Consider the following 72089-nt stretch of genomic DNA (forward strand, 5'->3'; position numbering starts at 1 on the left):
TACAGATCCCAGCAGCACACGTAACAGTTGTTTTACCTGTCTGGCAGAAATACACTGACTGACTTGGCTAGGGTGCAGACGGCTTTCCCATTGCGGTGTTTTACCTATCTGGCACAAATACAATGAATAACTAGGCCAGAAGTGTGGGCCGAGGTCCTGGGCGGGGTGAAACTCTGCTATGTTTGGGCACTCTCTTTTCTTCCTGTTTAATTTTGTCCCTGGGTTCCAGGGGCTCGCCTTAACTGTGGGTGCACAAAGGCTTCCCCATTGCATTGTTCAGCTATCTGACACATACAAAGAATGAATTAGGCAGAAATGTGGGCCGAGGCCGAGGTCCTGGGCGAGGTGAAACTCTGCCATGTTTAGGCACTCTCTTTTCTTTCTGTTTAATTTTGTTACTGGGTTCCAGGGGCTTGTCTCTACTGTGGGTGCACAAAGGCTTCCCCATTGCATTGTTCAGCTATCTGACACATACAAAGAATGACTTGGGCAGAAATGTAGGCCGAGTCGGAGGTCCTTGGCAGGGTGAAACTCTGTCATGTTTGGACACTCTGATTTCCTCATGTGTAATACCATGTTTGAGTTCCTTGGGCTCGCCTATGCTGTGGGTGCACAAAGACTTCCCATGGCAGTGTTTTACCTGTCTGGCACAAATACAATGACTGACTAGGGTAGAAATGTGAGCCGAGGCCCTTGGCAGGATGAAACTCTGCCATGTTTGGGCACTCTAATTTCCTCATGTGTAATACCATGTTTGCGTTCCTTGGGCTCGCCTATGCTGTGGGTGCACAAAGACTTTCCATAGCGGTGTTTTACCTGTCTGGCACAAATACACTGACTGACTAGGGCAGAAATGTGGGGCGAGGCCGAGGTCCTTGGTAGGGTGAAACTCTGCCATTTTTGGGCACTCTGATTTCTTCCTGTGTAATACCATCTTTGTGCACTGACAGCATAGCCGAGCTCAAGGAACTCAAAGACTTCCCATTGCGGTGTTGAGCTATTCAACACCTAAACAGAATGAATTATGTGGGGACACATGGATTTCCCATTGCTATGCAGCTTGCGGCACATTGGGTCACACAAGTTAGAGGCTGGGACCGAGCCTGACCCTGGGCCCGCTCACGTGCTTCCCACGCAGAGTATTGCTGCATTGTGGAGATGTGTAGAAGTGCTGCCACCTGAGTCCCCTTTATGCCCACGTTTGCGGCTCCTGACAATTTTGTGATGGAGGTGGCACGGGATTGGAATGATGATCGTACGTCAATTTATCATCAATTCTCAACAGCATTGTGGGCTATCACCAACACTTTCAAAGAAGGTCGCTGCCCAGCCCTCTGCAGTGTGTGCCTTAGATCCCTCTTCATCCAGTATGCACTTATAAATAGACATGAGGGTGATGTGGATATGAAGCGAGCGTGTGACATGAGGCCAGCTGAACGCTACGCAGGGAAAATTTTGTGTGCACTGTGGATGCAGGGTCGTGCGGAGGGTTGGACAGCAATGCCAACATGTAACCAAGGAAAAGAGGCAGCGTTGTCACCCGCAGGCAGCGATTGTCCTTGGTTGCAGGTAGTGTGGTGCTTAGCTAAGAAGTGCCAGTGCGTGTGCCTTGCTAATGAGGGGTTCTCCCAAGTAAATTGTTAGGGGGGTGACCGCCAGGCTCTTGCCCCCATTTTGGCTTAATAGTGGGACCTGGGAGCCTCAGATGCAGCCATGCATGCTGCCCCTGCCCTTTCCTATCCCTTTCTGTGGTGTTTCCATGACTTTCTGATGTTTTCTGGTGTTTCACAAGTCATCAACTGTACGGAGCATCGGTCCCATACAAAAATGTTCGAGTCCCCCATTGACTTCAATGGGGTTCATTAATCGAAATGAGCTCTTGAGCATTACGAAAAGTTCAACTCGAGTACCGAGCACCCGAGCATTTTGGTGCTCGCTCATCTCTAGAAACCTCACATTGCCCTCACATGCACATTGCACAGCCTCCGAGTGCCATGCGGGGCATTAAATAAATGGCCAATGCATTCCGAGGAATGCGAAAGGTTAGAGCGTGCTGCCGCTCTTGTATAGGACTCGATTCTAAAGATTTTCTCAGCCATGTGAAACTGGCCCAAAATAGATGTGTAGAGGTTTTGTTTTATTTTACAGGGCAGAAAAATAGTTAAAGGGGTTGTCCCGAGAAAGCAAGTGGGGGTAAGCACTTCTGTATGGCCATATTAATGCACTTTGTAATATACATCGTGCATTAAACGTGAGCCATACAGAAGTTATTCACTTACCTGCTCCGTTGCTGGCGTCCCCGTCTCCACGGTGCCGTCTAATTTCAGCGTCTAATCTCCCGATTAGACGCGCTTGCGCAGAAGGGTCTTCTCCCTTCTCTTGGGTCTCGGCACGAGCGGAGTTCTGGCTCCGCCCCCTTGTACGCGTCATTGCGTAGCTCCGCCCCATCACGTGTGCCGATTCCAGCCAATCAGGAGGCTGGAATCGGCAATGGACCGCACAGAGCCCACGGTGCACCATGGGAGAAGACCCGCGGTGCATCGTGGGTGAAGATCCCGGCGGCCATCTTGGTAAGGTAAGTAAGAAGTCGCCGCAGAGCGGGGATTCGGGTAAGTACTAAACTTTTTTTTTTTTTTAACCCATCCCTTGTGTTTGTCTCGCGCCGAACGGGGGGCCTATTGAAAAAAAAAAAAGCCGTTTCGGCGCGGGACAACCCCTTTAAATCCAATATACAGTGAATGCCATCATTATGTTGTGAAAATGCACAGAATAAGGGACCTTTCACAGGCGAAATATTTCTGTAAGAAGCACCTAAAGACACAGTTTAATCTGCTGCTAAGGATTTCTGCTCCATTGCCTAGACATTTACATGCAGATTTTGGTGCAGAATTTTCTGTGTCTTTAGGGCTTCTTTACGTGACCATATTTGCACAGGTATTTGCGCATGCAAAATCTGCACACACTAAACACAGGTAGAACCCATTGATTTCAATGGGATTGTTCTCATAAGTCTGTTCAAAAATTAATCCCTGCTCTATTCTCCTGCATTCTGCACAGCAAAAGTCCCATTGAAATCTATGGGAGGTGCAAAAATATGCAAGAAGAGTGTGACACTGCAAAAAATGAAGGAAAAAGAACACACGTGGTGCTCGTTAGGTTTAAAAAGCCTTTAAATCCACTGAATAAGTGTCACAGGCCTGTATGAACTTGCCCTGCACACGTAAAAAGTACAGTAAAATGTTCAGCAAAACAGCAAATTTGCCTCAAAAGCCTTGTTCATGCGCAAATACACTGAGCAGGGGCAAACATTTTTGCCCATAGGCTCGTGTGGAGCTGCCCTTAGGTGCATCTTTCAGAAATATTCTGCATGTTGATAGTTCCCCAAAGTAATTCCTACAAATCATGATACTTTTATTAGCAAAACGGTTCTATGAGGTTTGGCCCGTATTCAGCGTGTAATCTCCAGCTGTACCCGCCCAGTTCTGCTGCAGGAATGTTATTTATCAGAGAAAATAGCCCTCTGTGAGAAGTGAACTTGTGCCGGACGGGATCGCCTGTAGAATCGTCATATATAGAGGTGAGTTTTATGTAGTAAGTGCCTATAATAATAATATAGGGTCTTGCTAGTTAGATAGATACTGTGAACACTGATAACTTACTTTACTTTTTAATTCATAGCAAAAGTAAATGAGTTCCTGAGCGACTAGCTGCAGTATATCAGCTATAGAGCAGATAGCTTACGTTATACTGTATATATCGAGATCCATGTAATATAACAGATGGTGATTAGAGATGAGCGAGCACCAAAATGCTCGGGTGCTCGTTACTCGGGACGAACTTTTCGCGATGCTCGAGGGTTCGTTTCGAATAACGAACCCCATTGAAGTCAATGGGCGACCCAAGCATTTTTGTATATCGCCGATGCTCGCTAAGGTTTTCGTTTGTGAAAATCTGGGCAATTCAAGAAAGTGATGGGAACGACACAGCAACGGATAGGGCAGGCGAGGGGCTACATGTTGGGCTGCATCTCAAGTTCCCAGGTCCCACTATTAAGCCACAATAGCGGCAAGAGTGCCCCTCCCCCCTCCCAACAACTTTTACTTCTGAAAAGCCCTCATTAGCAATGCATACCTTTGCTAAGCACCACACTATCTCCAACAAAGCACAAACACTGCCTACATGACACTCCGCTGCCACTTCTCCTGGGTAACATGCTGCCCAACCCCCCCCCCCCACGACCCAGTGTCCACAGCGCACACCAAACGGTCCCTGCCCAGCCTTCAGCTGCCCTCATGCCACGCCACCCTCATGTCTATTTATAAGTGCGTCTGCCAGAGGAAACGCAGGCACACACTGCAGAGGGTTGGCACGGCTAGGCAGCGACCCTCTTTAAAAGGGGCGGGGCGATAGTCCACAATGCTGTACAGAAGCAATGAGAAATCCAATCCTGTGCCACCTCCATCTGGAGCTGCACACGTGGGCATAGCAATGGGGAACCTATGTGCCACACACTATTCATTCTGTCAAGGTGTCTGCATGCCCCAGTCAGACCGCGGTTTTTTATAAATAGTCACAGGCAGGTACAACTCCGCAATGGGAATTCCGTGTGCACCCACAGCATGGGTGGCTCCCTGGAACCCACCGGCTGTACATAAATGTATCCCATTGCAGTGCCCTGGACAGCAGAGCTAACGTCAGATTAAATGCAGGTGGGCTTCGGCCCACACTGCATACCCCAACCGGACCAGGGTTTTTAATTCATAGACACAGGCAGGTACAACTCCCTATTGTGAAGTCCCTGTGGACCGACAGCATGGGTGGGTGCCAGGAAGCCACCGGCGGTACATAAATATATCCCATTGCAGTGCCCATCACAGCTGAGGTAATGTCATGTTTAATGCAGGTGGGCTTCGGCCCACACTGCATGCCCCAGTCAGACTGGGGTTCTTTAGAAGTGGACAGATGCAGTTACAACTCCCTGTGGACCCACAGCATGGGTGGGTGCCAGGAAGCCACCGGCGGTACATAAATATATCCCATTGCATTGCCCATCACAGCTGAGGTAATAAATTCATGTTTAATGCAGGTGGGCTTCGGCCCACACTGTGTGCCCCAGTCAGACTGGGGTTCTTTAGAAGTGGACACATGCAGTTACAACTCCCTGTGGACCCACAGCATGGGTGGCTCCCTGGAACCCACCGGCGGTACATAAATACATCCCATTGCAGTGCCCAACACAGCTGATGTAACGTCAGCTGTAATGAAGGTGGGCTAAAAATTAATTTGATTACACTGTAGGTGAGGGCCCCCAAAAATTAGTGTACCAACAGTACTAATGTACCTGAGAAAAATTGCCCATGCCCAACCAAGAGGGCAGGTGAAACCCATTAATCGCTTTGGTTAATGTGGCTTAATTGGTAACTAGGCCAGGAGGCAGCCCAGTTAAAATAAAAATTGGTTGAGGTGAAAGTTTCAACGCTTTAATGAGCATTGAAACGTCTAAAAATTGTATACAAAAATTATATGACTGAGCCTTGTGGGCCTAAGAAAACTTGCCCGTTCGGCGTGATTATGTGAGGTTTCAGGAGGAGGAGCAGGAGGAGGAGGAGGAATATTATACACAGATTGATGAAGCAAAAAAGTCCCCGTTTTTGATGGGGATAGAGAATGATGCTTCCATCCGCGGGTGCAGCCTGCGTATTGCTTAAGTATCGCTGCTGTCCGCTGGTGGAGAAGAGAAGTCTGGGGAAATCCAGGCTTTGTTCATCTTGATGAGTGTAAGCCTGTCGGCACTGTCGGTTGACAGGCGGGTAAGCTTATCTGTGATGATTGCCCCAGCCGCACTAAACACCCTCTCTGACAAGACGCTAGCCGCAGGACAAGCAAGCACCTCCAGGGCATACAGCGCGAGTTCAGGCCACGTGTCCAGCTTCGACACCCAGTAGTTGTAGGGGGCAGAGGCGTCACGGAGGACGGTCGTGCGATCGGCTACGTACTCCCTCACCATTCTTTTACAGTGCTCCCGCCAACTCAGGCGTGACTGGGGAGCGGTGACACAGTCTTGCTGGGGAGCCAGAAAGCTGTCAAGGGCCTTAGACAGTGTTGCCCTGCCTGTGCTGTACATGCTGCCTGATCTCCGCGCCTCCCCTGCTACCTGACCCTCGGAACTGCGCCTTCGGCCACTAGCGCTGTCGTATGGGAATTTTACCATCAGTTTGTCCGCCAGGGTCCTGTGGTATAGCAACACTCTCGAACCCCTTTCCTCTTCGGGAATGAAAGTGGAAAGGTTCTCCTTATACCGTGGGTCAAGCAGTGTGTACACCCAGTAATCCGTAGTGGCCAGAATGCGTGTAACGCGAGGGTCACGAGAAAGGCATCCTAACATGAAGTCAGCCATGTGTGCCAGGGTACCTGTACGCAACACATGGCTGTCCTCACTAGGAAGATCACTTTCAGGATCCTCCTCCTCCTCCTCAGGCCATACACGCTGAAAGGATGACAGGCAAGCAGCATGTGTACCCTCAGCAGTGGGCCAAGCTGTCTCTTCCCCCTCCTCCTCATCTTCCTCCTCCTCCTCCTCCTCCTCACCGCGCTGAGATATAGACAGGAGGGTGCTTTGACTATCCAGCGACATACTGTCTTCCCCCGGCTCTGTTTCCGAGCGCAAACCGTCTGCCTTTATGCTTTGCAGGGAACTTCTCAAGAGGCATAGCAGAGGAATGGTGACGCTAATGATTGCAGCATCGCCGCTCACCACCTGGGTAGACTCCTCAAACTTTCCAAGGACCTGGCAGATGTCTGCCAACCAGGCCCACTCTTCTGAAAAGAATTGAGGAGGCTGACTCAGACTACGCCGCCCATGTTGGAGTTGGTATTCCACTATAGCTCTACGCTGCTCATAGAGCCTGGCCAACATGTGGAGCGTAGAGTTCCACCGTGTGGGCACGTCGCACAGCAGTCGGTGCACTGGCAGACTAAACCGATGTTGCAGGGTCCGCAGGGTGGCAGCGTCCGTCTTGGACTTGCGGAAATGTGCGCAGAGCCGGCGCACCTTTCCGAGCAGGTCTGACAAGCGTGGGTAGCTTTTCAGAAAGCGCTGAACCACTAAATTAAAGACGTGGGCCAGGCATGGCACGTGCGTGAGGCTGCCGAGCTGCAAAGCCGCCACCAGGTTACGGCCGTTGTCACACACGACCATGCCCGGTTGGAGGCTCAGTGGCGCAAGCCAGCCGTCGGTCCGTTGTTAAGTGGACCTTGGCAGTAACCGCATTGGTGAGGGTGCGTACAATGTTGCGGGAGACGTGGTTGTGCAGGGCTGGGATGGCACATCGGGAAAAGTAGTGGCGACTGGGAACTGAGTAGCGCGGGGCCGCCGCCGCCATCATACTTTTGAAGGACTCCGTTTCCACAACCCTATATGCAGCATCTCAAGGCTGATAAATTTGGCTATGTGCACGTTTAACGCTTGAGCGTGCGGGTGCGTGGCGGCGTACTTGCGCTTGCGCTCAAACACTTGCGCTAGCGACGGCTGGACGCTGCGCTGTCAGACATTGCTGGATGGGGCCGAGGACAGCGGAGGTGAGGGTGTGGGTGCAGGCCAGGAGATGGTAGTGCCTGTGTCCTCAGAGCGGGGTTGGATCTCAGTGGCAGGTTGGGGCACAGGGGGAGAGGCAGTGGTGCAAACCGGAGGCGGTGAACGGCCTTCGTCCCACCTTGTGGGGTGCTTGGCCATCATATGTCTGCGCATGCTGGTGGTGGTGAGGCTGGTGGTGGTGGCTCCCCGGCTGATCTTGGCGCGACAAAGGTTGCACACCACTGTTCGTCGGTCGTCTGCACTCTCAGTGAAAAACTGCCAGACCTTTGAGCACCTCGGCCTCTGCAGGGTGGCATGGCGCGAGGGTGCGCTTTGGGAAACAGTTGGTGGATTATTCGGTCTGGCCCTGCCTCTACCCCTGGACACCGCACTGCCTCGTGCAACCTGCCCTGCTGCTGCCCTTGCCTCCCCCTCTGAAGACCTGTCCTCAGTAGGCGTAGCAAACCAGGTGGGGTCAGTCACCTCATTGTCTTGCTGCTCTTCCTCTGAATTCTCTGTGCGCTCCTCCCTCGGACTTACTGCCCTTACTACTACCTCACTGATAGACAACTGTGTCTCATCGTCATCGGCCTCCTCACCCACTGAAAGGTCTTGAGACAGTTGCCGGAAGTCCCCAGCCTCATCCCCCGGACCCCGGGAACTTTCCAATGGTTGGGCATCAGTCACGATAAACTCCTCTGGTGGGAGAGGAACCACTGCTGCCCAATCTGAGCAGGGGCCCGAGAACAGTTCCTGGGAGTCTGCCCGCTCCTCAGAATATCTCATTGTAATGGAGTGAGGAGGCTGGGAGGAAGGAGGAGCAGCAGCCAGAGGATTCTGAGTTGCAGCAGTGGACGGCGCAGAACTGTGGGTGGACGATAGATTGCTGGAAGCACTTTCTGCCATCCACGACAGGACCTGCTCACACTGCTCATTTTCTAATAAAGGTCTACCGCGTGGACCCATTAATTGTGCGATGAATGTGGGGACGCCAGAAACGTGCCTCTCTCCTAATCCCACAGCAGTCGGCTGCGATACACCTGGATCAGGAGCTCGGCCTGTGCCCACACCCTGACTTGGGCCTCCGCGTCCTCGGCCGCGTCCACGTCTTCTAGGCCTACCCCTACCCCTCAGCATGCTGTATTACCAGTAATGCAGAAACAGAACGCTGTAATTAAATGTGCCGCTTATTGGCCTGTGGTTGGAGGCTGACTTTGCTTACGGAACGCCAGGAAATAATTTGGCGCAAGCCTGCTGTAACACTTAGCTGGCTGCGTATGATTTTGTAGAACTACTACACCCAGCACAGACAGACCCAGAACACTGAGCACAGTGACAGGCAGGCCAAATAGATTTTTTGCCCCAAATTTTTTAGCAAAGGCCCACTGCCTATATTCAATCAATAATATGTCTTCTGTCCCTGCCTAAGCACTTCTGTCCCTGGAGTATTACTGCAGGGCGCAATGCTCTGCACGGCCGATATACCAAAAAAAAAAAAAAGTGCAACACTGCAAAAAGCAGCCTCCACAGTACTGCACACGGTTAGATGTGGCCCTAAGAAGGACTGTTGGGGTTCTTGAAGCCTAAAATACTCCTAACGCTCTCCCTATAGCAGCTCCAACAAGATAGCACTGTCCCTGATCTCTGTCAGAATGCATCTGTGGCGAGCCGCGGGAGGGGCCGATTTATATACTCGGGTGACACCTGATCTCATCAGCCACTCACTGCAGGGGGCTGGTATAGGGCTTGAACGTCGCAGGGGGAAGTTGTAATGCCTTCCCTGTCTTTCAATTGGCCAGAAAAGCGCGCTAACGTCTCAGAGATGAAAGTGAAAGTAACCCGAACATCGCGTGGTACTCGTTACGAGTAACGAGCATCTCGAACACGCTAATACTCGAACGAGTATCAAGCTCGGACGAGTACGTTCGCTCATCTCTAATGGTGATGTGAGTATTACAATGTGTCAATGTAAATAACATGTTATATGGTTACTAATATTTTTTGAGTCAAGTAAGTATTATGTTTATTACTATGTATCCATTATGCATCAACTAATATTTATCAACCAGTTCCTAACCAAACAAGAAAGAGAAAAAAAAGGGGGAAAGGCCAATAAGCAGCAATAGTGTAGTTGGGCAAAATATGGTTCTAGCTGGCTGTGGTTCCAAGTGTCTGTTATATCATCATAATAACTAAAAAAAAAGACTCCAAGACAACCAAAGGCTCCTGTCCATGGACGGATACGCACTGTGGAGTCTGGAGAGGGACTCCGCCTCAGGACTCTGTAGCAAATCCAGCCTATAGCATGCAATATAAAAACGTGATTTCCTGCCCACGAGCAGAAATCGATTGCGATTTTCCACTCGTAGAGAAGAAAATGCAGCAATTTTGTGCAGGCTTCGCACTGACAGCTTCCATTAAAGTCAATGGAAGCCGTCAGTCCCACGGCCATTCTGCCTAGCAATGGCACCATGTCCTCTGTACTGTGCGAGGAAAAATGAACTATTTATACAAAAAGCTCTGCGCTGTCAGAGATGGTGAAAATAAAGAATTGCCGGTGTTTTGTAAATGAAATAGCAATCAAACACTTACTCTGTAGGAGGGGGGTATGTGATGCAGAATCCCCCTCCTTGCAGTGAAGACTCCGAATACTTAGAACCAATCTTCTCACAACCGATGTATCAGAGAAAATCCTTTGAGTTTTATTATTCCTTCTTTAAAAAGATATACCGTATGTGCCCAACATACATGTATAAAACGGACAACGCGTTTCGGTACCACCAACCTGGTACCTTTCTCAAGTCACAGGTTGGCGGTATCGAAACGGGTTGTCCGTTTTATACATGTATGTTGGGCACATACGGTATAACTTTTTAAAGAAAGAATAATAAAACTAACAGGATTTTCTCTGATACATTGGTTGTGAGAAAATTGGTTTTAAGTATTCAGTCTTCACTGCAAGGAGGGGGATTTTGCATCACATACCCTCTTCCTACAGAGTAAGTGTTTGATTGCTATTTCATTTACAAAACACCGGCAATTCTTTATTTTCACTATCTCTGGCAGCGCAGAGCTTTTTGTATTAATAGTTCATTTTTTCTTTGTCTTTGGGGGCTCACTTTGTGAGAGAGCCCTCCTTTACTCTGCAGCTCTCCCTTTACTTTGGTGATTGGAGATTGGTGATTTGAGAAGGGCACAACAGGACCTTGTGGCGCACATTCCATCCCTTTCTTTCTCTGTACTGTGCGTGTGTGCCAGAGCATCCACAGTACAGAGAAGAAGAGGCTGGACAGGTATGCAGGGGTCACCGGATGGACACCGGGTCGAACTCCATGGACAGGTCCGAGCCACCCATGGACAGGAGCCCTAAATGTGATAAATTAACTATTGAACAATTGCCCATAAGGCAAAGGAGAGCCCAAATAGGTTTCACTCACAGTTAAGGCATAACATTTATTAAATATGTTATGTGTTAATAGTTGGGGAAACCTATTTTGGCTCTCCTATGCCTTATGGGCAATTGTTAAATTATTCAGACTCAGAAGCTAAGTGCCAGCATTCACCATTTTAAATTGTGGTATAATGACCAGCAGTTCTAGACCATGCCAGGAAAATGCCCCCCAGACCATGACACTTTCATCCCTGTCTGCTAACCCTCAATGGTGCACTCATGGGTCTTCGTAATGGAGAATTGAGAGCTACATTGCGCTGCTGCCTGCAAGATATTTTTGCTTGCATCTTTGAGGTGTATTTCAACATGTCTATTAACTGCAAAGGAAGGAACTTAATTTGGTCGTTGTAGTCCTTGATACTCCCAGTTTTATCAGCTGTAAAAGTATCCTTTGAAGTTGCAAGCAAAAATGTCTTGCAAGCGTTATTAGCACATGCCTCAACTTAAGCATCACTCATAATCGCAAATGATGCCTCCTGTATTGGAGAGCCAAGTGACACTTTTGTGTGCAAGACATTTTTGTTCTCTATTAAGGCCCTTTTACATGCAGCAATTATCGCTCAAAATTCGTCCAAATGGCCGAAAATGAGCGATAAATTATAATCGTTACATATAAAAGTGGGCATCGTGTAGTTTTCCTTTGAATGATGACTCTAAAGTGAATTTAAAATCCATCATTCAGCTACTAAGAGATAAATCAAACATTTATCTCTCAATAGATAATCTATTGTAATCTGCCGTCAGCCTGGAGCAGCTGTTTAATCACACGCTGGGCTCTGCAAACAGCTCCAGGAAGTCAATTTACATGAAGTTAATAAAGTGTTAATGGCCATTAACACTTTATGCTAAATCTTCAGTCATTTGAAAGATTCTCTTTGTGTGTAAAATGACCTTTAGACAGTGTTAACATGGATGTTATACATTTTACCTTGATTGTGATATCACTGCACAGAAAGTTCTTATCATAAAAAAGCTTTTGTTCTCTTATCTTAACACAACAACTCTCATTGTAAAGTGATCCAAAAACCTATCAGAGTTAGCATAGCTCTCTACTGTAATCTATATAAGTTTCTGGAGTATGGCACAGAAAATGTGATGAGTCACACATGTTAGACCACATAGACTTTTTGAAAATATGGTGATGAACAGCGTAAAAGCCTTACGAACTGCAGTCCTGGTGCGCACACGGAAATGACAGCTTTTGTATGCCATAAATATGATGTGCAAACAATAATACATGCCTATAGGTATCTTAAATTATCCAGCAACTGCAGCTACCATAATTGGGGATAGGGAAAAGCTGGGCAACGTGTGATTTTCATAGTGATGTAAAATGTTTTTGATTAAAAAATGTGTTGCTTCTCTAAAATTGCGATCCTCAAACATGTTAGGATCACGACTGTTTCCCCATAATTTGTGTGAATGCACCCCTAGGCCGTGCTCACACGAACGGGTTGAATTCCGCATACGATAGGCCCACAGTGGATTCCATCTGTGAGGCTGTCCAGTGACCCTACGAACCCAATTGAACTGTATTGTGAATGACTGTGGCGGCTTACAGGAGGTCATGCACAGTACAGGTTCTTCTTTTTTCCTTGTTTATATATTACGCACCATCGTTTAGCAATTATGCGGGTACTCGCAGCCTATACACAATGTTAGTTACATATGGACTGCGGGTCAGATGCCGCCATTGACTTTAATGGAGGCCATCCGCATCAAAATAGAACATGCTGCGATTTTTCTTCTGCTCACAAAATACGCAATTCTTATCCGTGATTGTACAGGAAAAATTACATGCCTTTTCAATACCTGTGTTTTTCACGGAAAGTCCGCGTAGACAGCGATCGCGGATTCCGCCATGTGAGACCCCCCACAGAGGGTAGAAGATAAATCATGGCCTAGAAGATGAACTTATCAGAAAACTCAGTATATTACTGAAGATTTTCTGAGGAACCCAACTTTCCAAGATCCACTTGTCTCATCAATCTGGATGAGAAAGAAATCTCCCACCCGCTATCCTTCAATAGAGAGACATTGTTTTATTTTATCAACAAACAGAGACAATTAAGTAAAAATATAAGATAAAACACAATGACATTTTCTATACATAAATAGTCTGTGGTATTCTTTGGCTGTGAGTTTAAGGAACCTTTTACATGGGACAACATGTTGGGTGCAGATGTCGATCTGTCGCTCAGCTTTCTGACTGCATTTACACTGAACGACGAATTCTAATTTGTCGTTCATTTGGGGCATACATTTACACTGAGGGATTTATCGGCCCGTGTAAAAGGGCCCTAAAGCAGGGGTACATAACCTGTAGCCTGGGATACTGTTCTATGTGGCCCCCCAACCATCATACCATCATGATGCAATAATTCAGAAAGACATCCCTATTAATGAACATCAGCATTGTTTTGGTGCAATGAACTAAATGTGGTCATTAGATATAAAAATATAATGGATAGCAGTAATCACATTGCTTTTCTAGGTAACCGTGAGATAAACTATCACATTCTGTCATGTGGCTCCCCCTGCTGGTGTTCGTGGGTCTCCTTCTCCTGTACAGATGGTACAGACAGAGTCACATCCTGGAGAATCTCTCTGATAAATATGTCTTCATTACCGGATGTGATAGCGGATTTGGAAATCTGTTGGCCAAACAACTGGACAAACGTGGAATGAAAGTGCTGGCAGCGTGCCTAACGGAGAAAGGGGCCGAAAACCTGAAGAAGGAGGCATCAAGTCGACTGCAAACTGTAATGTTAGATGTTACAGACAGTGAAAGTGTGAGCTCAGCTGCCAAGTGGGCCACTGATATTGTTGGAGATGCAGGTAAGAGAAAATAATACTCCCAAATTACTAGAATGTCTTGGTCAGAACCAAGGCCATAACTAAGGGTTCAGGGGCCCAGAGGCAAAAGTTCAGCTTAGTTCCCCTGCCCGTCCAGTTACCCATACCTAAATTGTGCTACATACAGCTGTAACATGAATTTCCATAAATGATCTAACCCATTGACATCATCTTTCCAAACATGACTCATTTCCTGCACTACATAAAAATTTGTTTGCAGCCCCTTTAGACCCCTCTCTCACACATACTGCTTTTTATCGCTATTAGTGCGGCGTCCCGAGCGCCCTGTAAATCGTGGTAACACGTTCCCATTGATTTTAATAGGGTTACTCAGACCTCAGCTCAAACATGGTGTTTCTAATGCAGCGATTTTCGAGAGCTGTCTGTTCTATTTTTGCATTTTCACGTTTTTTAACGCACCTCCTCACCCTTCACAATGATGGGGTGTATTAAAAAGTGCCGTCAAATGCTGTACCATGCGTTCAAAATTGCTGCTTAAAATTGCAGTAAAAATGCCATGATTTTGACTGCAATTTCTGAACTCATGTGTGAGAGTGGCCTTAGGGTGTTTTCATGTTTTTTGTTGTACTTTTGAACCATAATTAAGAAAAACACATAAAAATATAGCGTGCAGTATTCAAAGACCACATATGTTTTTAAGAAATTGCATATACAACTAAAAACCGCCCATGTTTTTGATGCGTTTTTGACTTGTGTATAAAGTGTGCAATTATATACAGTATATACAGGGAGAAGTATATCTTATACCAGGCATAGATAGATAGATAAAAGAGAGAGATACATAGATATGAGAGATAGGGAAATAGATATGAGAGAGAGAGATATAGGAGAGAGAGATAGATATGATAGAGCTATAGATAGATATGAAAGAGATAGACAGAGAGATAGATACGAGAGATAGATAGATATGAGAGAGATATATAGATAGATAGATAGATAGATAGATAAAGTGAAATAAATAAATTTGTGATGGATAGATTGCTAGATAGATGCATACATATATACCTCGGTTGACCACTTTTCTGAGTGAGGAGAGCAGCAGGGCACGCAGACGCGGCTGCTGTACACTGTGTCAGCAGGAGAAGCAAGATGATGATATCATCATTCTGCTCTGCTCAATCCGTGCAAAGCCTCTGCCTCCTCCCTCCTCCTCTTCTTCTGTGCTTCGGCTTCTTCTCCGGCTAGTCACACTGCTGGCCACATGATCGGTGCAGTGCAGCCAACAGTGCAACCAGCCAGTAATGCACTAAATATGCATTTGTATATGGTGGAGGATGGCCTCTGGGCCCCCTCAGCGTAGGGACCCGGTCGCACCCCTGCGACCCATGATAATATGCCTATGGTCAGAATGTCCTACTGGTCCAACATGTTCTTGTAATGATTATAAACAGATGAAGTATATTAATGATCAATGTAAAGCAACCAAATGGAAAGTCCCTATGCACCTAAAATACAACATATACAGGGTGCCCTGGAAAATTCGGTTATAACTCCAAAACTAACACACATATTTTAATTAAATGTAGTTACTCAATGAGAATCCAGAACCCCTCATAACATGTTCATTGAGCACTCGTTAAACCTACTGCTACTGTCTACATGGCAGCACTCATCGGCAAGGAAGGCTGAGCGTCTAGTCTGTGTGGCTAGCCTGGCTTTCTCACTCGGCACACCAAGCCACGCTGACAGCCATGTTTTGCTTCCATCATGTAGTCAATAGCTACTCACGCTGTCCATGTTTTAATATACTGTGCAATATGTGTTCATTGTGCGCACCTATGGAAAAACAGGATTCATTAAGTTCTGTAAAACTGAATTTATGTAGAAAATTGCAGTCAGAAAGCAACCAGCAAAGACGTGTATTCAGAAATTGGTGCGGAAACTGGCAGCAACAGAAATGTTGTTTAGACATGTATGATGGAGGCAAGATGAAAATGCTGTAAGAAATAATGCAGAATGCTGAAGTCAGATTGTTGGCTTCTAGAAGAAAGTCATTACGCAAATTTTCTCAGCAGATAGGGACATCCAAGGACATGTCACTGAGTGACTGAGGTGTATGAATTTAAAGCTGCAGATACAAACAAATGCTTTGTGTACTGCTGTAAGGGTGACTACTAGAGATGAGCGAACCTACTCGTTTCGAGTAATTACTCGATCGAGCACCGCGATTTTCGAGTACTTCTGTACTCAGGTGAAAAGATTCGGGGGGCGCCGGGGGGTGGGGGGAGGCGTGGTGGAGCGGGGGGTAGCAGCGGGAAACAGGGGGGAGCCCTCTCTCTTTCCCTCTCCCCCCTGCCACCCCCCACTCACCCACAGCGCCCCCCGAATCTTTTCGCCCGAGTACGGAAGTACTCGAAAATCGCGATGCTCGGGCGAAAAAGGGGAGTGGCCGAGTAGGTTCGCTCATCTCTAGTGACTACCCACTACAGGTTTTTTTTCACTGCGAAATTCGCAGCTTTTTTTTTTTCTGCAGGGGTCTATGACTTGTAATGTTAAAATCGCGATTTACCGTAGTGGGTAGTCACCCTTAGTTGGAAGCTTTTGCTGCTGACAATCTAAATATTCACAATGTCACATGGTTTACACAAGAGGCATGGCTTCAGTTATCCGGCTATGTAAATTCTCAAAATAGAAGGATGTGGACAGCTGAAAATTCTCAGAAAATCCACAAGACCTTGCCTCACCCTGAAAAAACATCTGGTGTGGGATATCATGACAACCCATAACTAGCTCCATTTTTTTTTACAGTACTGTGATGAGTGCAGTGTATTTGGAGATTTTATGCATTTGTAAATCAATTGGGTCAAGAGTGGTGTCGTCTCTACTTTAGGAGAGCACCCAGAAAGTGTGTAGAGACACCTAGGGGGTAAATGGGGGGGGGGGCATTGTCTCTCCCCAAGTAGAGCACCTAGAAGGGGTGAGAAGACACCTAAGAGGTGAGTGCGAAGACTTATAAGGCTATGTATGCTCCTCTGGGTAATTTATGCAGATAAGGCCGCCTGCACACGGGCGGAAATCCCACGGCGGTATTTCCTGCGGGATTTCCGCCACTGAAAGTTTGCATAGGAGTGCATTACAATACGCACTCCTATGCAGACGGCCGTGGTTTGGCCGCGCGAAATCTCACGCGGCAAACAAACCGCGGCATGTCCTATTCTTGTGCAGGGCTCGCACTCACCCGGCCGCCGGCTCCGGTCTGCGCATGCGCCGGCTGCGCGGCAGCCGGCACATGAAAGAGCCGGGGCCGCCAGGCGCGGGTGAGTACGCGCTCGTCCCTGCAGGCTCTCGGGTCGGGTCCCGCGGCGAGAATTCTCGCTGCCGGATCCGACCCGCTCGTCTGCAGGCGGCCTAAGGAAGATGGAACAATATCTCTGCAGCACCATCTATTATTCACACCCCTTCTGGGTGCTTTCCTTGGCCCACATCACAGGCTTCTCACTAGCCAAACTAGAAACCTACTGCACACTGATGAGGGACAAACACCCCGAAACGGCTGTCTGTGTATGGTTTTCCAGCTTGGTTTCCTATTCCCAATCATTGCTTTACAGAATGGTTGAAGAGTCATACATTGGTTTTAAGGAATGCTGCCCTCTAGTTGTGGCACTACAGAGGTATTATTCCATCTTCTCTATTTGCATAAAACAATTGAACAATGAGGAAACTAGCTCCAGATACTTACAACAGCATGGGATGATCTGCCACACCTCCAATGTGCCCATGCCTCAGATCCAAACATTTTTGGGTGATCAAATTATTTCTAAAGTATCTTAGCCACCGCGGTCATCGAATTTGACCCCACTGGACTTTTTGTTGTTGGGCTTCCTGAAGGAGAAAATTAACTGAGAATAAGTCAAACTATCAAGGAACTGAAAAAAGGAACATCTCGCAAGAAACTGCTGCAATGATAATGAACATACTTACCAGAACTTTCAGCAAAAATGGAGTGTTAGATTCAGACCTGCTTGAGCGCAAACGAAGGATAATTCCAGCACATTATGAGTGGTTTCTGACCAAATTTCATTAAAATATGTTAATTTGTCTTCCAATTACAGTCGATTTTTCTGGGTCTCCAATGAGTGGGGAGAAGACCTAATTTTAGTGTCAGCTAATGAGCTGTTATGATAAATCCATAGATATATTTATCAGTTTAGCAGTGGGTTACCATTCATGAGATCTCCATCTTCAATAGTGTCACGTCCAATGAGGGTCCACCATTGTCTGCCATGCGGACAATGGTGGATTCCCTTCCCATCACCTTTCTGCCCTTGGTTACGTCTCCAGCATCGTCCTCTGGAGATGTCATGCGTTCCACCACAATGTGAGTGCGCCGCTCTGACTGATCATGTGCATGAGTGGTGATTTTAGTGAGGCCAAGAAGCAGTCACCATGCATGATTGCGGTGGAACGCATTATGTCTCCAACGGACAGAAAGGGGCAGTTTTTCAGGCAATGGGAAAGGAGTGAGCCTGGACCACAGACGGAGGTGGACCACTAATCAGATGGTCTGAGATTAATTTGCATATGGCCTATAACACTATTAAGGATGGATCTCTCAGAAACGGTGACACACTGGAAACTGAAAAATATATCTATGGATTCATCCTAACTGCTCACATGTAACTGTCATCTGCTCTTATCACTAAAATTAGGTGACAGACTTCCTTTTAACCATCATCTTTTTATTTTTCAGGTTTATGGGGTCTTGTGAACAATGCTGGTATTGCAGCTCCAGTGTCTCCTAATGCATGGCAAACCAAAGCACATTTTGCTAAGGTGCTGAATGTTAATTTACTGGGTCCCTTTGATGTGACAGTGAACTTTCTGCCTCTCATCATAAAAGCAAGAGGACGAATTGTAAATGTTTCTAGTTGTTTTGGAAGACTGGCTGTTGTCGGAGGAGGATATTGTCCATCTAAGTTTGGAGTTGAAGCTTTTTCTGATAGTCTCAGGTAAGGTGGATTTCACACAGGTGATGCGAGAGTGAGTGAAAAAGCAGAACTATGAAACCAGTGATTACACTGCTCAACAGCATTTTTTGCATCTGGTGTGCGATATATCAACTCATGGATTTTTGGGTGTAGAATCCGAATTTTTAAAAAAAGGTATTTGTGTTTATTTTCTGGCTAATTATTTCTATAAAATTAAATCAGTGACTAAGCTAAACTCTTTATTTGAATGTAATACACAGTGGACGGAGTTCTAAAAATGGTCACTAGATGGCAGAACAATGTAGTTGAGCAGGAAGGTTACTGACATGAGCCTATCTGTACTGTTGTTTAGTGTTTGCTGTAATCTGCAGGAAGCGCTTCTCTTCATTCTTATTTCAGCATATATATTTTTTGAGTTTCTGTTACCTCAGTTTCTGTTTATCTGTGTGTTTTGCGTTTCCTGTGTGAGGTGGTGAAACATTCTGACACATCAGAGTTATAGTTAGTACTATGGCAACTGGGAATCAATGATGTCATTAATAGAGATGAGCAAGCATACTCGTTAAGGCAAATTACTCGAGCAGGTATCGCCATTTTCAAGTACATGCCTGCTTGTCCGAAAAGATTTGGGGGCCGGCGGGGGTGAGTGGTGAGTTGCGGGAGTGAGCAGGCGGGAGCGGGGGGGAGGGGGAAGAGACAGCTCTCCCCCCGTTACCCCCCGCTCTTCCCCGCCGGCCCCCGAATCTTTTCATCTCTAGTCGTTAACAATAAGTATGTGTAGTATCCTGTATAGTTTCCATAAGAAGTTAGTCACGATGGTTTATCTTCCAAGAAACTCATTTTGTCTCCGCAAATACCCGTAGCTGCCATAACCGATATTATCCTTATTGGTATCATGCCCCCCACCCCAACCACAAAGTGTGTGGAGTGTGTATTGCTTTCCATAGATCAATAAATCCACAAGTCCTGGCGATCGAAAGAGACGAAGGGGGTGATACATTTTCTTAAAATTAAAATGGTCTGATGACACTTATACTCTGGCTAACTTCTATTTCGCCAACCAGGAACAAATGTCCTTTAGTTCCAGAGCTCTCCGGAGACTAGCAGAGTTCTCAAAAAACACAACCATCATTGTTGGAGGCAACTTCAACATGGCGTTGGACTCACACCTGGACGCATCCTCCGGGCATTCCTCCATTCCTCGTTCGGCCATTCGCAGGCTTATAAGAACACTTGTGAGCCTCCACCTTGTTGATCTGTGGAGAATTCTCCACCCCCTCAACGATTGCAATTAAACAAAAATTATCACGCGAAACTCAGAACGTAGTGTATTTGGTAGAGTACACATGTGGGATCCAATATATAGGAAGAACTAAAAATATATTGCAGGTCAGCTTGAACAAACACAGGTTCAATATCAAAAATAATGATAAAAATCACAGTTTATCCAGACATTTTAGTGAGAAACACAATTGTCTATGTAAGATTAAAAATTTCAATGCTTGAGAGAGTCACGTCCAATTACGCAAGAAAAAGATGTATTGGATATTTCACCTGAAAACCTTGGTGCCACATGGTCTTAATAAAATACTTGAAAAAATGTAATAATTACATTAAAAAAATCTATTGATAATAAGTTAACCAAATAGGTCTGTACATAGCATGGAATTATCCCACATTTTACAACTTAATCCATAACATTGTCATTTTTATATTCTTTTAATGTAGCCTGTGGATTAATTATCAAATATACAACGGATATGGTATTTTATTTTAAAAAGCAAAAACACATAAGGGAGGCGTTACCCGTGATGGCCTGGAGTTTCAATATAACATATAATATAATACTCTATAGGAGTATTATTGCTGGAAATATTTGAAATTGAGATTGACTCACCCGGTGTATGGCGAGTGCTCCTAGTTAGAAGCCTCACCAACACCTCCACTTCCTCGTTGGCTTATAAATCCCCCGATGTGTCCGATAAGCTGCTGGGCTGCTGTGTCCTACTGGATTGCAGGACCCACTCAGAAGAATTCAATAGCGCGGGCATTTTTTCAATTGATTTTTCAGCTGAATTATTTTAAAAAGGACATGTTTTACATGCATATATTTTATCAATTAAATTTTATAAATGTATATAATTAAATGTTTTGGGAGATCGGATGACAGATTTCACTAAAGTAATTTCATGTGTTTTATTAATATATCAGCTACTAACTGAAAACAATTGTACTTAGGAGTCTAACACTAGCGGCTCCGCAGAACGTATAGATGCAGAAATGTTCTTGTGCGAAAAGGACATGTTAATAAAGATGATTGAAAAATTGAAACGCATGCTGTGCACCATAGGGAGGTCACATGATCATTTTACGTTAAGGGAGGAGATTCCTCCCCTTACAATTACGTCAGAAAGCCCCCACCCGGGTACATGACGGACGCCTCCTTGTAAGTTTTCTCTAGTCATATGAATATGTACTATTTTAATATGTATGCTTGACAAAGGCACATTTATGTAGTGTCGAAACACGTAGCATTGTAATTAAAAGTTTAGTTGTTGCACTATTATATACCAGTGCTACTTTGGACCGTAGCAGAGCAGTGCCATCTTTTGTTATAAGTGTCACCCCTCAACTATCACAGTATTCCTTGAGTCCCATGAGTCTGACCTCACTTCATCTCCGATCAAATGGGAGGCGCTAAAATGCACCATGAGGGGGGGTCTTTATATCACACGGCTCGATACTCAAGAAAGGTCACTAAAGCTAAAACAACTACTGCAGACTCTGCAGTCGAGAGAGATTGCACATAAGGCAAAGAGATCAGACACACTGTTAATGGAAATTACAAATATCAGACACAAGATACTTTCTATGTTCGACCAAAACGCCTTATATTTGAGGGGCCGATTCCAGGCGGGATGTTATGAATATGGCAACAAAAGCGGGAGGTGGCTTGCTAGGGACTTACATCCTTGGGTATCCCAGGCAAATATCCTTTCCATAAACTCCTCAAATGTGAAAGTTGTTCATGCCCCTGGAGAGATACTAAAGGTTTTTATGACATATTACGCTAAGCTTTATAGCATCCCACGCCCGGAGGAGTTGAGAGTGCTTACTCAACAAGACAATATCAAACAATACCTACAACAACATATCACTAGAACTGTCCCAAATGACGAGGTGGGAGCTCTTGAAGGTGATATCACTCCCTCAGAATTATCTCAGGTTATGAAGGATCTGAAAGTAGGGAAAAGTCCCGGACCTGATGAGTTTACCTTGTGGTTCTATAAGAAGTGCGACGGACAGGCGGCAAAGCTCATGCTAGCCGCGTTCAACATGGTCTCCCGAGAGTACCCCTTCCCTCCCCAGGTATTACAAGCTCACATCATAGTGATCTTGAAACCAGGGAAGGACTCTCTTTCTTGCAGTAGTTACAGAACCATCTTTCTTATCAACAACCTCAAAATATTCTCCAAGATCCTGGCTAATAGACTGAATCATTATATTCCCTACCTCATTAACACGAACCAAGTTGGGTTTGTTCTGGGCAGGGAAAAACATTATAAAAACATTATCCTTGATCAACCCCACTATGTCCGCTTGCTGCAGAAGTAGAAAAAGCCTTTGACAGGGTGAATTGGAATTTTCTGGAGACAGTGTTGAGGAGGGTGGGGCTGGGCCCGAGGGTCCTTTCCTGGATAATGGCCCTTTACAGATCCCCCTCTGCTTGTATGAGAGTTAACAGACTTCTTTCTGAGAAAGACAAGGCTGCCCCCTTTCTCCAATTCTATACATCATGGTAATAGAGCCCTTGCTGACGCCCTTCGAAGCAACTCTGATATACAGGGTGTGAGGCATGACGATAGGGGTCACAAGCTGTCCATTTTTGCGACGACCTATTGCTCTACGTCAATAACCCTCGGATTAGTCTGCTGGGGATATTATTCGAATTATCAAGATATGGGAAACCCAGTAATTTCAAAATGAACACGCAAAAATCGAAAATCCTTAATATTACTCTGCCACCTCCTGAAGTCCATGCACTATGAGGGAGTTTCCCTCTCCAATGGAGAGAGTAGTCTCTAAAATATCTTGGTATACAAATTCCAGCTGACCCCTCTTGGACGTTCGAACTAAACTATAAACCTCTACTGAGGAACCTCGAATCAGAGTTGGAGGAGTGGTCTAAGATGCACCTCTCCTGGTTCAGAAGAATTAGCTCATTAAAGATGAACATCCTCCCCAGAATCCTTTACATTTTTCAGACAGTACCTTACAACCTCTCTAGATGATTTTTCAGTCATCTACAGAAATTTATGGTGAGGTTTACCTGGAAGGATTCCTCCCCCAGAATAAGTTATAAGACTCTAACATGACCTAAATCTATGGGTGAAGCAGGGCTCCCAAATCTTGAATTATATCATAAGGCCACAATCGATAGCTGTATACTAGATATAATACATCATGCTACAGAGAGGGCTTGGGTGATGCTGGAGATAGGCCAGAACCAGTTTGACTTGGGGGGTGATTTTTAGATCCTGGGCAGGGTGGACTGGAGGGGGTTGGGGGCCACGCCCCTCTCTCTGAGCCTGCCTTAGGCTTGGCCCCGCTTGGTGAGGGGCAGACAGGAGGTAACGATTCCTGAACTCTTGATGCCACTAGTGGGGAACCCGCAAATCCTGGCCACGAGGTCAAACACAGAACTATCCTTTCTACCAAATAGCCCTTCTCCACAGGTCTGAAGATTATGGACCTAAAGGGTATATGCCCTTTGAATGATTTAGGAGAGAGACATAGGCTGAAGCCAGGTACATAGATTCAGTACTTCCAGGTGAAAGATTACGTAGGATCTCTCAAAGCTCCAGAGCTACTATTGGCAGATCTAACCCCATTTGAGAAACTTTGCATCGCCACAACCCATCTACCTCATGTGATTTCTCTGCTGTATGGGTTGTTGATTAATGAGTGAGGATCGTCTGAAATGGGAGACGAGGTGGGAGTAGGTGCTTGGGAGATGCTTCTCTGGAGAGCTCTGGACCAAGTTCTACATTCTATCCCATAAGCTGTCAATATCAGCTAAAGCTCAGGAAATAAATTACAAAATAGTGATCCAATGGTATAGGATAATTGCACAGAATCTTTCCGGAGGTATTAAACGAATGCTGGAGAGGTTGTTCTGAGGTTGGTACTATGTATCATATTTGGTGGCGCTGCCCACTGATTGCTTCCCTTTGGGGTGACGTCGCCAGACTGTATGGAGTGGTGTGTAGTACTTGTACTGACTCCCGAGATTGCTCTCCTCTCTTTGTTGCCAGGATCTCACATGCTAAAAAGGGGCTATTAAGACACTTTATCATGGCTATGCGTTCTATTATACCCCAGCATTAGAGCCGGGAGGGGACGATCCTGAGGGTCGCAAGAGTGGAGGCCCTGGATCTTATCAAATATATGGAGGAACTAGGGAGCTCTGATTTGGATATGGGCCTGACACTTGTTAACACTCATGACATTTGGCCTTCTTGGATAGATTTCAGGAGATCGTTGGTGTTCTCTAAATGGCTCGCTGATGGTTTGGTGTGAGAGTTGGTCATGACAACCACCCCCAATGGACTCAATGGACAATACTGTAATCTTTTTTGTGAGGAGGACGAAAGAACTCCAACCACCCCCCCCCCCCTCTTTTTTCAAATATCTTGTTTTCTCCCTCTATTCTCCTCTTTTTTCTATTTCCTTTCTCCTCCTTTTACTAATGTGTACTCTCTGCGAGGACTCGCTGAAAAGCTCATATTATAAGACCACGCCTTATTCTTGTATATGGGGCCTACGGCCAGTTCTCCGGGGAGATATAGTTAGATTTGAGCTGGTTTACCGTATAATATGACTGGCTGATAATTTTGCAGCTGGCAATTATATGATGTTTTGTTTGGTATGTAAATTGAGTATACAATATGATGCATTGCAATGTTCTCTATCTCTGTGATGCAAGTTTATATTCGCTCATGTATGTGGCGCTAAAAAAAAAGGAAACTTCAATAAACATTTTGAAAGAATTTGAGACTATAATTTGAGGTAGTTCTCTTAAGTTTTGTATCCTTTTTGCAGAAGGGAGCTTCGTGATTTTGGAGTGAAGGTCTCCATAATTGAACCAGGAGCTTTCAAGACACCAATTTGCATGACAGAAACTCACGTGAAGCCTGTGGAGCATTTGTGGTCAAGTCTTCCTTCACAAATCAAAGACTACTTCGGTGAACAGTACTACCAGAAATGTGAGGCATTCTATTAGAATAGGCTTTTATATGTTATCTATGTCTATAATGTTTGACTTACATTTGTTTTACTTGTACACACAGATATCCAGAACTTGACTCCTCTATTTGAGACAAGTAGCCTCAAAATCCACTATGTCACGGACTGTATGGAGCATGCCCTGACTGCTGTACATCCATGGGCAAGATATTCTCCAGGCTTTGACTGCAAGCTGTATTACATACCAGTGTCTTATCTACCTACTGTTTTATGTGATTATCTGCTGTGTCGATCATCACCTAAACCAGCATACCATCTTAGATAGACTTTTGATATCTCAATTACGCATGAGATAAAGATCACTGATAAGGGATTTTCAATGGAGAGTTGCGTTCATCTCCCTATTAATTCTGACCTAAGATTGATTCATTCTCAACCTTATTGGGTGCCGGGTTGTCTCACCCCAATGATGTGACGCTGATAACGTGTATAATTGTTATGAAGGTTTATGAAGAATGCCTGCTTAAAAAATTTGAATTGATTCATACTCTACATTGGATTGTGCTGCTTCAGTTCTTCTCAGTAGAAATGCATCCCATCTATATGATTTATATATACAACACATAAAATGGAATGTAATTGTGTGCATGGGTCTGTGAAAATATTAAGAGTATTCTGTTACACTTGTTATTCAATTAATATAGCTTTAGGCCTCCTTCCCACGAACGGATTTACGCCGCGTAAATTCGCGGCAAAAATCCGCTGCGTTGCCCCCTGCTATTAGGTTCTATTGAACCTAATAGCTCAATGCTCACGATGCGGAATTCCACCGCGGAATTTCGCACCGTGAAATCTCCCGTCCTCACCCGCGGCATGCTCTATTTGCCGCGGGTGTACGCGCTGACGGCTTCCATTGCAGTCAATGGAAGCTGTCCATTCACGCTATCTCCCGCTGTAACACAGCGGAAGATAGCGTGAAAACGCTTTTCTGGCTACCGCCGCCGCGTCATATGACGCAGCCGGGGCGTCACGTGACACGGCCGGCCGCGTCATGTGACGCGGTGGGCGTGTCACATTACGCGACGGCGGTGGGCGGGGAAGCGTCTTCACGCTATCTTCCGCTGGTAAGTATGGGGTCTCTGGGGGGCGCCGTGACGGGCTTCACTGCGGAATATTCCGCTGCGGAGCCCGTCACGCTCGTGTGAAGCCGGCCTAAGGCTCTTTTATCCAGAACAATTATTTTTCAAAAACTATTCAAACAAGCGAAAATGAACATTCAGTATAAACAGAGCCAACTATTGAACGACGAATGATGAATCATTCATTTTATGCAGGCATTATAAAAATAATCGTTGGCTCTTTCACTAATTATTTGGTTTAAATACAAATTGTTCAGTTATTCTCATTCACTTAGGCCTTATTCACACAAGTGTTTTATCGCGGCTATTTTTCCGCAATAAAAAGTCAGTCGAAAATCACAAGCATCTGAAGCATTACATTCCAGTACATTCATTCACATGGCCGTTTTTTTAGCTGCATCAAAACATTGCGGCCACGATAATAGGACATCACTGCCATGATAATAGGACATCACTGCCACGATAATAGGACATCACTGCCATGATAATAGGACATTGCAGCTGAATACGTTGGCCAATGTTTTGACGTGGCGGAAAAAATAGGCCTTGCCCTATTTTTCGTCTGCAATCAACTGGCGGCTTCCATAGGCTTCTACCGGCAAAGGGAGGGGGAGGGAGTTTAGCAGCAGCTAGCGCTGCTAACCATGTCAGCTGGCTCTATTGGGCCATGCTGTAGATTTATGCCAGCTGAAGAAATTCCAGGTTGAAGTGTGTTAGTGAAATTTTAATGGTTCTATTACTTTGGTTCATATAACCGCTGATTAAACTATTCCCTTTAAGAACACAGAGAAGTGTATCTTTTTTTTTTTTTTAAAACATTAAATTTTTATTGAGTTTAACAGGTTTACATGTCATCAATACACGTCAGCACATGAGCTTCGTACATTAAAGGCCAATCAGGTAGCTTGTTAATCATTCTGTGCTGTTGTATGTTTGTTTTGACAGATTTACATGACAACAAAATATAACAACTTACCACACTTCTACACTAAGATCATTTAAGTGGTTTGATGTGTACTCATTAATACTTTAGATAACAACAATCTTGAGTTTCATTAACATTAGATATATTTTAGTTATGTCATAACTGTGTGCTATTATAACTTCTGTTCTAACGGTGATTCAATGTAATTTTTGAATAACCTGTATTCCATACAGTAATTTACATAAAACATTACCACATTTAAACAAACTCATTAACATGGCACCACGTATCTGAATATTTCTAACATTGCTTCTTTGAGAATTCTCTCCATAAGTCCCAAGTCTCCTCGAATCGTTTAGTATTCTTGTTTCTGTACGCCAACCATTTTTCAAATATGTATTGTTCATCCATACGCCTCCTAAATTCGTCTATATCTGGTGGTAGTGGTTTTTTCCAATGTTTTGCTATTATGGATTTGGCTGTCATTAGGGAATGGGTTAGTACATATCTTGTCTGTTTAGGGAAGTTTTCTATACCTTTTAGTAAAATGATCATTTTGGCATCATTGGGTATGCGACATTTTAGCATGGTTTGAAGAAGGATGATTATTTTTTCCCAATATCTTTTTAATTTTGGGCATGACCAAAAAATATGTGACAGTGTGCCTTTTTGGCCGCACTCCCTCCAACACAAACCATCCCCTAGATTCGATCTATTGTATAAAAGTGACGGAGTGTAATACCATCTCAAATTAATTTTTGTCTAAACTTCTAATATGTTAAGTCCCATAGTGGATTTTGTCATTAGGGTAAATGAACTGGACCACGAGTCCAGGGGTATTTTTTCTTTGAGTTCAAGGTCCCAGCTCGACATGTATGATTTTTTTTGTCAATATTTTATTGTTAGTTAACTTGTCGTAATAAGATCTTGTCTCGGATTTGGCCCCCGGTGGGTTTGTGGTAACTTTTCTAATGATTGTAATAGGGAGTTTTATTTTGTGTATGGGTTTTTCTCTCAGGAGGGAGCCAACTCTGAGATACGTGAATTTCTCGCTCGGCGGGAGGCCGTATCTGGGGCATAATTCTTCAAAGCTTTTAATTTCACTTGTGGATGTTAGGTCATTTAGGTATCTCATGCCTCTGGCACTCCACGTTCTCATATCTAGGTCTGGCAGAAAGAGATTAAGGCCTCATGTCCACGGGCAAAATAAGAATTAAAATCCGCAGCGGATTTTAACTCTTCTCCTGCCCGCGGATCCGCACCCCATAGGGATGCATTGACCACCCGCGGGTAGATAAATACCCGCGGATGGTCAATAAAAGGGATTTTTAAAAAAATGGAGCATGAAAAAATCTGGACCATGCTCCATTTTCATGCGGGTCTCCCGCGGGGACGGCTCCCGCGGGCTTCTATTGAAGCCTATGGAAGCCGTCCGGATCCGCGGGAGACAAAAATCGGGATTTACTCACACGCTCCGTTTCTGCTCTTCGCGCGGCGCCATCTTCTCTCCGTCGCGGCCGGATCTTTTTTCTTCGGGACGGCGCATGCGCGGGCACGTCACCGACGTCATCATGCGCATCCGCCGAGCCGAAGAAAGAAGATCCGGCCGCGACGCAGAGAAGATGACGCCGCAGCGAAGAGAAGAAACGAAGCGGATGGGAGGTGAGTTTATTTTCATTTATTGCTATTTTCAGCGCTCATGTCCGCGGGGCAGGAGGGACCCGCTGCAGATTCTCCATGGAGAATCTGCAGCGGATCTGATTTTCCCCATGGACATGAGGCCTAAGTGTCTCAATAGGCATCCGAGGGAAGTCTGTCCTGTCGGATGAATTTGTTCTTTTTGAAAATTCTTTCCATATATGTATCGAGGCTTGTAAAGTAGGGGGGATATTTTTGAGTTGTGTGTCTGTGCTTTTTGGAAATATTAAGCAATCCACAGAGACTGCAAACACTAGCGCCTGTCCGGGCAGATCTTTTAAGTAGCTTTTTTCTACGTTGGGCCAGCCCACTATGTTATTATTCATAATTAGTTGTCTGGTTTGGTTTAATAAGTTGGCTTCATAGTATGCCATTAGGTTGGGAACTCCAGTCCCTCCATTTTTGCGGTGAAGCGCCAGTATTGACAATGCTAGCCATGGTTTTTTCCCACCCCATATAAAGTTATTTAATTGCTTTTGAAATTTGCTGATTGTGGGTTTGGAAATGAGTAACGGTAAGGTTCTGAAGTGGTAGAGAATTAGTGGGAGGATTTTCATCTTGTAGGACGTGATCTTGCCAATCCACGGCAGGTTTAGTTTGGTTAGGTGGTCAATTTCTTTCTGGATGGAGTTGAGTAATTTTGGGTAGTTTTCCTGTTCTATATTTTTGATGGACGCTGTCAATATTATTCCTAAGTAGGGAATACCTTTCTTTTTCCACTCAAAAGGGAACTCCGCTTGTATTGCTTTTGCTAGATTTGTGGATACTCCCAGGCCCAGGATAAGTGATTTGTCTACGTTCAGTTTGTAATGACACATTGCTAAATTGAATTATTATTTTGCATGCGGCTCTTAGTGATTCCAAAGGTCGGGACAATGTCAGGATTACATCATCTGCGAATAGTCCTATTTTATATTGTCTGTAATTCACTGGGATACCCCTTATTTCTGGAGATGTGCGGATTAGTTCTGCTAGTGGCTCTATGGCCAATACATACAGGATAGGCGACAATGGGCAGCCCTGTCTTGTGCCGTTCGAAATTGACAGAGGATCCGACAAAGTGCCGTCCACCAGTACAGTAGCTGTAGGGGATGAATACAAGGCCCGGACGGCACATATTGTTTTTTCGCCAAAGCCGAATTTTTTCATTGTCTCAAAAATATATTCCCAATGGACTCTATCAAATGCCTTTTCGGCGTCCAGGGCCAGCATAATTGATGGCATTTTAGACGTTTCTATTGAGTGTATTAAATTTAGGATTTTACGCGTGCCGTCCGAGGCCTGTCTCCCCTTTACAAACCCCATTTGATCGGAGTGTATTATGTTTGGGAGTACATCTAACATTCTACGGGCGAGCGTTTTAGCGTAGATCTTAACATCAGTGTTGAGTAGAGATATGGGTCGGAAGTTTGTTGGCGTGTTTGGCTCCTTTCCAGATTTCGGCAGTACCACAATCGTTGCTTGCAGCACCTCCTGCGGAAATTTACCTCTCTCTTTGATAGTGTTGAACGTGTTAGTTATGTGTGTTAAAAGGAATGGTATAAAAGTTTTATAATATTCTGCCGAATATCCATCCGGGCCTGGGGCTTTTTGATTTTTTAAGGATGTTACCGTGTCGGTTATTTCAGAGGTGGAAAGCGGGGCATCTATAAGGTCGGCTTGTGAAGGTTCCAATGTCGGTAAGTTGACCTTTTGTAGAAATGTTTTGATTGTTTCGCTATCTGGTTGATTTGTTTGAGGGTCATCTTTCAGGTTATACAGTTTACTATAGAAAGAGCAGAAATTGTCTGCAATGTGTTTGGGGTGCGATAATTTTTGTTTTTTATCTTGAAAGTTCCAGATGTAGGGTATGTTTGCTTTTATGGGTTTTTTTAAATCAAATTAGCCATCCATTTGGATGGCCTATTGATTGATGAATAGCTGTTCGCTCGTTGGGCAGTGATCTCTCTGTCAAAGTCCCCTAATAGTGTTTTCCGTAATGCCAATCTTAGTTTGTGTAATTCAGTGTGTGTATTTTGGTCTGGGGAGTTTTTTAGTGAAGATTCTTTGAGGTGTATTTGGGCCAGAATGTCATCTGTTTTTTTTGTTTTGTCTTTTTTGTATTTAGAGCCTAGTTTTATTAATATTCCCCTCATATATGCTTTGTGGGCATTCCACACAATTACTGGGTCTGTTTGTGGGGTGGCATTGAATTTAAAGTATTCTTTTAGTGCATTTTGAATTTCTTCCCTATATTTTGGTAGATTCATTAAATAGGTGTTGTTCCTCCAAGATTTGGTCGGTTGTCCAAGGCCTCCTATATTCAATGTTGTAGTAATTGGAGCATGGTCAGACCAAGTGGCTGTGCCAATCTCCACTTTTGATATTGATGCTAGAAGCTTCTTTTCGATTAAGCATAAATCTATGCGCGAGAAAGATTTGTGTCTATTTGAGTAGTGTGAATACTCCTTTGTGGAGGCATTGACGCACCGAAAAGCATCGTAGAACGCATTTCTATATAGCCATTCCCCCAGAGTAGCGTTTCTTTTGATTTTTGGATTTGTGGTGTCAAGTTCTCTGTCAGGGACTAAGTTAAAGTCACTGTTTATCATTATTGGGCCTTTTGCCACCTGGTAAATTTTTTTTTTAGTTTGTTGAGAAAGTTAATTTGTTTTGAATTTGGTACATATGTGTTAACTATAGTGATTTTTGTATTTTTAAGAGAACCAACTAGAATTAAGTAGCGCCCCTTTGGGTCGCATATCTGTTTGTCAATTGTAAATGTCACTCTATCCCGGAATGCCACCATCACTCCCGCCTGTTTTTTTGGTGCACATGCAAATATAACTTGTGGAAACAATCTATGAAGCATTCTATTCTTATCTATCTCTAGCAAATGAGTCTCCTGTATACACACAATATCTACATTTTGTATAATTGCCTCTCTCCATGCAGAACGTCTCTTGAATGGCGAATTCAGGCCGTTGGCGTTGATCGATAGGCATTTCACCGCCATATTGGTGGTGGGTGACGGTAATTCTGGAGACTTGGGGGATCCTGAGATACGTGGGTGCCTGTGGAAACAAAATCACAAAAAAACCAAACATAGTCCTCTTTTCGTGTAGAACTGATACGCAATGGTGTATCTGACACGAAGTTCAGATTATAGAGGGTATAACTAACGAACACGTTGAAAAAGACAAGGCAAGGTAGAACTTGCATTTTTCAATGGGGGAGAAAAGTCCAGCTATCTCGAGCAGGCACTTCATATGATGCTGTTCTGTACTCATCGGAGGTAATTTTCTGTGAATCATTCCGGGGGAGGGGACCCTCGGTTGGTATTTTGTTGATGATTTCTTGTTTCTGTGTTTGCGTTTGCATGAGATAATTCTTAAGGTGTAATTCCCCAGGATTTCAAAATGTCTATTGCAGACTTAGGGTCCTGGAGGACATGGTGTGTTTCTTCTTTCGTAACTATGATTTTTGTAGGAAACCCCCATTTGTAGGGAATATTTGCTTTTCTTAAAGAAGCGGTGATTGCTGCGAAGCTTCTTCTTGTTTCTAAAGTAGCTTGTGACAAATCGACGAATATGCGCAGCTCTGAATATGGGTTTGGTAGGGGTTGCAATCTTCTTGTTGCATTCATTAGGGCTTCTTTAGTGCCGAAGTAATGAATTTGGGCTATAACATCTCTGGGGTATTCCTCTTTAAGAAATTTTGGACGTGGGCTCTGTCTATCTTGAGTTCTTGCATTGGCGTATTAGGGAGCATGGTCTGCATAAAGCGTGTAATATAGTTTGTAATTTCTGCGTTGGAGACTTTTTCCGGTATCCCTCTTATTTTGACGTTGCTGCGTCTGTTTCTATCTTCTAAATCAATTAACTTGAGTTGTAGTTTATTGACTTTTTCCTCTAACTCATAGTGGGCGTCAATTAATGAGTTGTGCGAGCCCACCATTTCCTCCATTTTTTTGTAATTTTTTTCTATTTTATTGTTGATGTCATGGATGGAGGAGTTTACCATTGAGGTTAGTGTCAATATGTTTGTTTGTATGGTGTCTCTTAATGCCATCACTACCTCTTTTATATATAGTTCGGTCACAGGTTTATTAGAGGCTGTGAGGCTGTCCAGACCTCTTTCTCCTTCTTTCTCATGTAAATGTTCAGCTTCTGGTTCATTATCAGCAGTCTGAGACATTTTTTGTCTCTGTTTCTCTGGACTGCTGGTGGGGATTCTAATTATGTGTGGAAGCGTGCTCGGCGCCATTTTGGGTGCAGGGGTTCCCTGGGCATCGTTTTTCCCCCTGTGCACTGACCTTTCCTTCATGGATCTTGGTGTGGCTGTGTCACGCTGAGAGCCTCCGCTAGCTCCGTCGGAGCCTCCTGTGCCGTTTTCCTCCGCTTCTCCTTCTTGTGCAGAGCGGCTGTCGGCTTCTTGCTCCCGGTCCATGAGGTCTGCAGGCACATTCTCCTTTGCGGCCATTGCAGAGGGGGTCCCGCGCGCCGCAAAGAAGGACTCCAGCTTTGTCGGCGCCGGTTTGGAAGCTCTCCTCCTGGATGCCATACCTTCCTGGTGAGTTCCCCGGTCTGTTTTTATGTTTTTTTTCTCTCCGATGAATGTTTTTAGTTGCTGGAAGTGCCTATTACTGAGCGGAGCCTAGAAGGTTGCTGCCGTCCCGGTGCCTCTCCAAGCCACGCCCCCACAGAGAAGTGTATCTTGACCTTTTCTCTATTTTGAGATAATTAGAACCAAGGTTGCTATGATATTGTTCAAGAAAATAATGAACGCTAATAGATGTTTTTCAGGAAAATCATCAATGAGACTTGTGGATCAATCTGTCCCCGATATGCATGTAATGACTGTTCTAACGACTGCTAAGCTACCATGTACCCTATGTGGAAAGCACACTTTGCAGGAACTCAACAATTGCATATACTGTGGACATCATATTCCAGAATAAAGGACCACAGAATATCCAAACGTTTTGGATTATATACAATGGGCTATTATTGGATTTATATTACTTTTGGACTAATTGACTAACCTTATATGATACTTGCATATATTTCTTTTTCACATATACATATATTTTCTTAAGGTTTATATTTCTCACATTGATATACTAGTTGGAGCATAAGAAAGGGATAGCTAAGACCTGAACCAGTTGGGAGAGGGGGAGTGAGGAGTCAGAGGAAGATCTCTAGACATTCCTCAGGGCAGATCTCTGTAAGGCAGGGCAAGGATAGCAGGTCTTCTTTGTTTTGCTTTAGTGAAGGAGAGCATCATGGGATATCATCTCTGAAATAAAATGATGGACTTTTATTGAAATGTTAATGGTTCTGTTACTTTGGTTCATATGATTGCTGATTAAACCATTCCCTTTAAAAAACACAGAGAAGTGTATCTTGACATTCTCTCTTTTTTTAGATAATTAGAACCCGATTCTTTTCTTAGAATTGTGGGGACAGTTTGGCATGCCAGAGTTATTTCAGAGATGATAGCGGATGCTCAGAAGAATGCCTAGTGTGGTGGAGTTTATCTTCTGATTGTGTAACATTGTGCAACTTTGTGTAAGATTGCAAAATGTGCCTCCAGACGTTATTTTGTTTTTGCCCGAATAATGTTCTACTAGTGAGAAATCCCTTTTATAGCCAAAAATGTATGTAATCATATACCTTGAATTATGTAACCATGTTCAGAACATCCCACTTGTGTACATTTTATTAACACCACTATCATGCCTTAATAAAACACAGCAATGTGCAGGGGGCAGCAGAACCTGTCACCATTGACTGTTATTCAGATCTCTGTGTCTGAGTCTTCATTAATTGGCATTGTCACTAGTGACTGACTATTTCAATTCTACCTGAGTTTGGTGATTTCTTTAGGACCTAAAGAACTACTCTTTAGAACAGGCATCTATACGCCGCACGCGGACGTGTGAATGGGTGAGAAAATGCAAGATTTAGCCAAAACTTGGTCGCAGCTTTTTCTAGTCCATGCGTCTTTCGGACAGAAAACATATTGCCCATGTGAAAAAAAGCCTTATACAGTGAATGTGAACCCTGAATGATTTCTCATTTGAACAAGCCAATGATGTATCTACCTGTATAAACTGGTTGCCCAGGTGAACTCTGCCATTCACTCATTCAAATTAGAAATCGTTTGGTGTAAATAGACCCTTAGTCTGAAGCTCCTAAAGCAGCACAGCCCTGACTGAGCTATTCTTGGTAGTGAGGGAGTTTGAACATTTCCTAGACACCATATATAGTCATTGTATCCACATTACTTTACTCTTCTAAATTAAGCAGCACATCCCATTACATCATCAGTGTTAAACTTTGTAATGATTGCTGTGTTTAGGGAGTTGGTCCACCATGATTGGACACTATACCTCTCTTTGTCCTTCTTTACAATAAAAATTAGGTTAAATCTGGGCTGGTCTCGGAGAAAGAACACAGTGGTGACTTCACACAGTCGATGTCTCTTCTTCTTTCTCTGATGATCAATATTAATTAATTTGAACACATGAAAGAACTCAGATCCTGGTAGATTTATTACTTAAATTGAAAGGAGAACTCCAATTGGTCTTATGGTATTTCTAAATCCACTGAACAATTCTATGCTAAAAGGAGTTGTTAAAAAAAAACAAAAACTTTCTGCTATCTTCAGAATGCAGCACCACTCTTGTCACTGGGCTGTGTATGCTATTGCAACTCAGCTCTTTTCATTTACATTGGCTGAAATGTAATACTGTATACAACACCTGGACAAGAATGACGCTGTTTTGTGGAAGATGATACATACAGCCCTTTAATCCCATCTTCACGCTATATTTTGCACTTTCTGGCAATCCTATTAAATAATTATAATCTTCAGACTATAAGGCCAGCTTCACACAGGCGGCGGCAAATGCTGCAGATTTTCCACAGCTGATTTTGCTATGGAAATTTACAGTACAAGTAATATGGAGGAGATTCCCATAATGAATCCAGCCACAGTATGCCTATTTATTTGCAGCTGATCCGCTACAATAAAAAATCTGCAAAAATTTGCCAACTACTAGGCATTTACTTTTGTAGAATATCTGTTCATTGCACTATAAGCTCCACATGTATAATGCTCATTCCAGGTCTGTCTTGCACAGGAAATGTTTTATATACCTTTTGTTATATTTGCAATAATTGATAATAGTGTCCAAGCTCATATGTGGTGTCCAGGGAATTACAGAGGTAGCAAACAGCCCAAAAATACACCAGTGTACACCTTGTCATAGTGTAAGGCCATATTAACACGGCCAATGATCTTGCGCGAGTTCTATCCATGTCCGACACAAACAGAACTTAAATGGAAAATGACTTACGGGGTATCTGTGCTGTGCAACAAGAGTTGCACCCAAAAATTTCAGGAGCAACTCACTAAAGCCCAAGTAAATACAGCCTAATAGTATTGTATAAGATCCTACACACAGCAGAAAAGCTTTAATTTTGTGGCAGGCTGCATATTAGATAAACTACAAGGTAGTTTATCATAACAGCACTGTGTGTGATATATTACTAGCTGATATACCTGACTTCACCTGAGTTAACTTGGTACAGGTGTTTACCTGTTGTACGCACAGTAAATTTTATGAAGTTGTGGTTACTTCAGAGGAACCGAGGAACAAAATATGTATACACATAGAGGAACGCCAGATTCTCCTCAGACTGCATGTACCGATGTCTCTCTACAGAATATGCAACCTCTCCCACTCTCTTCACTTATTACCCTTAATGGAAACACCCCTTTTTATTCAAATTTAACCCCAGACTAGAGGTTGCAGCCCCTTCTTAGCCTTAAAGGCATGCTCCATCCCTGCAGTCCATGGCCATTTCCTTATGTACTTTACAGCATTTCAGTATATGCACACAAAGGTCAGTTAGATTCTCCTCAGTATATACACACATATGTCAGTTAGATTTTCTTCAGTATATACACATAGAGTTCAGTTATATTCACCTTAGTATATACACAATGAGGTCATATAGATTCTCCTCAGTATATATGCATAAAGGTTTCTGAGAAAAAAAATCTCACGTATCTTCGCACAATTTTTCATGCACAGAAATGAATATTAATGTTATATATGAATATTGATGAATATTGACCCCTTTACTTTTCCTATTTACGAACTAAAGAATGCTTGTGCCAAATTTCAAGTTTGTGTGGTACTGGTGTGTTATTAGTTACATTACACAGGGGGTCACTTACTTTTGTACTTAGAATTAAATAATCAAGTTGCAACCCCTTTATGTTTTCTATGTAGAAACTAAAGAATGGTCATGCCAAATTTCAAGTCTGCACGACCCAGGGAAGTTAGAGATCTAGAGTACATACATAACATAGGGAGTCACTTACTTGTGCACTAAGAATTGAATAATCAAGCTGTGACCCCATTTACTTTTCCTATTTACAACCTAAAGAATGGTTGTGCCAAGTTTCATGTTTGTACGACACCTGGAAGTTAGAGAATTAGTGGCCAGTGAGTGAGTCAGTCAGTGAGGACTTTGACCTTCATATACATAGATGGCGCTATTTTGACATAATTTACTTTTATTTTAGCAATATAATTTGGCAGTTTGCAAAGATTTTTCCTATAGGGTGCTGTGATTTCTATGTATATGTGTGAGGGGTGGGTGTGTATAAGGTTTGCACTCCTGTGTGTGAGGACTGTTCTCTGTATACGGTCACCACAAAGAATAGAAGCAATTTATTTCAATAAGTTCGTACACATCTCCATATTTTGCATGCGCATTTGAACACAAAAAAGATAGAACATGTTCCCCATAAAAGTCAATGGCGGTGCGCAATACGTAAGGAGATGCGCGAGACACTACATAATTCTGCTGGAAAAAAAACACATCTGGATCTCATTAGACAAATTAACCATTTCACTCAGTGTGTCTTTGTGTCCCACGCGCAAATGAACATGCCTTGTGAGCAGAAAAAGTACAGTAAAATATGCTGATACGTCTGCAAAAAAGCCCTGTTCATAATGCACGAAAGGCACATACAATTGTGGAAACCAGCCTAAGAATTAAAGTAGCGTCAAAGTAGATAAAATATTGTTACTACTATTACTCCAAGCAAGTAATTATGTTTATTACTAATTACTGACAAGTTTCAATCATTTACTAATCAAACCGCAAAGTTAAAAGACACACAGACAGCCTTTTTTGTTTTTGCGTCTGTGAGGGAAAGGTCACCTTTTTTATTTTTTTTAATGATTCCTGTGATTTTTATATTGGCAGGAAAGAGTCCCGGGTTAGCACTACCGTATGTGCCTGAATAGTCGTTAGTTCGTCATTCAGGCATATACACTCAGTGTCCAAACAATCCCTCCCCTAAAAGGAGTTGTTGGAATGGAGTGAAAACTTTCTCTGTGGGATTGTAACATTGATCAGAGCAAAAAGGAAGGAAAAATGAACACTTGAAGTGAGGCTTTGGTACCCTGTTGTATCGCTTCTAGCTTGGATGCAAGATATGATACGGATGGGTATAGAGTCTCCAGTACCCGGTTGGGCCGCCTCTAGCTTGGTTATAAGATGTGATATGGGTTGCCATGGAGGCTCTAGTACCCTGTTGTACCACCTCTAGATTGAATGCAAGATGTAATAAGGATGGGCATAGAGGCTCTAGTACCCTGTTGGGCTGCCTCTAGCTTGAATATATGATATGATACGGGCGAGCATGGAGGCTCTAGTACCCTGTTGTACCTCCTCTAACTAGGATGCAAAATGTGATACGGATGAGCATAGAGGCTCTAGTACCCTGTTGAGCTGCTTTCGGTCCAAATTTGTTGTAACTGAGCCTTCAGATCGTGCAAATTCATAGGCTGTCAAAGTTGACATCCCAGATGGTCCCATACTAGAGATGAGCGAGTATACTCGCTAAGGCACATTACTTGAGCGAGTAGTGCCGTAGCCGAGTATCTCCCCGCTCATCTCTAAAGATTCAAGGGCCGGCGGGGGGCAGGGAGCGGCGGGGGAGAGTGGGGAGGAACGGAGGTGAGCTCTCTCTCCCTCTCTCCCCCCTGCTACCCCCTACTCCCCGCCGCAACTCACCTGTCACCGGCGCTGGCCCCCAAATCTTTAGAGACGAGCGGGGAGATACTTGGCTAAGGCACTACTCGCTCGAGTAATGTGTCTTAGCGAGTATACTCGCTCATCTCTATCCCATATGTGTTCTATTGGTGATAAATTTGGCAACTGGGCAGGCCACGTGTAGTGTCCCAGAACCAGAGTTCTTGTTACACCCCAGTGCAAAGTTGTCATGTGGTTGCATAAAGCATCTTTTTCACATGCATAATTATATACATTGTTTGTACCTTGCATTGCACATGTCTTATATTTGCAAAACCTTGCATAAGCTCAGACTATGCAGAGATATAAGGGTTAAATTTAGAGATGAGCGAGCGTACTCACTAAGGCAAACTACTCGAGTGAGTAGTGCCTTATGCGAGTACCTGCCCGCTCGTCTCTAAAGATTCGGGTGCCGGCGGGGGAGAGCGGTGAGTTGCGGTAGTGAGCAGGGAGGAGCGGGGCGGGGGGGAAAGAGTGAGAGAGATTTCTCCCCCGCCGCTCCTCGCCAGCACCCGAATCTTTAGATACGAGTGGGCAGGTATTCGCATAAGGCACTACTCGCTCGAGTAGTTTGCCTTAGCGAGTACGCTCGCTCATCTCTAGTTAAATTGTACAGATGAAATGGGATGTTGGTTATCAGACACATCCTTCTGCAAATTTTGCAGGGTTACATCAATTTTTGCAAAACCAAATAGTATCAGTGTTACGCCTGTCCGCTCATTGTTAATTTTGCCAGCACACCTTGTTCTATCCAGACGAGCCAGGGTTAACAGCTCCTGTGCCTTCAGTCAGGTTAATTACCCTACTATGTGTCTGAGAGGTGTGCTGGTGTTTGACCGGTCTATCTACCTATCGACTCCTCCCGCCTTCCTATAATATCCAGCTCTAGCTACCTAGGAGTTGCCGATTATTGTTCAGTCTGGTCCTGGACTTTGATTATTGTTCAGTGTTCAGTGTCTGCTGAGTAGTCCAGCTACTCTGACCTGCTGGTAATCTGGTCCTGGTACCTTGTGCCTTTCCTTTCAGAGCTAATAGGTAGTAGTATCTTGCATAGGTACGGCGGTCCCTGCCTGTCCTCCCCTAGGAAGCGTAGAGTCAGAGTTGGTGGCCTGGATGTGTCAACCATCAGGGCTATCTCCAGAAAGGAACACTGGTGGGGGTGAAGATCAGGGAGCCCCGCGCTGTGCGTACCTAGGCACCCCACTAGTACCGTAGCAATCAGTTTTGCAGGGCAATCCCTGGGAATGTTGGAGGGGCCAGACAGTCAGAACTCATTTTTTGGGATGTAGAGTGAGAGAGAATGAGAGCAGACTGTCAGCTCAGTGAAAAGCCATGAGAAATAGCCCCTGGAATCTTCACCCATCCTTCCATTTGTGCAATGCTGAATTTTGTGCCAATCCATGCTGTGAATGGAGTTGCTGTGTCATGATCTCTGAGGAAAAGGGACAGAGCTCAGGCTATAGCCAGAAAGAATAAGGTGAACAAGGACCCCTCTGCGTATGCTGTTTTCTAACCTCCGGTGGAAACAGTGCTAGTCAGCCACAACGCTGATGAATTGTTCCCACATGCATCCTTCCAGGTAGCGCGTGACGGAACTGAATTGTGAGTAACAAATGGATATTGTAATGCAATTTGAGTGGAGCCCCACAGCAGAGGTTAATCTAAATTGGACTGTGCATGTTAAGAATTGAATAAATAACTGTTAGCAAAGATATTCCTGTTACCAACCAAGTAAGAGACATTCCCAAAAGCATTATAGACTGTATCTTCAGCAACTCTTCAGGCTCATCTTCCTGTCTAGCCGCTACTCGTAGGCCTCTGCTCTGTGCCAGTCACTGCACTGGCTGCCCATTAAATACAGAGTTCAATTTAAACTCACTACCTTCATCCATAAAGCTCTCCACAGCATAGCGCCACCCTATATTGCCTCCCTTATCTCAATCCATAACCCAGCCTGGGCTCTCCACAATGAAACTAGACTGTGTGCCCCTTTAATTTGAACATCTCATTCCCACCTCCAAGACTTCTTCAGAGGAGCACCAGTCCTCTGGAATGCACTTCCAAAGGCTATCCGGGCAATCCAGGACACACAAGGCTTCAGGCGTGCTCTAAAAACGTACCTCTTCAGGGAGGCATACCACATCTCCTAAACGAAACCCCTCTGTACACCGCCTGATAACATTGTTTCCTGACCTATTGACTGCAATCCCTGCTAGCCACCATCACCTACCATCACCTACCCTGCAGTCATACCAATTCTGCTATCACACGGTTTAATGTCTGACCATTGTATATGTGTATAGCATCCCTCACTCTCCACCTCACCATACCGTGCACATCTCCAGCCCCTTTACCTTCTGTATCACCCCATTACTTGTAGTATATAAGCTCGCAGGACCCTCACCCTTATTGTTTCCATCAACTGATTACTATGTAACCGTGGTTCTGTAATTTTTTGTACTTTTATCTTTTTGTATTCCCCTTGTCTATGTAAGCGCTGCGGAATATGTTGGTGCTATACAAATACATATTATTATTATTATTATTATTAATAACTCTGCTAAAGTAGCCACCTGTAAAGTCACGACAACCGAATGGGCATTCATCTACTGCTGTTGTGTAATATCTCACGTTATGCTATAATAAACTGTTGTAACCTGAATGTGCATAACCAGTTACAGTAAGGTTTAAAGTTGTTTCACAAAATCTGTGTCAGAAGTCAATCCTGCACTCCGTATAACTGAAACAGCTCCTTTGACAAAGGACTATGGCGTGGAGCCGGGGAACCTCAGGTTAGTGAAGCCACTCCCAGGGTTCATATGCATCATGGAAAACCTGGAATTTAATGAAAGTCACGCGGGTGGATTTGTATTGCAGAATCTGGAGCAGGCATCCGCCTCCGGATTCTGCGGCAAATACCGCCTATAGCATGCTATGGCAAAATGCAATGTCCTCTACACGAGCGGAAATCAATTGCGATTTTCCACTAGCGGAGGAGAAATCGCAGCATGCTCTAGTTCTGTGCGGATTCCGCACAGATGGCTTCCATTGAAGTTATTGAAAACTTTCCAGCCCGCGGTCCTTCCGCAATTACTTTGCGGAAAGATTGCTGCTTCTGCGTCATTCCTAGGAAAAACAGAGATTAAAAAAAAATTCATACTGTGCATGTCTGATGGCTCGCTGTGCGGACCATCCACAATAGACATAAAAGACTTCAAGGACAGGTATGAACAGATGCTGGCTGGGCACAGTGTCAGATTCTGCATGCGGAATCTGACCCGCGCATTTGCAGGCAGCCTAAAGCTTTCAGTTGATGTTTTTTAAAGTTCATTTTGCAAAAAGAAGTACGTATATACTTGAGTATAAGCCGAGTTTTTCAGCACAAAAAATGTGCTGAAAAAGCCCACCTCGGCTTATACTCGAGTGAGGTAAAAAAAAAAAAAAGAAAAAAACCCTTAATACTCACCTCTCAGCCGGCGTCTGTGTCCCTGGCGTGATGCTGTCCCCGGCGGTGCGGCAAGCTGCTTCAGTCTTCTCCCCGCTGTCATCGCCCTGGCTTGATTTTGGAATTCCCGCCCGTCAGCACTGTGATTGGAAATTTACTTTCACCAATGGATTCTACGGACTCGATTTAATATTCCTGGTTATTTCCAACAAGTAATTTCTACTAGAAGAGTCAGACTGAGCGTTGGAAATTTGTGTTTCAGGACTGCTTTTTAGCCCCCGTCTAACCCTGGTGGAGCCACCAATCATTGGCCCATTTTGTCCTTCCTAATTCCGCCTTGGATGTCTGTGTAGATAACAGTTTTCAAAAATGATATGTCCTGAGACAGGAATACATGGAGCAAATTTTATGAACACCGTCATTCATTTATCAAAACTGTCTAACAGTAAATCAGCAGACAGCAAAAAACTGTTTTCAGTTTTACCTCAGCACTAAGAGGATTGACTACTATTGCCCATAGCAACCAAGCTTTCGGTTTACCTCAGCACTAAGAGGATTAAATACTGCTGCCCATAACAACCAATCACAGCACAGCTTTCATTTTATTTCAGCATATGGCAACGAAAAATGCTAAATTTTACTCAAATCAGACCAGAACTGGAGATTTGTATACGACACAAACAAACAGATTTTGTGTTTTAGATATAAGATGCCAAGCAAGCGACGGACCAGTTTGGGCAGAAGACAACAGCCGCACTTAAGGCCTTGCAGTAAAAGTTATGTGATAAAAATGTTAAATGCAAAGATCATTGAATTTGTCTATTTTAAGTTAAAGGGGTTGTCCCGCGGCAGCAAGTGGGTCTATACACTTCTGTATGGCCATATTAATGCACTTTGTAATATACATCGTGCATTAAATATGAGCCATACAGAAGTTATTCACTTACCTCTCCGGTGCTGGCGTCTACGTCTCCATGGCGCCGACTAAAGCTGCCTTCTCCTTCCATTAGAAGTGCTTGCGCTGTCTGGTCTTCTGTTCTGTTGAATGGGGCCGCTCCGGAGAGCTGGTCTGCGCATGCAATTGACTGCAATGGAAGCCGGCCGCACGTACACCCGCGGCAAATAGAGCATGCCGCGGGTGAGGACGGGAGATTTCACGGTGTGGAATTCCGCGATAGAATTTCGCACCGTGAGCCCTGAGCTATTAGGTTCATTAGAACCTAATAGCTGCGGACAACGCGGTGGATTTTCGCCGCGTATCACGCGGCGGAAATCTGTCCATGGGAAGGAGCCCAAAAATGGGAAATTTGCATCAGATTTTCCTCCATTTTTCACTCACATTTTTAAATATTTTCATGCACAGGGGAAAAAATATTGCATTTGGTTCTATTGACTAGAGATGAGCGAACGCACTCGTCCAAGCTTGATGCTCGTTCGAGTATTAGCGTGTTCGAGATGCTCGTTACTAGAGGTGAGCACCACGCGATGTTCGAGTTACTTTCACTTTCATCTTTGAGACGTTAGCGCGCTTTTCTGGCCAATAGAAAGACAGGGAAGGCATTACAACTTCCCCCTGCGACGTTCAAGCCCTATACCACCCCCCTGCAGTGAGTGGCTGGCGAGATCAGGTGTCACCCGAGTATATAAATCGGCCCCTCCCGCGGCTCGCCACAGATGCATTCTGACATAGCTCAGGGAAAGTGCTGCTGATGCTGGAGCTGCTATAGGGAGAGTGTTAGGAGTGATTTTAGGCTTCAAGAACCCCAACGGTCCTTCTTAGGACCACATCTGACCGTGTGCAGTACTGTTGAGGCTGCTTTTTGCAGTGTTGCACTTTTTTTTTTTTGTGAATCAGCCGTGCAGAGCATTGCGTCCTTAGTCTGCAGTACTTTTACATAGTATAGGGCCAGTAGTGCTGAGGCAGGGACAGTGAAAAACTTGACAGACATATACTGTCTATATAGGCAGTGGGCTTTTCCAAAAAAAATTTGGGAAAAAAAAGAATATTTGGGCTGCCTGTGACCGTCCTGACTGTACTGCGTCTCTGCTGGGGGTAGTAGTCCTAATTAATACGCAGCCAGCTAAGTGTTACAGCAGGCTTGCGCAAAATTCTTTCCTGGCTCTGCGTTGCCCGTTACATCATTGCTGTCATCCTGTCCAGAGGGAAATAGTCTGCACTGCTAGTCTGCACTGCAGTAATTTTACATAGTATAGGGCCAGTAGTGGTGAGGCAGGGACAGTGAAAAACGTGAAAGACATATACTGTCTATATAGGCAGTGGGCTTTTCCAAAAAAATTTGGGGAAAAAAAAATATTTGGGCTGGCTGTGACCGTCCTGACTGTACTGCGTCTCTGCTGGGGGTAGTAGTACTAATTAATACGCAGCCAGCTAAGTGTTACAGCGGGCATGCGCAAAATTCTTTCCTGGCTCTGCTGTGCGTTCCGTAAGCGAAGTCAGCCTCCAACCACAGGCCAATAAGCGGCACATTTAATTACAGCGTTCTGTTTCTGCACTACTGGTAATACACCATGCTGAGGGGTAGGGGTAGGCCTAGAGGACGTGGACGTGGGCAAGCACGCAGAGGCCCAAGTCAGGGTGTGGGCACAGGCCGAGCTCCTGATCCAGGTGTATCGCAGCCGACTGCTGCGGGATTAGGAGAAAGGCACGTTTCTGGCGTCCCCACATTCATCTCTCAATTAATGGGTCCACGAGGTAGACCTTTATTAGAAAATGAGCAGCGTGAGCAGGTCCTGTCGTGAATGGCAGAAAGTGCATCCAGCAATCTATCGACCACCCAGAGTTCTGCGCCGTCCACTGCTGCAACTCTGAATCCTCTGGCTGCTGCTCCTCCTCCCTCCCAGCCTCCTCACTCCATTACAATGACACATTCTGAGGAGCAGGCAGACTCCCAGGAACTGTTCCCGGGCCCCTGCCCAGAATGTGCAGCAATGGTTCCTCTCCCACCGGAGGAGTTTGTCGTGACCGATGCCCAACCTTTGGAAAGTTCCCGGGGTCCAGGGGATGAGGCTGGGGACTTCCGGCAACTGTCTCAAGAGTTTTCAGTGGGTGAGGAGGACGATGACGATGAGACACAGTTGTCTATCACTCAGGTAGTAGTAATTGGAGTAAGTCCGAGGGAGGAGCGCACAGAGGATTCGGAGGAAGAGCAGCAGGACGATGAGGTGACTGACCCCACCTGGTTTGCTAAGCCTACTGAGGACAGGTCTTCAGAGGGGGAGGCAAGTGCAGCAGCAGGGCAGGTTGGAAGAGCCAGTGCGGTGGCCAGGGGTAGAGGCAGGGCCAGACCGAATAATCCACCAACTGTTTCCCAAAGCGCCCCCTCGCGCCATGCCACCCTGCAGAGGCCGAGGTGCTCAAAGGTCTAGCAGTTTTTCACTGAGAGTGCAGACGACCGACGAACAGTGGTGTGCAACCTTTGTTGCGCCAAGATCAGTCGGGGAGCCACCACCACCAGCCTCACCACCACCAGCATGTGCAGACATATGATGGCCAAGCACCCCACAAGGTGGGACGAAGGCCGTTCACCGCCTCCGGTTTGCACCACTGCCTCTCCCCCTGTGCCCCAACCGGCCACTGAGATCCAACCCCCCTCTCAGGACACAGGCACTACCGTAACCTGGCCTGCACCCACATCCTCACCTCCGCTGTCCTCGGCCCCATCCACCAATGTCTCTCAGCGCAGCGTCCAGCCGTCGCTAGCGCAAGTGTTTGAGCGCAAGCGCAAGTACGCCGCCACGCACTCGCACGCTCAAGCGTTAAACGTGCACATAGCCAAATTGATCAGCCTGGAGATGCTGCCGTATAGGCTTTTGGAAACGGAGGCTTTCAAAAGTATGATGGCGGCGGCAGCCCCGCGCTACTCGGTTCCCAGTCGCCACTACTTTTCCCGATGTGCCGTCCCAGCCCTACACGACCACGTCTCCCGCAACATTGTACGCGCTCTCACCAACGCGGTTACTGCCAAGGTCCACTTAACAACGGACACGTGGACAAGCACAGGCAGGCAGGGCCACTATATCTCCCTGACGGCACATTGGGTGAATTTAGTGGAGGCTGGGACAGAGTCAGAGCCTGGGACCGCTCACGTCCTTCCCACCCCCAAAATTGCGGGCCCCAGCTCGGTGCTGGTATCTGCGGCGGTGTATGCTTCTTCCACTAAACCACCCTCCTCCTCCTCCTCCTCCAACGCAACCTCTGTCTCGCAATCAAGATGTGTTAGCAGCAGCACGTCGCCAGCAGTCGGTGTCACGCGGCGTGGCAGCACAGCGATGGGCAAGCGTCAGCAGGCCGTGCTGAAACTACTCAGCTTAGGAGAGAAGAGGCACACGGCCCACGAACTGCTGCAGGGTCTGACAGAGCAGACCGACCGCTGGCTTGCGCCACTTAGCCTCCAACCGGGCATGGTCGTGTGTGACAACGGCCGTAACCTGGTGGCGGCTCTGCAGCTCGGCAGCCTCACGCACGTGCCATGCCTGGCCCACGTCTTGAATTTGGTGGTTCAGCGCTTTCTGAAAAGCTACCCACGCTTAACAGACCTGCTCGGAAAAGTGCGCCGGCTCTGCGCACATTTCCGCAAGTCCCACACGGACGCTGCCACCCTGCGCACCCTGCAGCATCGGTTTAATCTGCCAGCGCACCGACTGCTGTGCGACGTGCCCACACGGTGGAACTCTACGCTCCACATGTTGGCCAGGCTCTATGAGCAGCGTAGAGCTATAGTGGAATACCAACTCCAACATGGGCGGCGCAGTGGGTGTCAGCCTCCTCAATTCTTTTCAGAAGAGTGGGCCTGGTTGGCAGACATCTGCCAGGTCCTTGGAAACTTTGAGGAGTCTACCCAGATGGTGAGCGGCGATGCTGCAATCATTAGCGTCACCATTCCTCTGCTATGCCTCTTGAGAAGTTCCCTGCAATGCATAAATGCAGACGCTTTGCGCTCGGAAACAGAGCCGGGGGAAGACAGTATGTCGCTGGATAGTCAGAGCACCCTCCTGTCTATATCTCAGCGCGTTGAGGAGGAGGAGGAGCATGAGGAGGATGAGGAGGAGGGGGAAGAGACAGCTTGGCCCACTGCTGAGGGTACACATGCTGCTTGCCTGTCATCCTTTCAGCGTGTATGGCCTGAGGAGGAGGAGGAGGAGGATCCTGAAAGTGATCTTCCTAGTGAGGACAGCCATGTGTTGCGTACAGGTACCCTGGCACACATGGCTGACTTCATGTTAGGATGCCTTTCTCGTGACCCTCGCGTTACACGCATTCTGGCCACTACGGATTACTGGGTGTACACACTGCTTGACCCACGGTATAAGGAGAACCTTTCCACTCTCATACCCGAAGAGGAAAGGGGTTCGAGAGTGATGCTATACCACAGGACCCTGGCGGACAAACCCATGGTAAAATTCCCATCCGACAGCGCTAGTGGCCGAAGGCGCAGTTCCGAGGGCCAGGTAGCAGGGGAGGCGCGGAGATCAGGCAGCATGTACAGCACAGCAGGGGAACACTCTCTAAGGCCCTGGACAGCTTTATGGCTCCCCAGCAAGACTGTGTCACCGCTCCCCAGTCAAGGCTGAGTCGGCGGGAGCACTGTAAAAGGATGGTGAGGGAGTACGTAGCCAATCGCACGACCGTCCTCCGTGACGCCTCTGCCCCCTACAACTACTGGGTGTCGAAGCTGGACACGTGGCCTGAACTCTCGCTCTATGCTCTGGAGGTGCTTGCTTGTCCTGCGGCTACCGTCTTGTCAGAGAGGGTGTTTAGTGCAGCTGGGGGAATCATCACAGATAAGCGTACCCGCCTGTCAACCGACAAGATGAACAAAGCCTGGATTTCCCCAGACTTCTCTTCTCCACCAGCGGACAGCAGCGATACCTAAGCAAGGCTGCACCCGCGGATGGAAGCATTGTTCTCTATCCCCATCAAAAACGGGGACCTTTTTGCTTCATCAATCTGTGTATAATATTCCTCCTCCTCCTCCTGCTCCTCCTCCTGAAACCTCACATAATCACGCCAAACGGGCAATTTTTCTTAGGCCCACAAGGCTCAGTCATATAATTTTTGTAAACAATTTTTAGACGTTTCAATGCTCATTAAAGCGTTGAAACTTTCACCTGAACCAATTTTTATTTTAACTGGGCTGCCTCCAGGCCTAGTTACCAATTAAGCCACATTAACCAAAGCGATTAATGGATTTCACCTGCCCTCTTGGTTGGGCATGGGCAATTTTTCTCAGGTACATTAGTACTGTTGGTACACCAATTTTTGGGGGCCCTCGCCTACAGTGTAATCAAATGAATTTTTAGCCCACCTGCATTACAGCTGACGTTACATCAGCTGTGTTGGGCACTGCAATGGGATACGTTTATGTACAGCCGGTGGGTTCCAGGGAGCCACCCATGCTGTGGGTGCACACGGAATTCCCATTGCGGAGTTGTACCTGCCTGTGACTATTTATAAAAAACCGCGGTCTGACTGGGGCATGCAGACACCTTGACAGAATGAATAGTGTGTGGCACATAGGTTCCCCATTGCTATGCCCACGTGTGCAGCTCCAGATGGAGGTGGCACAGGATTGGATTTCTCATTGCTTCTGTACAGCATTGTGGACTATCGCCCCGCCCCTTTTAAAGAGGGTCGCTGCCTAGCCGTGCCAACCCTCTGCAGTGTGTGCCTGCTTTTCCTCTGGCAGACGCACTTATAAATAGACATGAGGGTGGCGTGGCATGAGGGCAGCTGAAGGCTGGGCAGGGACAGTTTGGTGTGCGCTGTGGACACTGGGTCGTGCGGGGGGGGGGGGGGGTTGGGCAGCATGTAACCCAGGAGAAGTGGCAGCGGAGTGTCATGCAGGCAGTGATTGTGCTTTGTTGGAGGTAGTGTGGTGCTTAGCTAAGGTATGCATTGCTAATGAGGGCTTTTCAGAAGTAAAAGTTGTTGGGAGGGGGGGGCCCACTCTTGCCGCTATTGTGGCTTAATAGTGGGACCTGGGAACTTGAGATGCAGCCCAACATGTAGCCCCTCGCCTGCCCTATCCGTTGCTGTGTCGTTCCCATCACTTTCTTGAATTGCCCAGATTTTCACAAATGAAAACCTTAGCGAGCATCGGCGATATACAAAAATACTCGGGTCGCCCATTGACTTCAATGGGGTTCGTTACTCGAAACAAACCCTCGAGCATCGCGATAAATTCATCCCGAGTAACGAGCATCCGAGCATTTTGGTGCTCGCTCATCTCTAATTACATACCTTGTCCTACATGTCAGATATTGTTTGATTGAAATTTCTTTTGTGGCATTATTTATGTGGGCACAACTTTTACACCTTTTAATTCCACACTTATAGGCTCCTTTCTTTTCAAAGCTTAATCACTCTCCAAGTTTGAACTTCTTTTCATTTTTTTGGGCGTACTGGGGCCAAGATGCTTTTTAATGTTTTGTTTTTTCTAAAAATACATTGCGGGTTTTTTCTCCAAATTTTTTGGGTCATTTTGCAAAATGGCCCAATTCTTTCTTATTATCGTCCTGATTTTATTATGTTGTATACTATACTATATTTGGTGATAAATTACATTTTTCTTAATACATCCATATCATTCCCTACTCCCATTTCCCCCTCTATAGTTTGTTTTTTTGGAATCTGTTTATTTGTTTTGTCCACCTGTTTTATTGTTGTTGTTGGGTTTTCGTTATCTTTTTTTAGGTTGATTCTATCATTTCTCTTGGGTAACCTTTTTCTTTGAATCTCTGTTTTATAAAATGTACTAGTTCTTCGAAATCCGATGTTTTAGAGCAATTTCTCTTTATTCTTTGGCCATAGGGGACATTGACTTTCCAATTTTTTAGATGACAACTCTGAAAATCTAAATAACTATTGGTGTCGACTGGTTTAAAGAACGTTTTGGTAATGATGTTGCCATTTTCTACTAAATATCTCCAAATCCAGGAACACATTGCTCTGCTTGTTAATAGTGTCTGGAAATTTTAGGTTATACTCATTTCTATTAAGTCCCTTGATGAAATCTCTCAGGTCCTCTATATCTCCTTTCCATATCATCAACATATCATCTATGTACCTTTTGTATAAAACTATACGGGGGTCACAGAATTTTTCTCTCTCAAAAATTCCCATTACAAGGTTTGCAAAGCTGGGCGCACATTTTGTGCCCATAGCAATGCCATAGATTTGTCTATAAAAATCCTTATTGTATGACAAATAATTGTTACTCAGAATAAATGAGATGGCCTCTATGATGAAACACCTCTGCTGTCTGGGCATAAGAGGATCCTCATCAAGGATCAAGCTTATAGCTTCTAGTCCTAATTTATGCGAAATATTAGAATAAAGTGCCTCTACATCGAGAGTACACCATAAAAATGAGCTGTCCCAGTGTTCATCTTTCAGAATCTCTAAAAGGTGACCAGTGTCCTTTATGTATGAAAGTAACACTTTAATGTATCTTTGAAGATGTGTATCAACATATTCTGACAGATGGTTCGTAATGGAAACAAGAAATATTATTAATAATGAATAATAAAAAAAAATAAAGTATTTTTATTAGATATTTATTAGAGATTCCGTCAGATATCCTGAGATCTCACGTTTGCGTTCCAGGACCGAAAGGCATGCGTTCCAGGAGTACGTGCCCGCGTCATATGTCATGCACGAACCCCGGAAGTGTCCAGATATTAACATCCCATAGACGTGGATACGTCACACAGCGTGCGTGTCAGAACCGGCAACTCTCGGGGCCGCCGTGCCCGCACCACCGGTCCGGCCACCCGGGGTACAGGAGCACGGCGCAGAGGTACCCCGGTTCTTGTGATCTCCCCGGGCCGCTGTAAGACTGGTCGCCGCCGGGTTGCTAGGGAGGCAGCTGGTGCTTCTAGTCGCTTGACTACCAGGCTGGCTTCCCTGGTAACTGTCTGTGCAGTGAGACTGGGGGCGTGCCCCCAGCACCGCCCTGATTAGCCCTGCTGCTGTCAGGCTCCCCGCCCCAATCAGCTTCTGGGGCGGGAGCGCTGACAGCATTTAAATAGGTGTGTTTTCCTCTCAGGCCTTGCCAGTGTTAGTTTGGTCTTCCAGCTGCACCCGCGTATTCTTTTGACTCCTGTTTGTGACCCCGGCTTTCTTGACCTCTGCTTTTGGACCTTGACTACGTTTTTGCCTGACCCCCCTGTACTGCGTACCCTCCTGTTGCCGACCCGGATTGTCTGACCGCTCTACCGTTGTTTGTCTTCAGTGTCTGTTTGTCTCCCCGTGTCCCGCTTCCCTAGTGAGGGTAGGGACCGCCGCCCAGTTGTCGCCCTGGGGGTTAGCCCAGGGGGGCAAGTAGGCAGGGACAGGGGTTGCGGGATATATCAGGGACCCCCATATCCCGGACACTGTCCTGACAGTAACACTGGCCGAAGGTAGGTCAGACTCGTGCATCCGCCCGGCTACTTTGAATCCCTCGATGGAGGCCGTGGCTGCGTTAGCGAACCAGGTCCAGGTCCTTACTAACCTTGTCCAGGACCTAACCGCCCGCATGCAGCTACAGGAACAAGTGGCGGCTGCAGGTCCCATGCAGCCCCCTTCCGCTCCCGGGACTATGTCAGAACCCCGAGCCACGCTGCCGGACTGCTTCTCTGGAGAGAGAGGTCAGTTCTTTGCATTTAGAGAGAGCTGCAAGCTCTACTTTGATCTCCGACCCCACTCCTCTGGTACTGAATATCAGAAAGTGGGAATTGTAATTACCCGCCTGAGGGGGGACCCCCAAAATTGGGCTTTCTCGCTACCAGCAGGCTCTCCAGCCCGACTATCCCTTGACGCCTTTTTTTCCGCCCTGGGTCAAATTTATGACGAACCCGACCGGGCGGGCTACGCAGTCTCCAAACTTCTGGCCCTGCGCCAGGGTTGTAAAATGGCGGAGGACTACTGTTCCCAATTCCGTCAACATTGTACGGAATCCGGGTGGAACGATGCCGCCCTAAAAGACTTATTTTTGACCGGTCTGTCTGAGGGTCTCAAGGACCTACTTGTGGCCCACCCAGAGCCTAGAACCCTGGAGCAAGCCATGACGCTTGCTATTCGGGCCGACCGACGTTTGAGGGGCCGACACGCCGCTCGGGCCACTCCACTCCCCACGCCCACTTCTTCTACTGACCTGACTCTCTCACTTCCCACCACCGAGCCCATGGAACTGGGAGCCACGAACCCCAAGCAGCGACGGGAATATCGCCTGAAGAAGAATCTTTGCTTCTACTGTGGGGAGCCGGGTCACCGCATTGCCACCTGCACTAAGAAGCCACGGCAGGAAAACTCCCGCTCCTAGGCAGTTGTCGGGAGGACTGTCTAGGAGCTAAGGTACTCCCTGTGTTATCCAAAATGTTATTGCCTTGCACCCTAGAATTTCATGCTTTCCACCGTACTGGGCAAGCCTTTGTTGATTCTGGGGCTGCGGCGAATTTCGTTAACTTTAATTTCGTTGCTCAACTGTCCGGGGTTTTTTTTACGTTTAGAGACCCCGATTCTGGTTTCAGGAGTGGACTCCACCCCATTGCAAGCAGGGGTGGTTCATCTGGTTACCCCTGAAGTAAGGTTTACGATAGGAGCCTTACACGTGGAAACCTGCACCTTTCTAGTGATGAGAGATTTGTCTGTGGACGTCGTCCTAGGCCTCCCCTGGCTCCGGGAGCACAACCCGGTAGTAAATTGGGACACGTTGGAACTGGTAAAGTGGGGTCCCCGCTGTGCTAACCACCTTTGTGCGGTGAAGGTGGGAATCTCCACCTGCGAGGGGACCCCCCTACCAGATTACCTCTCCGAGTTTTCTGACGTGTTCTCCAAACAATTATCTGAAGCTCTGCCCCCTCATAGGGAATGGGACTGTAAAATAGACTTGATTCCTGGGGCCAAACTTCCTAAGGGCCGCATTTATAACGTTACGGTTCCTGAGAGAGAATCCATGAGGGACTATATCCAGGACAGCCTGGCCAAGGGGCACATCCGGCCCTCAGAATCCCCGGTGGGTGCCGGGTTTTTCTTCGTTGAGAAGAAGGATGGGGGTCTCCGGCCCTGTATTGACTATAGAGAGCTAAACAAAATCACAGTCCGAAACCAGTATGCCCTTCCACTCATTCCTGACCTCCTCAACCAGGTCGCTGGTGCCCGATGGTTTTCTAAACTTGATCTCAGGGGAGCATACAACCTCATCCGCATTCGGGAGGGGGATGAGTGGAAAACCGCCTTCAATACGCCCCTCGGGCATTTTGAATACCTAGTTATGCCTTTTGGATTGTGTAACGCCCCCGCCATTTTTCAGGGGTACATGAACTCAGTGTTTCAGGATATCATGGGGGTGTTCGTGGTTGTATATCTAGACGACATTTTGATTTTTTCCTCCGACTTGCCAAGTCACCATACTCACGTTCAGACTGTACTAGCTCGACTCAGACATAACAAGCTGTTTGCTAAACTCGAGAAATGTGTGTTCGGGGTACAAAAGATATCATTTTTGGGGTATATCATCACGCCATGCGACTTCCAGATGGATCCTGAAAAGGTGAAAGCCATCACGGAGTGGGCCCAGCCAGGGTCGTTGAAAGCCCTTCAACGCTTCCTCGGCTTCGCCAACTACTATCGCAAATTCATCAAAGACTTCTCCGTGGTGGCTAAACCTCTAACGGACCTCACCAGAAAGGGGGCAGATGTGAGGACCTGGTCTTCTGAGGCTCTGAGGGCCTTCGATACCCTAAAGGCGGCGTTCTCTTCTGCACCTGTCCTAGTACAACCAGATCTGTCCAGCCCTTTTTTGGTGGAAGTAGATGCCTCTGAGTTTGGTGTGGGAGCGGTACTGTCCCAAGGTCCCTCCACTCTCACCAACCTTAGACCGTGTGCCTATTTTTCTAGGAAGTTTTCTTCCACCGAACGGAACTATGATATAGGCAACCGGGAATTGCTGGCGATTAAGTGGGCTTTCGAAGAGTGGAGGCATTTTTTGGAAGGAGCCCATCACCAGATCACGGTACTCACAGACCATAAAAACCTCACCTATCTAGATTCCGCTAAGAGGTTAAATGCTCGGCAAGCCCGCTGGGCCTTGTTCTTCTCTCGGTTCAATTTTGTTGTTACCTATAGACCGGGTTCTAAGAATGTCAAGGCTGATGCCCTGTCTAGGAGCTTTGGTTCTCCGGAACCTGCCGAGCCGGAGCCTGAGAGCATCCTCTCCCCTGGGGTGGTCCTCGCTGCTGTCTCCTCCGACCTTTCACCTCTCATTCACGCCGCTCAACAATCTGCTCCTGAAGCCCTTCCGGAAGGCAAATTATTTGTCCCATTGTCACTGAGATTGAAAGTGTTAGAGGAGACACACGCTTCTGTCCTAGCTGGACACCCCGGCATCAGGGGTACGCTGGAGTTAGTATCCAGACTCTATTGGTGGCCGCACATGGCCAAGGAGGTACGGGTATTTGTGTCCGCGTGCCCGGTTTGCGCAAGGGGGAAGAATCTCAGGAGACGTCCTGAGGGTCCTCTTCTTCCCTTGCCCATTCCGTCCAGGCCATGGTCCCATTTGTCCATGGATTTTATTACTGATCTGCCATCCTCGCTGGGGAATACGGTCATCTGGGTAATAGTAGACCGTTTCTCTAAAATGTCACATTTTGTTCCGCTTTGCAAGTTGCCTAACGCCAAACTTCTGTCTGAAATGTTCATCAAGGAGATTGTTCGGTTACATGGGATCCCCGAGGACATTGTGTCAGATAGAGGGGTTCAGTTCGTCGCTCGCTTCTGGCGAGCCTTCTGTAAAAATCTAAACGTAAATTTGTCCTTCTCCTCCGCTTTCCATCCCGAGAGTAACGGACAAACGGAACGAATGAACCAAGAACTCATCCAGTATCTGCGACTGTTTGTCTCTGATAACCAGTATCAGTGGGCCAACTACTTACCTCTCGCCGAATTTGCTATCAACAACCATGTTAACTCGTCGACCCAATTGTCACCTTTTTTTTGTAACTATGGGTTTCATCCCCGGTTCTCGCTTTCCACTCCTGTGGTCTCGAACAATCCGGCCGCCGACATATCCTCTGAGGAACTGTGCACAGTTTGGGCCCAGGTTCGTAAGAACCTTCAGGGTTCCCAAGAGAAACTGCGTAAATACGCAAATAAAAGATGTACCATCTCTGCACCTTTTGTAGTCGGGGAGCAGGTTTTGTTGTCTTCCAAGAATCTGAGACTCAAGGTTCCCTCCCTGAAACTTGCTCCTCGGTTCATTGGCCCATTTACTGTTTCTCAGGTCATCAACCCGGTGTCATATAAGTTGGCACTTCCTGACCCCTGGAAGGTCCACAAGGTTTTTCACAAAAGCTTACTTAAGAAGTATGTGACTCCAGTTCTACCCACCCAGAACCCGCCTCCTCCTTCTCTGGTACAGGGGGAACTGGAGTATGAAGTAGAAAGGCTGGTGGATGCCCGACGGGTTAGAGGTGTGCTGCAGTACCTGGTCCACTGGAGAGGATTTGGCCCTGAGGATAGGACGTGGGTCCCTGCCAGGGACGTTCATGCGCCACGCCTAGTCCAGGCATTCCACAGGGCTTTCCCGCTTAAGCCCGCACCTGGCCATGGGGGTCCGGTGTCCCCCCGTAGAAGGGGGGGTACTGTCAGAACCGGCAACTCTCGGGGCCGCCGTGCCCGCACCACCGGTCCGGCCACCCGGGGTACAGGAGCACGGCGCAGAGGTACCCCGGTTCTTGTGATCTCCCCGGGCCGCTGTAAGACTGGTCGCCGCCGGGTTGCTAGGGAGGCAGCTGGTGCTTCTAGTCGCTTGACTACCAGGCTGGCTTCCCTGGTAACTGTCTGTGCAGTGAGACTGGGGGCGTGCCCCCAGCACCGCCCTGATTAGCCCTGCTGCTGTCAGGCTCCCCGCCCCAATCAGCTTCTGGGGCGGGAGCGCTGACAGCATTTAAATAGGTGTGTTTTCCTCTCAGGCCTTGCCAGTGTTAGTTTGGTCTTCCAGCTGCACCCGCGTATTCTTTTGACTCCTGTTTGTGACCCCGGCTTTCTTGACCTCTGCTTTTGGACCTTGACTACGTTTTTGCCTGACCCCCCTGTACTGCGTACCCTCCTGTTGCCGACCCGGATTGTCTGACCGCTCTACCGTTGTTTGTCTTCAGTGTCTGTTTGTCTCCCCGTGTCCCGCTTCCCTAGTGAGGGTAGGGACCGCCGCCCAGTTGTCGCCCTGGGGGTTAGCCCAGGGGGGCAAGTAGGCAGGGACAGGGGTTGCGGGATATATCAGGGACCCCCATATCCCGGACACTGTCCTGACAGTGCGTCTGAGACGTACGTGTTGACTTCATGCACTTCCGGTCATGTCCGGAAGTTGTACACACGAGCTAAGCGTGCACGCGCCCACCACTGCCGGCCCAACACGCCTTCTTTCGGAAATGATCCTCATCCATTTGTGAGCTCTCTTCTATTGGTCATCTAACAATGTAAGGCCTGTACTTCCCTTATATATAGAGTGATGTATTTTAGATATGATGTACTTGAAAAAGTCGCGGTTATCGCGATGAAACGCGTCGTACATAACTTTTAAAATTAAAGGTCATTTATTGATCTTGGGATCTCCTGTTGGTTTTTTCCACTGGGGCACCAGAGCCTTTTTTTCTTTTATATCAGGGTTGGGATTTGGCACACAACAAACCATGTTCTTCTAACAGGAGACTTTATTAATTTTCTGCAATTTACACAAACGGAAGGCATGCCCAGAAGCAATAGAACTGCAATTTGGAACAGTAGCCAGAGCACAACAGTTCTTTACATGTTCTCAAAGAAATCCTCATAAGTTTTAGGATTGCCTTTACATGGAAAAACTCTCACCCAAATAATCGCTCAATAGAGCAAATATATGCAATAGTTGTTCTGCGTAAACACAGCAGGTGACAAGCAGAAATTTATACCCTAGTTGCTGCATTTCAATGCACTTAAAAATACTCCCTGGTAGATTATCTGATGTCAACAAGCAATTATTTGTCTTTCAACTACTGGCCAATAAACTTTGCAGGGAGGTGAATGATTCAGCAACTACGAACATTAACAATCACTCTGTGTAAAAGCACAAACAGAACTATAATTTGTATGCTAACTGTTGTGTCAGTTTGTGAATTTATCATGTATAACTCTGGTAGGTCTGTCAGCTGTTGTTCACCTGGGGACAACTAGGGAGGGTTTTTAGTTCCCCCCTGGTCTGGGTTCTGTGCATGTCAATTCAGTTTCCTTCTGCTGTTGGTAAGAGACGTCTCTGGATCTGGTTTCAGTGGTTCTTCCAGCAGCTCCTCAGATAAGTTCAGAGATTTACTTCTGAGATTTGCTCTTTGAAGGTTTTGTTCACTGGTATGGTTGTTCTCCTTTTATCATTTATCAGGGTTAGGCCGCCTGCAGACGAGCGGGTCAGATCCGGCAGCGAGAATTCTTGCCGCGGGACCCGACAGCCTGCAGGGACGAGCGCGTACTCACCCTCGCCTGGCGGCCCCGGCTCTTTCATGTGCCGGCTGCGGCGCAGCCGGCGCATGCGCAGACCGGAGCCGGCGGCCGGGTGAGTGTGTGCCCCGCACAAAAATAGGACATGCCGCGGTTTGTTTGCCGCACGAGATTTCGCGCGGCCAAACCGCGGCCGTCTGCATAGGAGTGCGTATTGTAATGCACTCCTATGCAAACTTTCAGTGGCGGAAATCCCGCGGGAAATACCGCAGCGGGATTTCCGCCCGTGTGCAGGCGGCCTTAGTGAGTGGCACAGGCACAAGGTTGGATGCGTCCTTATCAGGGCGGGCCATCCACTAGTATACAGGGGTCGTCACCCTCTAGTTCCCCTTAGGGAAAGTTTCCATCCTTTATTTTTTACTTGTACTTAAGGGGTTGCTGGTAGTGTGGTGTGAACACTGCCAAGTGGTGTTTTGGTTTACAGTTATTGCATGCTTGAAGCGGACGTGACACTAACCTGCTGCAGCAATGCTTAAATCTCGCACTAATATGAACCCCGTGTCCTATATTTTTATGTTCCTTTTAACGCATCGCCCAGCGTTTTCAATGGTACAGGAAAACATATTGCACGGTGTGGGATCTGCACGTGAATGCAAAGCGCGGTTTCACATTGAAAATAATTGATAGTACGTTAGCGAGCACGATATCGGGCTGAGTGTCTTGGCCAAAGATCACGCTCACCCGTGTGTGGGTAGCCTTAGACCTTTCGACGAAAAGTCCCTGCCTCACCCATGGGGTCACTGGAAGCTATAGAGTGGAAAGATGACAGTAAGGGCAGGCTCACACAGGGAAAAGTTTCTTGTGTATTACGTGTGCATGATTCATTGATCCATTCACACTTAGGTATATTCATTGCGTTAAAAAAAAAAAACAACACAGCATGTTCTATTTTACTACGTACTACGTGCAATAGAGCCCTATTCTCAATGGGTGCATAATAAACACTGTATATATGCGATTACATTGTGTATGTGTGGGGTTTATACACAACATCATTAAGTGACAGAACGGTAAATTTTAATGAAGGAGGAATGCGCATGACAGCGTGCGTAAGATAGGTTGTCATGGGAAGTAAAAAATTGCTACAATATACGCACAGTGTTATACGCCCAATCTAAGGGTGACTACTTACTACAGTTTTTTTTCACTGCGAAATTTGCAGCGTTTTTTTTTTTTTCTGCAGGGGTCTATGGGACTTGCAATGTTAAAATCGCGATCGTGCAAAATCGCGAGTTCGCTGTAAATTGCGATTTTGCGCAATTGTGATTTTAACATTACAAGTCCCATAGACCCCTGCAGAAAAAAAACGCTGCGAATTTCGCAGTGAAAAAAAAAACTGTAGTGGGTGGTCACCCTAACAGTGAAGGGGATGCAGCTCTAAACCAGCACTGTGGGCATTCATTCACAGGGCCAGTGTGGGGCCCCTGCCGATCACAAACTTAAGGAATATGCTAGTGATATGGGAAAGAAATGGGAAAATCCCATTTAAAGGAAACCTTCCGTATTGAAAATGCAGGCAGCATCTCATAGAGCAGAAGCAGCTGAGTAGATTTATATAAAGGTTTGTTGGAAAAGCTTGTATATTAATCATTTACAGCAGTCTCCATTGAGAAAAAAGTGTAATCAGGTCAAGGTGGTGAGAAAACACTAAAAAAAAGCCATTGTAAGGTCAGGCTCTTAAAGGCATACTGCAGATTATTGAAAGAATGGTTTGAGGGTTTTGATGGATGCATGAGTCTGATTGATGTACTGCAGGGCATTAATTGACATGTTGTAGGATCATATAAATTTGTGACAATGTCTTGACAGATGTGCTGCAGGGTTTTCATGTTTGTATTTAGGGTTTTAAATGATAGGCTGCAAGGACTTAAGGGGATTGTTCAGTTGTAAACTATTGATGGCCTATTTACAGATTAGGTCATTAAAGGGGTTGTCCCGCGCCGAAACGGGTTTTTTTTTTTTTCAACCCCCCCCCCCCCCCCCCCGTTCGGCGCGAGACAACCCCGATGCAGGGGTTAAAAAAGAACACCGCACAGCGCTTACCTGAATCCCCGCGCTCCGGTGACTTCTTACTTACCTGCTGAAGATGGCTGCCGGGATCTTCTCCCTCGGTGGACCGCAGGGCTTCTGTGCGGTCCATTGCCGATTCCAGCCTCCTGATTGGCTGGAATCGGCACGTGACGGGGCGGAGCTACACGGAGCTACACGGAGCCCCATTGAGAAAAGGAGAAGACCCGGACTGCGCAAGCGCGTCTAATTTGGCCATTAGACACTGAAAATTAGACGGGCACCATGGAGACGAGGACGCCAGCAACGGAACAGGTAAGTGAATAACTTTTGATAACTTCTGTATGGCTCATAATTAATGCACAATGTATATTACAAAGTGCATTAATATGGCCATACAGAAGTGTATAGACCCACTTTGTTTCGCGGGACAACCCCTTTAATAGTAGATTGGACAGGTCTGCCTCCTGGGACCTCTCTGATCAGCTGTTTGCTTTCTACAGAGATCAGCTCAGTGCACAAGTACACTGATCTAGCAGACAGCTCTGCTCCCACTGCAGTGGCCAGGCTTGGTATTACACTGGTCACCAAATTTTTACAAAAGTCATGTTACTGAAACAAAATTAGTCATTTCGTATCAATTTTTATGTACTCAACACGAATATAACAGTCAACATGCAAAATTGGCTCTATTTTTTTTGTTATGTGCAACGATTATTTACATCACGAAATGCATGCCAATAGTAATAGGCCGATGGTTAATACCTGTAAAAAATCAAGTCATAGACCACGTCTTAGATCAGCTGTTCAGGAGCATCTCTGTGGAGTGTCCAGCAGTAGTCAGCCAGCTGGTAGTGGAGTGTCCAACAGTAGTCAGCCACCATGGTAGGGAACCATTTTTCCTGGTATCTGTCCCATTGTTGCGATATCTGGATGAAAACACTCGCCATGTTCATCACTAACCACAGTTGTCTGTACAGAAATGGGAATAAAGGAAGTGGATCTTTAGAGACATATTGCAGCCACATTTCTGATACTGCATCAGCATGTCTTGTACTAGTTCCTTGTAGTTTAACATTCCCGAGAAAGTTTGTAGACACTAGGCAAAAAGCATTCCACCTTTGTTTCGTATCACCCTACAGCAAGTTGTTTAACCGGTCATCTTTGAAGAGCTATCGAATCTGAGGACCCACAAAACCTCCCTCTTTAATCTTTGCCTCACTGAGTCGAGGGAATTTTTCATGAAGGTATCAGAAAGCTGGCGAAGTCCAGTCCATGGCTTTCTAGAAGTTCTTTATTAAACCCAGTTTGATGTGAAGTGGTGGTAGCAGGATTTTGTGAGCCTTGACAAGAGCAGGGTGCCGGATATTCTTCTCTCCAAGTGCTACATTTTGTCTGAGAGTCCATTCTTTCTGCAAGTATTGCTATTCCCTTGCTCGGTTATCCCACTCACATAAGAAACACATTTATTTTGTATATTCCATGGAGCTGGTCTAAATGCAGATGGAGTGTTGGGGTAGAGTATTCTCACTTTCTTTTGCTTCATTATCCTGCCGGAAAGAGAAGGAGCCAGGCAGAAGTAATAGTCATTTGTATGGTTGCTTGGCTCTCTCTACCCCATGAACTATATGAAATATCTTCAAAACTTCCTTGTCGTGTTTAGCACACCAAGATACTACAGATTAGGACCTTTTTAAGTCAGGAACAATTTCAGTGTTGACCAGCGTTATATGCAAAGTTCCCATTGAAGTAAATAAGAGCTTTGCCTGCAATACCAAGCCTGGCCACTGCAGGAGCTGTCGGCTTCTTGCAAAAATCAGCTGGCAGCACAAGCACAATGACTTAGCAAACAGCTTATCAGAGGAAGTCTCGGGTGGTGGACTCCTACTAAACTATTATTGATGGCCTATCTTATTGATAGGGCATCAATAGTTTACACCTAGACAACCCCTTTAATAAATATTCACGGGCAATACAACAAGGGTTATACAATACTGCTCACCATATGATTGTCGTGATCCATGTTCCAGGGAAATGTTGCAGTGCACTTTGATTTAGCTGTCAGTGGTGAATATGTCAACTCCAGAAAAAAACAAGGAAATTCTTCCAGCACTTGGGTAAAAGATTAAAAATGAAAGTTATGGTATAAATGACATGTGTATAAATTTTGATCACCTATGTGGGGGGACTGCTATGAATAAGAAGCAGTCTTATTCTCATCTGCTTGGCTCAAAACACACACTTACATATATATCTATATATATAAAGCTGAAAGCCCTCACTGACTCACTCACTGACTGACTGACTCACTCACTCACTCACTGACTGACTCGCCAAAAGTTCTCCAACTTCCCAATGTCGTAGAAACATGAAATTTGGCGCAAGCATAGATTACCTCCAAAATAGGAAAATAAATTGGGTCCCAACTCGATTATTCAATTCTAGCGCAAAAGAATTGGTGTCAAAATTTAACGTACATAATCTAAATCACTCACTTCCCAATGTCATAGAAACGGGAAATTTGGCACAAGCATTAATTATGTCATAAATAGGAAAAGTTAATGGGTCCCAATTCGATTATTCAATTCTATGCGCAAAAGAATTAGCGTCCAAATTTTACGTGCGGAATGTAATTTTCTCACTTCCCGTTGTCATAGAAACGTGAAATTTGGCACGAGCATTGGTTATGTCATAAGTAGGAAAAGCTAATGGGTCCCAACTCGATTATTCAATTCTATGCGCAAAAGAATTAGCGTCCAAATTTTACGTACGGAATCTAATTTTCTCACTTTCTGGTGTCATAGAAACATGAAATTTGGCACGAGCATTGATTATGTCATAAATAGGAAAAGTTAATAGGTTCCAACTCCATTATTCAATTCTAGCGCAAAAAAAATGTGCGTCGAAATTTTACGTGCGGAATGTAATTTCTTTACTTTCCAGTGTCATAGAAGCAGGAAATTTGGCACAAGCATTGATTATGTCATGAATAGTAAAAGCTAATGGGTCCCAACTCCATTATTCAATTCTATGCGCAAAAGAATTAGCGTCCAAATTTTATGTGCGGTATGTAATTTTCTCACTTTCCGGTGTCATAGAAACGGGAAATTTGGCACGAGCATTGATTATGTCATAAATAGGGAAAGCTAATGGGTCCCAACTCCATTATTCAATTCTATGCACAAAAGAATTAGCGTCCAAATTTTACATACATAATCCAAATCTCTCACTTCCCAATGTCATAGAAACATGAAATTTGGCACAAGCATTGATTGTGTCATAAATATGAAAAGTTAATAGGTCCTAACTCGATTATTCAATTCAAAGCGCAAAAGAATTAGTGTCCAAATTTTATGTAAGTAATCTAATTCTCTCACTTACTGATGTCATTTTATATGAAGGAAACGTCGCATGGCTACCTCCACGTGGTGTTTCCTGGGTAACGCAGAGAACTGTGCAAAATGGTGAACTTATGTTTTTCCTCAGTATCTCTAAAGTAACCACGACTTCATAAGATTTTCCGTGTGAACACCAGATAAACACCAGTACCAAATTAACTCGGGCGAAGCCGGGTATATCAGCTAGTCTATATATATATATAAAGACAAAAGCACTCACTGACTGACTGATTCACTGACTCGCCACTAATTCTCCAACTTCCCGATGTCGTAGAAACATGAAATTTGGCAAAAACATAGATTATGTCATAAATAGGAAAAGTAAAGGGGTCTCAACTCGATTATTCAATTCTAGCACAAAAGAATTAGCGTCCAAATTTTACATACGGAATCTAATTCTCTTATTTCCCGATGTCGTAGAAACTTGAAATTTGGCATGAGCATTGATTATGTCATAAATAGGTAAAGCTAATGGGTCCCAACTCGATTATTCAATTCTAAGTGCAAAAGAATTAGCGTCCAAATTTTACGTACGTAATCTAATTCTCTCACTTCCTGATGTAATTTTATATAAAGGAAACGTCGCATGGTTACCTCCACATGCTGTTTCCTGGGTAACGCAAAGAACCATGCAAAATGGTGAGCATATTTTTTTCCTCCGCATCTCTAAAGTAACCACGACTTCATAAGATTTTCCGTGTAAACACCAGATAAACGCCAATCCCAAATTAACTCGGGCGAAGCCGGGTATATCAGCTAGTATATATATACACTCAAAGATGTACACTTGCTTTTTAACATAATTTGAAGTGGTATTCCAGAGACTGGGCAAAAAAATGCAAGGGCGTGTGAAATTGCTGTAATTTGAAGCCCATGTATTTCGATGTATTTCTTCACATGTGCAATGCGTTCACTCTTGCAATGCGGCATAAAAATGAAATCGCAGCATGTGCTCCCGTGCTGTGATAAGCCTTTTTTTTTTGCCCATGTTTCCCTATGGGCCTTTCAAAATAGTGCATTTTTAACATTAGCAACTCTTATTGTCTTTCGCGAGAAAAAAAAAAAAAAACACGTGGCAGCAATGCAATAGTTGCAGGAAAAAGTATCTTTGATGCTCAAACATCTCCAGTACAAAAATGCAATATTGCCACAATTTTCTTGTGGTGATATCGCACTCACCCGTGTGAAACTAAGGGCTTATACACAGGAGCGTATAACAGCCACTGTTTTCACGTTCGGACAATAAACGCTACAATCTGAGCTGTCTTCCCCCTTCCCTTCCCCTTACTGGCTTTCTGCTCTCTCCTCCCCTCTGACTGTTTGCAATGGAAGGGAGGCGGAACGAGGGTAGAGCTAAGCTCCCGCCTCCTCTCCGCCCCGTGTCTGCAGTCAGTAATCGGAGGGTGTGGGATGGGTGTGGAGCTTAGCTCCATCCCAGCCCCTTCCCCTGCCATTGCAAGCAGCCGGAGGGGAGGAGAGAGGCAAGGTCTTGTTCTTCGACTATCCCTCTTCGCCCAAGTTTACAGCTTGTTGCAACAGCAACCAGCCACCTCCGCTAACGAGTTGAGGCAGCATGCGCTTGCGCACTTGTCCTATATTGGCCACTCCTACAGCTATGCTCCTGTATTTCTTTTAATAGGTAACATAGCTTGTAAGGCTGAATGAAGACAATGTCCATCTAGTCCAGCCTATTTATCCTCCTGTGTTGTTGATCCAGAGAAAGCCAAAAAAAAACCAAGAGCAGGAGCCGATTAGCCCTTTTGGGGAAAAAATTCCTTCCCGACTCCCTAATGGCAATCAGACTAATCCCTGGATTAACCCCTAATATTTCCTACCTGCCTGTATACCCGCATTAACAATTAACCTAAGAATTATATCCTGTAATATCCTTCCACTGCAGAAAGACATCAAGTCCCCTTTTAAACTCTAAGGATTTTGCCATCATCACTTCCTCAGGCAGAGAGTTACTGCTCTTACAGTAAAGAACCCCTTTCTATGTTGGTGATAAAACCTGCTTTCCTCTAAACATAGCGGATGCCCTCTCATTACCGTCGCAGTCCTGGGTATAAACAGATCATGGGAGTGATCCTTGTATTGTCCCCTCATGTATTTATACATAGTTATTTGATCGCCCCTTAGCTGTCTTTTTTCCAGAGTAAATAATCCCAATTTTGATAGTCTCTCTGGGTGTTCCAGTCCCGTCATTCCATGTATTAGTTTAGTTGCCCTTCTTTGAACCCCCTCCAGTACTGTAATATATTTCCTGAGCACCGATGACCAGAACTGTACGCAGTATTCCATATGGGCCCTGACAAGTGCCTTATAAAGAGGAAGGATAATGTTCCCGTCTCTCGCCCGTATACCTCTTTTAATGCACCCCAGGACTTTATTAGCTTTTGCAGCAGCTGACTGGCATTGGTTATTCCAGTTTAGTCTACAATCCACTAGTACCCCCAGATCTTTTTCCATCTCACTTTTCCCTAGCAGTACCGCATTAAGTGTATATTGGTGACATCCTTTTCTCCTGCCCATGTGCATAACCTTACATTTATCAACATTGAACTTCATTTGCCATTTTTCTGCCCAAGCGCCCAGCTTATCTAGGTCCGTTTATAGCCGCACATTGTCCTCCGTTGCATTGATTATATTGTATAATTTTGTGTCATCTGCAATTATTGATATTTTACTATGTAGTCCCTCTATTAGGTCGTTGATAAATATATTGAACAGAATGGGGTCCAATACTGAACCCTGTGGCATCCCGCTAGCGACTGTGGCCCAGTCCGAGTACAAACCATTTATTACCACCCTCTGCTTTCTATCATTGAGCCAATTCTTTACCCAATTACACACGTTTTCACCCAATCTGAGCTGTCTCATTTTGTATATTAGCCTATTATGCAGCACGGTGTCACATGCTTTAGAGAAGTCCAGATATACGAGATCAATAGACTCTCCCAGGTCCAGCCTAGTACTTACTTCATCATAGAAGCTGATCAGATTGGTCTGACATGATCGCCCCTTCTAAATCCATGCTGGTGAGGAGTTATTCCGTTGTTCTCCTTGAGGTACTCTTCGATGGCATCTCTCAGAAACCCCTCGAATATTTTTCCTGTTACTGAAGTGAGACTTACCGGTCTGTAGTTTCCAGGCTCGCTTTTGGTCCTCTTTTTGTAAATTGGAACCACGTTGGCAATGCGCCAATCCAATAGTACAACCCCGGTCTTGATAGTATCCAGAAATATTAGATAAAAATAGCGGCCTAGCTATCTCATCACTTAGTTCCCTTAGTACCCTTGGGTGTATTCCATCTGGGCCTGTTTTTTTTTTTCATTTTTAATCTTCTTTAACCGGTTCCGCACTTCCTCCTGCGTTAGGTATGAGATATTTTGTGAGGGGTTCATTTTATTCCCCTGCATCTCGTGTGGCATTTCCTTCTAGTTTGTGAATACGCTTGAAAAGAAACTATTCAATAGAATTGCCTTCCCGCCATCATCTTCAATGATTTCTCCTGCATTATTTGTTAAAGGGCCAGTGCTCGCAGTGCAAATCCTTTTGCTGTTAATATAGTTGAAAAATAGTTTCGGTTTGTTTTTGCTCTCTTTGGCGATCAGTCTTTCTGCCTCCTCCTTAGCAGTTTTGATCTTATCTTTGCATATTTTGTTTTTTTTCCCTGTACGATTTTAGCACTTCTTTGCTGCCTTCTTGCTTTTTTTTCGTTTATTGCCCCTTTTACTGTCTTGTCGAGCCACATTGGTTTCCTTTTAGTTGAGATTCTTTTATTTTTAAAGGGAATGAACTGCTCACATGAGGTGATTAGGATCCTTTTAACTTTTCCCATTTGTCCTCTGTACTGATATTTTTGAGGATGTTGTCCCAATTAATGTTACCGATAGTAGTTCTAAGCTGATCAAATTTTGCTTTACTAAAATTTAGTTTATTTGTCGCTCCCTGATAAAGTTTCTTATTGAATGACAGCTGGAAGTTGATTATATTGTGGTCACTATTCCCCAAGTGCCCCTCAAGGTGGGCTTCTGGACGGCATGAAGAAGTCCTTGTAGGGAATATCCCTTTACATTAAACTTCCGTTTTAATCCCTTCACTATAACTGCTGGAAGAATTTAATTTTTTTTTTCCTGAAGCCTACAAAAGTCTAAATGCCTGTGTTGTGTGATCTTTTTCGATTTACTACATCGCGTATTTAAAAACAACCATATTAAAGGAGTTTTCTGATTTATATATGCATTGGTGGGAAGCCATGTAAATTAAACAAAAATATATATATATATATGATGTGTATATGTATGTATATATATATATATATATATATATATATATATATATACTCCCCTATCTCCTGCTGTGCTGCTGTTCCACCGACTCTCCAGTCTTCTGTGTACTGTCGAGGGTTGACCACTGCAGCCAGTACGAGGCCACAACACCAGATGTCCCACAAACATGTTTACAGGATGTTAATGGACCACAAGATCCTGTGACATCCCAAAGATACCGTGGTGTTGGAGTGCCGCAGAAAACATAGTGCAAAAATACAGTTTTGAGCTGGGAGGTCAAAACTACAAAAAAAAAGTCAGACAACCCCTTTAAAGCAACCCACGGATCCTGGACAAACTAATATGGCGGCAATGTTTCTTTGACTACCTGATGCGTACTGTGTATTAGTATGCCTTAGTAGTCTAAAATACTACATCTGCTTTGATTGGCCAGTGCTGTCCATGTGAGCATCACAGGTTAATCAAAGCAGGTGTAGTGTTTTACACTAATGATACATAATAATGCAGTGTGCATCAGGTAGTCAGAGAAGCCGTGCGGCCATCTTTGTTTGCCCAGGACTGGAGGGTCGCTTTAAGTAATGTATCAGCAATCATCAGATTAATATGAAATGTGTGTACGTTGCACTTCCCTTCTCTGTAAGGCTACCTACACAAGGGCAAGTGTGATATTGGGCTGCGAAACTTGGCCCGATATCGCTCTCATGAACATGCGATTTCTCTGCGGATACATGGCATCTGTGAAGTTCTGGTTCTCTTTTGCGATTTTTCAAGCACGATATAGGATTGGAAGTTTTCTCTATTCATGTCAATGGGGAACCTCATATTGCCCTTGCATGCATATTGCACGGCCTGCTAGTGCCATGCAAGGCATTAAAGGTCCCATTGAAATCAATAGACAATGCATTCCTGTAAATGACTCCATTAAAAAGATTTTCTCGGACGTGTGAAACTGGCTCAAGGTAAATGTATAGAGGTTTTGTTTACAAGGCAGAATGGTAGTTAACGCCAGTCTACAGTGAATGCCATCATTATGTTGTGAAAATGCAGAACATAAGGGACCTTTCACAGGCGGAATATTTCTGTAAGAAGGACCTAAAGACACAGTTTAATCTGCTGCTATAGATTTGAGCTCCACTGCCAAGATATATATATATAGGCTTATTCAGATGAGCACATATACGTTCACCTGTGTGAAAGCAGTGGGCAGAGGAGTTGGACCCTTACTTAGCTGGGGATCCTCAGAAAGCATACTATGATTTAACCAAGCAGGATGCAAGAGAGTATGGCAAGTTGAAAGCAGAAATTCTTGCTCGCCTAGGAGTAAGCATGGTGGTCCTTGCTCAACGGGTGCACAACTGGCGGTACAGCCAGGGTAAACCTTCAAGGTCGCAAATCTTTGACCTTTTACATCTGGTTCACAAATGGCTGCAGACGGAGTCTTCCTCATCTGCACAGATGGTGGAAAGAGTGGTGATAGACCGATTTGTGCACACCCTGCCCAGGTCTGTGCATATGACTTAGTGGGCCTGGTGGAAAGGTACATTGCCATTGAGGAGAGATGTGCTAGTGTAGGAGCCGCTTGCCATGGCACTAACGCCGAGACAGATGCCTGGATGAAAGAGTCCAGGTCCAACATGAGTTGGAAGACAAGAAACCTGGGTGGATTAGTGTCCACCATGTGGAGACAAGCAGCACCACTTCTCTGCTGCGATTGTCGTGCACCAGCCCACTGTCCTCTTTGCCGTGAAAATAGTGATCCCTCGGCTCTGGAGATCCCAGATTCCTCGACATGTTTGAATTGGGTGTTGACGCATTGACTGAAATTGGCAGCATGGAGTACTTGAGGGCTAGGGTTGATGACAAATATTTGATTAATCACTCCACTTGGGAGGCATGGTTGGAGTTCTGCAAGTCGGCAGGATTTGATCAGTGGTTGGCGAATGGGGTTCTACCTACTAAATAGTATGTTTGGGGGACTCGGCTAGTACTGGTCTGAGGCTCTTTCTTCTCTTCCTCTTTTCTTCTTGCCTTTCCTTATTACCCGCTCACTCTTTTTTAGACTTTTAGACCTAGCCTTCTTTCCTCTACACCCCCTCTATTTTTCCCCTCTTATAACCCCAATCCCCTTAGGGGATGCCCGCCAGGGAATAAACAGTTTTATAAATGTTTATAAGGATAGTTAACCAAGAGTTTATTATTGCTCAGCTCGGAAAGATCTACTAGTATCCTGCTGGTTATGAATACAATAACAGGCTTAGACAGTTGAGAAAATATCATCCCACTTTATCTTGCCTTATTCCATGAAGGATTTTATTGCAAAGGCAACAGTTATTAGACATTTGTATGCTGTATAGATATTGATGATACAATAGTGATACAGAATTTAAAATTGAAGTACATTATTTTATTTGTGCTGCAAAAAACTCTAATAAAAACATTTTGACATTGAACAAATGTTTTGGAAAATGTGTCTATATTGAATGGTGTTCCCCCAAGATCTAGAGGCGGAGAACCCTTTTCCTCACTGATCTGTTATATCAAGTGACTCAAATTAGAGATAAGTTGGGGAACAAATTCTGGTACCCGGTTGCTATAGATAGACGTATGGTGGTAGACATGGCCCATTCATATATTCTGGGAGGTCATTCAGGGGCAGGCAAGACACAGGAGCTCATCCTGCAGATATTTTTTTTTGGGCCGGGATGGTATAAGAAAATAAAGGACTTTTGCCAGTTCTGTCTCACCTGCAAGGTGACTTCCCCTGCCTCCCCCTTTTTTTAAAAGCCCCTTGGTTCCTTTTCCCATAATTGAAGCACCGCTTGAGAGTATTGCTATATAGCTCGTGGGTCACCTAGTAAATATAATTTGGTAGTAGTCCGAGGAGCTTCTGGGCCACAATGCAAATTCTGTAACAGGGCCCCCCAACTATAATGCCGGGCTTTCTATATGGAGAGGAGAGGCCTTATGAGCCCCCTAAGGCTCCTGGGCCCTGGTGCAACCGCATCCTCTGCATCCCCTATAGTTATGCCCCTTGGAAGTAGTGGACTATGCAACCAGATATCCAGAAGCAGTTCCTCTGAGACATACCTTGTCTAAATGTATTGGGAACAAATTATTTCACATGTTTACCCAAATGTGTCTTCCTAAAGAGATAGACTGATCAAGGGACACATTTATGTCTAAGGTTATGAAAGAGTTGTGTAAACTACAGATAGTCCCCTACTTGCGAACATTCGAGTTACGAATTTCGCTAGATACGAACTATCTGTCATGCACAGTATAATGTCATGCTATGGCATTACATCATACTGTGCAGGGAGCAGACAAGCGTCTATCAAGCCTGATAGAAGCCTGTCCGGTCAGATCGCGGCTGCTAGGCAGCGGGGGGCCTTCTGAAAGGCCCTAGGGCTGTCTATGCAGAGCGCCAATCAAGCCGTGTGCTTGATGGGCACTCTGCATAGGCAGCCCTGGGGCCTTTCAGGAGGTCCCCGGCTGCCTAGCAACCACACAGCGTCATGGGACGCTGTACGGGCCCCCTGAACGTCGGGTGCCGGCTGTTTCTTACAGCGAGCACCCGGCGGCAGCAGTTCCGACGAGCCGCGCCGCTCGTCAGAACTGTTAACACTTTAAATACCGCTGTCAGAGCGGTATGTAAAGTGTTAACAGTTCCGACAAGCGGCGCGGCTCGTCGGAACTGCTGCCACCGGGTGCCCGCTGTAAGAACAACCTGTACCCGACGTTGTATGGAGCGGGATCCACCCGCAATCCCGCTCCATTATACCATTTGTTCGACTTGCGAACAAAATGGACTTGCGAACAGGCTCCTGGAATGGAACCTGTTCGCAAGTCGGGGAGTAACTGTACTGAAAATTGTCTATCACTGCCTGACAGATGGGCTGGTAGAAAGGTTCAACAAAACACGGAAAAGTGTATTGAAAAGAGTGGTAAAGAAGGATGGCCGGGGCTGGGATTGTTTGCTCCCCCACCTACAGTTTTTCATTAGAGCAGTTCTGATCAGACGCGAGGCAGATTGTAGCTGTTAACCCTTTAAATGCTGTTATCAATTCTGACAGCGGCATCTAAATCCCCCAAACAATTTTCGGGGGTCCCATACGGTCCCCGCGAGATGAGATCGTATGCCTATCAAGCCATGCCTGTGGGGTGGCTTGATAAACTGCCTGCCCAATCACAGTATGATGTAATGCTATGGCAATATATTATACTGCAGGAGCGATCGCAAGTTGTTGTCCTCTCTGGCGACTAAGAAAAAAAGTAAAAATAAGATCAATAAAGTCTTAGTAATGCTTAAAAAAAATAAATAAAAGTTAAAAAAAAACCTTTTGCCATTTTTATAATAAAATAATCTAAATAATAAAACAAAAAAAAAACATATTTGGTATCGCTGCATCCATAAAAGTCTGATCTATCAAAGAAATGCATTATTTACCCCGCACGGTGAACATCGTAAAAAAAATAAAGAAAGA

General features: G+C 45.4%; 1 protein-coding gene across 1 annotated transcript; it reads left to right on the forward strand.

Moving 5' to 3' along the window:
• The first annotated feature begins 3450 nt into the window (after positions 1-3450).
• LOC136586475 (retinol dehydrogenase 7-like) lies at positions 3451-25749 on the forward strand. Its single transcript, XM_066584576.1, has 5 exons — positions 3451-3577; positions 13519-13862; positions 18592-18850; positions 24932-25095; positions 25180-25749. Exons 2-5 carry the CDS (start codon positions 13550-13552, stop codon positions 25398-25400), a joined length of 957 nt encoding a protein of 318 aa, XP_066440673.1. The 5' UTR covers positions 3451-3577; positions 13519-13549; the 3' UTR covers positions 25401-25749.
• The last annotated feature ends 46340 nt before the right edge of the window (positions 25750-72089 follow it).

The sequence above is a fragment of the Eleutherodactylus coqui genome, chromosome 1 (genome assembly GCF_035609145.1).
Source record: "Eleutherodactylus coqui strain aEleCoq1 chromosome 1, aEleCoq1.hap1, whole genome shotgun sequence".
In the NCBI taxonomy this organism is placed as follows: Eukaryota; Metazoa; Chordata; class Amphibia; order Anura; family Eleutherodactylidae; genus Eleutherodactylus; species Eleutherodactylus coqui.

Coding starts and splice junctions, on each gene's coding strand:
- LOC136586475 (XM_066584576.1), top strand. CDS start 13,550: ATGTGGCTCCCCCTGCTGGTGTTCGTGGGTCTCCTTCTCCTGTACAGA. Junction 13,863..18,591: donor TGATATTGTTGGAGATGCAG/GTAAGAGAAAAT, acceptor TTTATTTTTCAG/GTTTATGGGGTCTTGTGAAC. Junction 18,851..24,931: donor GCTTTTTCTGATAGTCTCAG/GTAAGGTGGATT, acceptor TCCTTTTTGCAG/AAGGGAGCTTCGTGATTTTG.